Genomic DNA, 71785 nt, shown 5'->3' with positions numbered 1-71785 from the left:
TTGTAGGTTTCTTCTGCTTCCAGTTGTTGGGATTTGTTTCTGAACCAAAATAGTAATACCTGACAGGGAGGGCTTAATCCCAAATTTGTTCTGGCTCTACAAATAATTTAACTCTGCTGCAGAGGTTCATAGCCCCATAACAACTTTCTAAAAAGCATTAGTGGGTTTTCTAAGGCTTGACAGCACTTGAGGAAAACCAAAAAAACCAACCCTTCAGACATTCCTACAGCACCTACCATAGATAGGATAGCATCTAGTGTGAAGATCCTGTTTTCTTAAAGAAAAAAATATTCTGGAGATAGAAGCAAATAGAAATTTCTTCTCCTTAAAAGGCAAAATGAACAACTGTTGCTTTTCAGCAAGCCAGTGCATTGATAACCTCACGGAACAGTGGCTTGCAAGCCTCTTACTGGGTCGAGCTAACCAGTTTTAGTGGGGGGAACCTTGATAAACAAATTGCTATGGAAATCAAGTGTTGCAGGTGGAAGAAGAAGATGGGTTAGAAGTTGCTTTTGATCTAGTCTCTGTGTGAAATTGCAGCACGGAGGTACAGGGGCATGAGGAAAAGTGCAGACAGCAGCCTAAAACAGGGGGAGAGGGGCAGGGGATCTTAACACGGGGGCAGGCAGGTTTCCTCTCCCTCCGGTCCTCCCACGCTGGGTTCTGATCTGTGACTGTTTCTCCTCCGGTACCGGATTTGTGGGGAAGTTCACCCCCGCAGGAGTGCAGGACGCAAACACAGTTTATCGAGGGAAGCCTATGTTGCTCTTCTCTGCTGCACACACAGGCTCAGTATCTGGAAAAAGCCTCTTCATCTCCTCGACACAAAACCGCTCCTGCTATTTCAGGGTGTGTTCCAGCGGCTGTGGATCCTAAACTTGAGCTGCTGTGAGAGCTGGCTAAAGGGAATACGCTGCGGTTGCTTTTTCTTGTGTTGTTGCCTGTTTCTATAGAAACATCTTGTTTCTATTTTATAAATGGTGTCTAGATTCTTGCTGTGAAATGAATGTTAACCCAATCTTTGTTTTGCAATTTTTTTAACTCCCTCAAAGTATTTCACTTTTATTGGTAGCTGTTGTAAAGGACTTCTGTATTAAGAATTTTTCTAGTTTTCTTGGCATTTGCTTTTTTCCCCCCAGAGGAAGAAGTTAAACTTATTTTTTTCTCTGTCTTGTTTTTCATCTGGAAGTGAGGTATGACTTTTTTTTTTCCCCTCATTTCCTAATCTATTGATCTCTTCATATTTAAATACCAGATTAAAATTAGGCTAGAGAAATTAACCTGTTTGGTTTTTTTTTTCTCCAGACAGCTGAAATTAATTTTGTTGTCTTAATAGTCTGCTGGCTGAGTATCAAGGTCTCTTTACTGCCTACATTTGGAAGGTCAAATACTAATAGTTTCATGCTAGCAAAGGATGCGAAGGGATGCTGTTCTCTTCCTGCTATAGTAGAAGAGGTAGAAAATCAGAAACAGTTCCAATAGAATCATTTGCCCTTCTTGGGAAAATTTTACTTTCTTTTAATTAGACCCAAGAAATCTTTTCAGGTGTGAGAAAGCGGGGTGAAGTCCTTGCCACGTGCCAGGTGCCACTAGTAATGAACCGGTCTGGTTTGCGTATGCGGAGGAGCAGGAGGTGGGAAGCCTGCGCCGGCCGCCCCGTGCCTCGCAGGGTTTCGTGCTGGTGCCCTGCGACGGGGCAAGGCTGTGGTTTGCAGAAAGCGGAGGCCACGGCCTGGGAACTTGCCGTTGGCGGCAAATCTCCAAAGCCCGTCCATGGCCAGAGGCCAGGCGGTCAGGCGGCCGAGTACCGGCAAGGTTGGGTGATGGTGTTCCTCCGGACTGCTGTCGCCAGCTACCGAGCTATCAAACCTCTGTAGTTGTGCGTTGGCTGGTACGTGTCCCCGTCAGCACCCAACAGAAGTTGATCTCTTATTTTGGAGGGGAAGGAACTTGTGGTTTCTTCCATCCTGGTCGCTGTCATCTGCTCACTTTCTTCTCACATTTTTCAGTAAGATTGAGCTTGAAGTATTTTCAGTTTTAGCTTGCATCCTCTAAGAAGAGATGACTTTGTGAGGCTCTTCTGAACATTAATGTTCCAGCTTTCAAAAATATAGGAGTATTCTTCAGTAAGTAACCATGTTCCTAAAGGCACATCTCAGTGGCTTTTTTGACATGTAATTATCTATGGGCTTCAGCTATCAGATACACCACCTGTTCCCTGGAGTAAAAATAACCGTGACTGGAGTAAAATAGATTGTGAGCAGTGAAATATTGCAGACACTTTTTACATGAAAAAAAGGAAAAAGTGCAGGTGGGTATATGTGATATCCCTGTGTTTCTTGATTACCCTTTTTTTAATGTCTCATTTGATGTTGTTTAACACGTGTTTGCTGCTAAACTCAAACTCTATAGAATCATAGAATAACTTGGGTTGGAAGGGACTTTTAAAGATCATCTAGTCCAACCCCCCCTGCATCTTCTATCTAATGTGGAAATAATTCTCTTAAATATGCCATCTCTTTTTCTTTCTTTTATAACTGTAAATGTAACGTATTGTGATCTGAGGCATGTTGCAAACAATTTAGAGACACTGCTGCTTTTCTGTCTTGGAGATGAACTTTGTGGAAACGTTTTTCCCTACTCCCCTCTCTCTTGGCCTTCTTTGCCCAGCAGCATTTTTTCAACCGTAAAATCACAAGCTTTTACATGGAGAGTGGTTATTTTCCCAATCCATTGGACTTTTGTCGTCTATTACTGGGGTTCACGTTTGTGACATGCCCTTTTGGGCAGCTGATGCAAGAAAAGAGAAACTGATAGACTTTTACTGGTCCTGATGCTGTTGTCATCATTGAGTGCAGGGTGGGAATTTTGCAAGTTGTCTGAGCAACAGAAGACTGTTGTGGTTTCTTCGATTCATTAATCATGAAAAATAGGAAAAGGAATGTTGTTTGGTTTGGTTTGAAGGATCTTGTATCTTCACAGTAGTTGAATGGATTTTTAATCTTTATTTTTTTTTTCAATCCTGAATCTTTAGATGGAGCAAGTTCCTTATGTTCATCCACTCCCTCCTGCCATAGAATGAAGGCTGTTGAACTTCATCCAATTAGTTCACTCAAGGCAGTTACTTAGGGGTTTGGTTTTTTTTTTTTCCACGGACGCAAAAGAAAATCCCAAACCAAACAAAACAATCTCAAGATCCTTAGGCTAAGAGTGGAAGACTCTGGACCAAGCTGCTGCTTCAGCAGATTAAATGCCAGGAAGGCAAGACCGTAGGAAGGCAAGGCGTGTTCTGCTCGCAGCTGGTGCAATGGTGAGGTTACAGGACTGAGAAATGTTGCGGTCACTTCAGAGCCATACAGCTTGTGGTCCTCCCAGGCAATTCATCCAGCCCACCGCTGCCTTCGCTGCTGGCCCCACCGCACCCCCCTCATCATGCTAGCCCTGCGGCAGGGCTGTGTGTGATGAAGCAGGGCTGTCTTTCTTCCAGGAGGCTGGCAGGAGGCACCGGCTGCAGGTGCCGGAGCATCTCGGGTTGTTTCAGACCTTTCAGACCACTTTCTTCTCTCCAGGGATGAGCCGTGGAGTTGTTAGAGGGCAGCATCCCTGAGCACACAGAGATTCACCTGCACACAGGTGTTGCAGTGGTTTGTCGCGTGTCATCTGCATCTGTCCCGCAAACCCGCCGCGTCCAGCAAGTGTGGGGTGCCCTGAGCGTGGGCGCCCGGCTCCATCGCTTGCCGAGGAAGGTGCTGCAGCAGCAGCCATGCCGTGACCCTGGGAGAGGCTGCAGGGACTTCCAGGCAGAGCTTGTTGGCAACGCTGTGTAAGGACACCTAGCCTTTGCGTAAGGACATTACTGATACTGTCCTTCAGTGAGCTAGCACTGCTGACAGCAGTAAAAACTAAATCTGCGCTGCCATGCCGTCTTTGATTAGCCACAAGAAAATACCTTACTGAGCACGTTGGGTCAGTTCATGTCACCTTCGGATCTGTTTTGTGTTCTGCGTCCTCTGAGGGCTTGGCAGAGTTATTTGGTGTGATCTGTAAATGGTCAGGGGCAGAAATTCTGTGCTCCCAGCAATTTGAGAGGAAAAGACCTTGAACTGGTTACATTATGCTTAGGAGGTGCGGGCAGGGATCAGCCTTAAACGACTGTGCAAAGTTCAGTGCTAACTTTGTCTTTCTTTCCTTGCGAGTAGCATGTGAGTCATTGCAAAGGTGCTTTCCTTGGCGGGATATGTTCTGATGGGATCTCGTGTGTCTCTGGAGGATCAAAACACCCTTGATGGGAAGGGGTGTAAGTAAGAAAAAGTACCTGCTGTCAGACCGACGTGGAGTGGCCTCCGGTCATGACTTGCCATGTGCTTTCCTGGCTTGAGGCAGCAGTGAGTTTGAGTGAATGTGGTGGAAGTTTGCCATAAGCAAGGGTAGTTAGTGGTCAAAACATGCGTAATTTTGTGTGTTATGTTGATGATGAACATAACTGGTAAAGCCACAGCCAGATGTTTGTTGGGTTCAGTAGGCTGAGTTGACTTTACCTTCTCTGTTGTTTTAAAGCTAGTTCAGGAAAACATTCCATTACATGGGAAACTTCTGAAGCACTTCAGGGATGTAGGAGCACCAGCCAGAAGTGGGCAGAACTTGCACTTGGTATCTCCTCTGCAACCTCCTTGGAGACATTAATTCTGACAGAAGGTCCTCTTACGGTGTCCTGCGTCTGAGAGGGCACCTTAGGGTTCTCCTTAAAGCATTCAAGCCCCTAAGCCATTTGGCCATAGCAGCTGGGTAAATCTGGTTACAGAGTTTTCACAGTGAAGTTTTTCAGAGTTTGGAGCTTCAAGTTCTGACTGTTGCTGGTAAACAGTGGGAGACAGCAGCTTTGCTGATGAAAATATGCCGTTTTGAATAGAGAGGGAAATTTTATTACACCAAACATCTGAAAAGACATGAAAAAATTGGGTGCTTGATGGGAACATTCGGGTACTGCAATAGGCTTGTGAAGAACGTAGAAGGGGAAGTGTCTGATATGCACTGTTCCATATGGCAACTCTATTTTTAATTTTCAATAATTTGAAGTCAGAAATAGAAACCAAATATGAAATGGAGTATGGAGTCCTATTTCCAGCTCTGGAGCCCTCAGCACAGGAAAGACATGGACCTGATGGAGTGGGTCCAGAGGAGGGCCACAAAAATGATTAGAGGGGTGGAACACCTCTCCTGTGAGGACAGGCTGAGAGAGTTGGGGTTGTTCAGCCTGGAGAAGAGAAGGCTCTGGGGAGACCTTATTGCAGCCTTCCAGTACTTAAAGCGGGCTTCTAAGAAAGATTGCGACAGACTTTTTAGCAGGGCCTGTAGCCATAGGACAAGGGGTCATGGTTTTAAACTAAAAGACAATAGATTTAGACTAGATAGAAGGAAAACATTTTTGACGATGAGGGTGGTGAAACCCTGGCACAGGTTTCCCAGAGAGGTGGTAGTTGCGCCATCCCTGGAACCATTCAAGGTCAGGTTGGATGGGGCTCTGAGCAACCTGATTTAGTTGAAGATGTCCCTGCTCATTGCAGAGAGGTTGGACTAGATGGCCTTCAGAGGTGCCTTCCAACCCAAGCTATTCTAGGAAATATTTTTTAAATTAAAAAAAAATTACACTATATGAAAGCATTTAAAGAATATAAAATGAAAAGGAAATTGAGGCAATGAAGTCATACACAGTGGTTGTACGTTTGTATAAAGGAATCTGCTAGCGTCATTTGCTTTAAGGGTGTTGATGATCACAGTATGCCTAAAATAAAATCACTTAGATTTAATTTAAATTACAGTAACGAATAACTCATTACAGCAATTTGATAAGAAACATTAGGTTAGGAAACAAACACTCCCCCGGCCCCTTTGATTTTATTCATCACTCCTGTCTTCGAAGAGTGAGGAAAGGCAAACAGATTCCTGCAGATGCAGTAGACGTCTCTTATGTTCCCTCCTGCATGGTGGCAAATGAAGTCTGGGGGTGCCCCCCGCACAGCATATGTTAGCTATGGGGAGAAGAGCTGCTGTAAAGGCTTTGACAGCATGCTTTCTCTGGGGCTAGTGCAGCTAAAGAAATTCCCTCCGCTCCCTCTTGATACACAAAAAATTCTTAAAAGTTATAAACACAAGGCTGGGTTGTTGATTTTTTTTTTTTTTTTTAAACTAGTCACTTTGAAACAGAAACTTCTTTTGCTTTTAAATGAGGAAGCTCTGTTTTGTCGGGGAGGGCTGCTCAGAATGGGTACACCTTTTCTGTGTTTTTATGTTATGGTAGTGTCTGTCTAGCTTCAGGCTGATTCAGCATGATTTAGTATGAAAATAGTCCTGTAGAAATGAAGAGTCAGCTGGGAACTGTGTGCTTGCTGAAGATAGCCAATTTCTAAAAACTTTTAGAAAAGTACTTTCGGGGGGGCGCGGGGGAGAAGCATTTGGTTCTAAGGATATGGTTGGAGAGCTACTGGCACATACATGGGGCTGTATGCTGTTTTACTGTCACCCTGAAAATGAGTGAGAGAACTTCTAGCTTCAATGTTAAAGCTTATTTTATATTTTTTTAGCAGTTTGGGGTATTGTAACATTACTGGTGTTTGCCCTGATGGTTCTATTTCAGCTACACCTCTGAAGAAACGTATTTGTCCAGCGTGTGAAATATTATGCAATAGTAAAAAAAAAAATGCCATCTGTGTTTTACGGCTGCTCGTCTGTTTTCAGCTTTGCTTGTTTTTTTTCCTGAGTTGCCTGAAGCTAGACATACTCAGCCTGAATGAACTGAAGCAGACTTTGAAGTCTGGAGTATTTCCATGATCGTTCTGAAAGTGGGTTTTGGTTGTTTGGTTTTTTTAAAGCTCTTGAAAATATTTGGAAAAATAACTTGACACTTGTTTTGTCATTAAACACACACTTGTCAGTCTCTGCACCTAGAAGCTTGCTTTGCATAACTGCTGTAGGGATTCGTGAATCTACCTTTGTTTGAGAAGGAGAGGAGGAGATAGTCTTGCTTTAAAAAAAATGTAAAATGAAGAAAGAAGACCTGGACAGCCTAAGCAAGGTGGAATTTACTCTGTGAATTTACCCTGCTGAAGAGACAGCGTGCAACTTCTCACCGTTAGCTCGTCGAAGCGGAGCGGGGCTGTAGGGAGACCCCGCGTCTGGCAGCCGCCTGGTACCAGGAGAGACGCCGGCGCGGCCGCGCCCCGCGCAGCGTCCTTCGCTGGCCCAGGGAGAGGGAGCGGGTGGAAGTGGGCCTGCTGGCGGCCTCCTTGCAAAGCAGCGAGGCGTTTGGGGTTGAGGGGTGTTCCCCGGCTGCACTGGCCGCTGGCTCACAGCCTCAGCCCCCTTGCTAAAGTGTCGCGGCTCCCGAGGGAAGGGGCTGGCGCGCCCTGCCGCCCCCGCGCGCGGGAGGCGGAGAAACACGCTTTCCCGCCCCAGCGCGCCCTTTCCCTTCGCCCTCCTCGCCGCCATCGATGCACCGCTTGGGCGGGTGGTGGGTTCCTCTCCCCGCGCGCTTTGGGAAGAGAGGGGTGGGAGTTCCCGGGGTGGGGAGCGCCCTGCCCTGCCGCGGTCGGCAGGGGCTCGCGAGAGGCTGGTCTCCGAACGCTGGCGTTAAGAGAGGAGTCGACGTTTATTTGAATTAAATGAAATTAAATTCAAATTCAGCCAAAAGGCTGAAAACTGGGGTTTCTGTATCCAGTGAGGGGGAGAAAACGACCTGGGCCTGAGAAGCAGGCTGGAAACAGGCAAGGTGGTGGGCTGTCAGTAAATAACCTCCAATACCACAGTTCTCCATGTTCAGGCTCTTCTGTAGAGAAAATTCTGTAAAAAAAAAAAAAAAACAAAAAAACAAAAAACCATTACTATTTAGGCTTCCTGCACCCCTCCCTTTCTGGGATTCCATACTGAAACTTAAACCAAAATCTTTATGAATAAGCAAATAAAAAAAATACCGGCACACACAGCTTAGGGACTGCTGGGGGTTTTGTTGGGGTTTTTTTTTCAGTAGTAGCAGTCATGCTTTGTTCATTCTTCGTTCAGTCAGAAGGTTCTGCATTGTGGCCTAAAGTCTTGCCTAGAAAAAAAAGATTGCTAGCTTTCTTTGGTCATTGCTGGATGTTTTTCTGAGGGAATGGGAATTCACTTTATTACTTGCTATCTAACAGAGCCCCTGGCGCTGCTGTAGGAGGGAATTTCTGCTTTTCCACTGAGACCATGCCGTGTAACCAGGGGCACAGAATAGCTTTCATCCTTGAAGACAGAACTAAAGATACAAGTGTGCTTTGAATCCAGGAGACTGACTGCATGTGGAATTTGCAGGCCTATTTGTTGGGCCTATTGATCAGTTGATTGACGTATTGAGGAGCAGCTGCTGCACGTGTTTTCATTGCTGCCTAATGGAAGGATTAGAAAACTCACGTTCATTATCCTGAAAGCGTGTTCGCCCCATCATACCCAAACACGAGGCAACAAGGTTTTGTGCAAAGGATCTCTGGACACTGGGGAAGGAGTGTCCCCTAAGGGACACTCTGATCGAGTTACAGTTCTTGAAACTGTTGTGTGTTTTCTGCAGTGATATTTAAACACATGGCATCTTCATCTAAAGATGTCCTTCTATACATCATTGCCTTCCTGTGCATTTGCCCCGTCACTTCTTTTTTCCCCTTGGGAAAAGTGCAGAACTTCTTTCCCCTCCTCTTTGCTTATTGGACCACCACTTTGCGTCTGTGTAGTCCTTGGGTCTGTCTTCCTTTGCTTGACTTTGACGGCTTTCTACTCCAACATGGATGTTTGTCGCCTTCCTGATCGAATCCAGTGCCTCTCTTTCAGTGGTGATCTTAGCCCTTCAGTTCCCTGTGCTTTGGTGCAAAATACTTTATAGTTTGTGCTTAATAGTTTTGTATTGTGCTTATGGTTCTGAAGATATTCTGGAAATAACTTATAACACATCTACTTCAGTCAAATCTCCTCCCTGAAACTACAGGCATCGAATTCCATTTTGGTAGCCCTGACAGCCATGCTGCACAGACAGGTGAGATGTATGACCTACAGGAGAGCTTTACCCCTCTAGGGTGGCCTCTGGAGGGGAGACAGGCTGTCAGATGTTTGTAGTATCACTTCAGATGTCCCAAGGTTGGACAAGTGGCTGTCATCCTTAACCTTGTATCAAAGTCACAAGCTTTGTCACATTTTCAATTTCTCAATTTAAAGAGTAGCTTTATTGCATGCGTATCTTGCTTTTACTCATTCAAATAGAAACAGCTGAGACTGGTTCAGAATCACAGTAATAAGAACCAATTGTACAACATATTTCCTAATTTTGTCTTCTGTCCACAGGTCCAGCAAGAACAGAGCAACCACACCACAGAACCTGTAATAGATGACTATAAAAAGATGGGGACTCTCTTTGGCGAACTAAACAAAAGCCTTATCAGAATAGGCTTCACAAGGATGTACTTCGGAGAACGGATAGTAGAACCTGTAATAATTATATTCTTCTGGGTTATGCTCTGGTTTCTTGGCCTACAAGCTCTTGGACTGGTTGCTGTTCTGTGCCTTGTCATTATTTATGTACAACAGTAAAATCTTATAGATGCTCTTTGGATTATGTATGTCAACACTGTCACTATGTCAGTGGATTTATGTGTTTAAGTAAATGGGTGGCGTATCAAAAGCTGCAATGCTTCGAACGCATTTCGCTGAACTTCCAACTTTTGGGGTGAGGGGGACTAAACGTATGCATTTTAAGCAGTCAGCAGTGCCCTACTACATCTTTGAAGGGCAAAAAGTAGATGTTTTGTAATACAATGGTATCCAATGTACTGTTTTCTATACTCTTGGGGCCTTAGTCCAAGGATTGGCTTTTTGTTCCCCTCCCACAATGTTTTTGCTTTGTATAGTGAAAATTTCCCATCTGGTTTTAGGAGGACACTTGATGTAAGTGTCCTGTTTCCCTCCTGGGAGGGGCTCATGTTCTGTGTGTTCCCTGGATCTGCATAATTTGCTGGGTTTTTCTGCTGAAAAGCCAAATCTGCAGGAGGGAGGTTGGCTAACAAACCTACAATGACAAATGTTCACAAAGTGAATACAACTTCCTGACACAAAAGCATCTTTGGCTAGTGTAGTTTATATCAATCTTTCCCCTAGGAAACAGGCTATGCTAGCAAAATGCTTTTACACTAATATTAGTGACTTCACACAAGGCTTCAGCTGTTCAGGAGGAATCGCAGTCCTACGTTGGCCAAACGGTCTAACGTAGCTCTGCCTTGTTTTTGGAAATGTACTCTGCTCCTGCTATTTTTTTTTCTCTTTTTTTTTTACACTTGCTCTTTTCCCCAGCCCTCCTTCTGAAGATAAATATTTGGATAACTCTTGGACTCTGTAGGTAGTTACAGCTGCGGTGTTGGAGAGTTGCCATTCCAGACAGCAATGCTAGAACATTTTCTGCTGCTTCTGAGTCGTGTGTGAAGTGTCTGAACAACCAGGTAGATATCAGACCAGATCTCTTAACGCTTCCCTAATTTGCTGCAGCGTGGACCCAAATGTGAGCTAGAAGCATTGCGTACATAAGAAAATCATACCTGTTTCCTCATGCAAGGCAAAGAATGTAGTTGCAATCGGGTGGTCATTTTATTTACTAGTCTTAGGTGATTCATTTCCACGCTAGGCAACAAAACTAGGTGTCTACAGGTGCATGTCATGGGCAACACAAATCAGACAATAGGCTATATACATTCAAGAGTAGGTGCAAAATTAGTTCTGGCTCCCCAGGAGCTGCACCAGAATATTTCCAAGTTGAATGTGCTCATTTAAAGGAAAACAATTAAATGAGCCAGAATCTTTACTTAATATGCTACCAATTTAATATTTGCTGTACATTATTTTTTGTAAGAAACTTAATTGCAAAATTGACGTCATCTATGGTATAGTGAAATTATACATTTACTTAAAGAAACGTAATAGAAGATGAGAAATTCATAGAAAACTACTTAATCTTTTGCAGTGACTTTTTTCCTGAACGTTTTTACACTAGCAGAGATCAACAATAGATTAGTTGAAAATGCTGTCTTATCCAGAGGCTTTTAAAGTTATGGGGAACTTCTCTATGGTCCCAGTCCTGCAACTGGATTCTCAAGGCTGATTTTATGCCTACATGGACCATGTTGGTTGCTGGGCTCTATTTGCAGGACCCTTGGCCTCAGTCCTTACAGACTTTCCTATTGGTGAAATAATTGTTACTGAAGGCGGTGAACATGAAGGCCCAGCTCCTTTCAAGTCTTTATGTGCCTAAATGCCATCTGTAGACATGTCTCTCTGCTTTTCTTATGAATGTGTAGTTACCTTCTGAAGAACCAGGTCTCTGGATCTTCAGATGACCTTGGCTGTGGATCGGAGAGGACTCCGGGGGAGTGGGACTGAAGCCCAGACGCGTGCCTGGATGGCAGCCTGTGTTGGTTGGCACCTACTTATAAATAGTTATGCTGATGGCAGGGAAACGTTTGACAACAGAAGGTGTTCCTGGATACAGGGGTTTGTTATTCACGGCTGGAAGTCCCAAAGCAAACAGCAAGAAAGGCTGAACTCGGAGGCAAGGAGCTCTGTACTCACAAGTGCCTAGGGGTGAACTCTGGTTTTGTTTCAAGTCCCTCAAAGTAGAACATCTGTTTACACCTTTGCACATTTGTATAGATGTAATGGTGGGTTTATGTGTATTCTTCTCCTGTATAAGGGCTGTATGACAAAAGCATCTTATTAAAAAGAAAAAAAAAATCCTTTCCTCCCACGATCAAGTTCCTGTTCAGAGGATCTCATCCAATTCCTTTTGTCCTGTAGGAAGAAGTGTCTCTGTGATACCCTTGTTGCAGGAATGCTCTTGTGTAGAGGCACCGTGCTGTGAGATGGCACGTGATATTTCCTAAGTGGTGATTTTGCTCTGTACATAGGAATGGGGAACAACGAACCAAGGGTGTGACTGACAAGTTCAGTAAGGAAATTGTTTATATGCAGGTAACCTTTTACTATGTGCATAGCCGTGACTGTTTCACTCATGAAGTCATTTCTGTTGTTTTTTCGGTGGTCATGTTTGTATACGTGTACTCTAGGGAAAGGTAGCTTTTGGACTAAGATTGTGTATAGTAAATGTTTATATGGTTTTTCTTAAGGGTAACTTACTACATCTTGTCCTTCATAGAAGTTTTTAATTTTAAAAAAATCTGAAAAAATAAATCTGTCAGAAGAAATCTGCTTGTAAATTTGTGCCAAAACTGAGGGGGGAATGGGTGAACAGTCCTTGTATTGTGTTCTTCCTTCCATCCAGATGTAGTTCCAAGGCAGAGGAAGCACCAACCACTCAAAGGATGTCCCTAGCTAAAAAGCAGAAGGTTAATTTAAAAAAAAAAAAAAAAAGAAGACAGTGTCACTTTTGTCTAGATAGTAAAAATTGATAATGTTATTTATATTGGTATATAAGATCATTGTTCTTGATAGAACTGAAAGCACCTTTATGCATCTGTGTGTAGGACCGTATGAAGGAATTACGTCCCTTAAATCTGTGTTAAACAGCAAATGATGTAATTCCTGTTGGTCCGTGTATTATATTTAAAGCTTTTTACATAACCTCTGTTTTTTAAAAGATAGACTCTTCGGTACTGTTTCACACCTGCCAAATGCATAAACGCTTGAACTACTGTGTACAGAGAAGAAACTCTACATGTAGGAGAATCTTGGAGAACCCTGTTTACACTGAAAAATCATCACATCGAAACAGTCCATATAAAAAGGAAGAATCATATTTCTTTAAAACTCTGTATGAAATGAATCCTATGGGAAGCACTTTGTTATTCTTTCTAATAAAAAGTATTGTCATCAAGGAGAACTGTGGATTCTTTGTGGTGCTTTGTTCAAGGTTACTTGTCTCCTTTCAAAATTTCAAAGTAAGCCCAGATGAAATGGGACAGCGTTCAGATATCTACTGAAATCTCTTGCAGCTAGTGGTGAAATAATGGCAGTACAAAAGCTGAAGAAACTGCATCAGGCCTGTATGGTGGAGTGTAGGTTATGCTGAATTAAAAAAAAAAAAAGTAGTAGAGCTAGATGTTAACAAATAGTGGCAACATTATGCTATAAAGTAGACCTTATTTTATAGCATATGTATTTTGCATCCAGAGCAGCCTCTGAAGGAACCAGATGTGGTCAGGGGTGTGAAAAACCCTTTAAAGTGACAATTTGCTGTACCACAGAAAGGTTTGGGAGTTTTCATTTGTTTTTTTAAATATGCATAGAACAGCGTACGGGTCAAAACAAATCTACTTCACACTCTTCATTCTCCTTTTTCTGCAGGTCAGAAGGGTGTTCCTTCTGCCAGATCCAACAGACACTGAATTGTATCTGCATCGCTCAGGATGCACAGCGAGTTAAGCTGTATAGGTTTCCTAAAAGTAGCAAGTTGAATTTTGGTCCTTGAAACTCATGTTGGTGGTTGTGCACAAAGTAAGTAAGGCTCACTGCTTGAATACATTCAAGCCTTCACGTTTCATTTCTGATAAAGTATCTTGGTCAGGCCTTTTATAGGGTGCACCCAAATTCAAGAACAACCTGGCTTTGGCTCTGATTCTTTCCATTCTCGGCTTTACTCAGGTTTTGGAAGCTTATTTTTTAGCCTCTCCCCTCTGCCAGAACTGACAGCTTCATGCCCTTTTTACTTTCCTCCTTTCACAGAATCATTAAGGTTGGAAAAGACCTCTAAGATCATCAAGTCCAACCATCAACCCAACACCACCCTGCTCACTAAACTATGTCCTGAAGTGCCACGTCTACACGTTTTTTGAGCACTTCCAGTGATGGTGACTCCACCACCTCCCTGGGCAGCCTGTTCTAATGCTTGACCACTCTCTCGGTAAAGACATTTTTCCTAATATCCAATCTAAACCTCCCCTGGCGCAACTTGAGGCCATTTCCTCTTGTCCTGTCACTAGTTACTTGGGAGAAGAGACCAACAACCACCACACAATACCCACCAACTTTCACTCTGTAGCATTACCTTGTCTAGGGCTGTTTACTGGAACGGTCTCTCTCTGTGCCAAAGGTTTGGGCTTTTTCATCTTTCAGTCCTCTTGAAAGCTACCTAAACAGAAAATCTATTTTCAGTTGGATATTTTGTTTGTTTTACTCTGTGCCTGCTTAACACCAGAGGGGAGGAAACTAGAGAGAGGGTTTTAAAACCTATGCATATATTGGGTAGTCTCTTTCTTACAGTGCTTATCTGTTGTTTTAGATGATGGTTACCAAACTGCGATTTGCAGTTGCCAGAGGTCAAAGAGAGCATTGCAAACATGTGGGATAAAGAACTGTTGGTAGATTGGCACCAGGATTTTGAGACTGGATGGGTCAAGCAGCATGTAGCTTCAGGTTGTTTCAAGCTTATACAGGCAGGTAGACTGCTAACTTCCCTTAACTCCTGCCAACCCCTCAGTTTCTTCTGAGAATGTCTCCAAATACATATAAAATCATCAGTATTCCTTCTGCACTCACTCTGAAGAAACTGAGCTTTCAACAGCTGTGTTTTACACAGAGGAACCAAAAGAGGATGATAATGGGAAAGGGTAATTGGACTTAGAAGAGTGTTTCTAATTTGTGTGCAAGCTTGTGGTCTTTTTAAATTTTAGTCTTGTACTTTACAAATAATGTTCTTGTGTCTTGTATGCAGTTGTCAGAAGTCTTTATATCAGCCCCAGCTTAATATATATTTTCCAATTAAAACAGAAGTGAAGCAGCTCAGATAATAATATCCTTTTTCCCAAAGAATGTATTGAAGATGACTCCCCACACACCCCCAAGTGGCAGGAGGGATGCGACTGGATAAAGCCCTTCTGAGGACAGGAGCTGCTCTTGGTGCAGCCTCAGGTGAACCGGCTCCTTCCCAGGGTACAGCCGGCTACCAGCGTGCCGGGGAAAACACCGTGCCCAGCCCCAGGCATCAAGGAAATAAGAGGAGCCCAAGTGGCATGGAAGCGGAAGGACTGTTGTACCACAGTCCAAGGGATTTGGTCAGACAGTGTTTGAGACAGACCTGTTAACAGAGTATGGTGTCTAGGTTTTATGTTCATTAAATGTAAGTTAATTAAGGCCAGTTGTTTCTTGGCTTGCCCTGGCGCATCACCTTGTGTCCAGAATGAACGTTGCTTGCAGCAAATGTTTTTGCTTCTGGAACCTGTCTGTGTCTGTCTAGGCATATTTTAGATGTACCATTTACTGTTAATTGCATTTTAAAGCATTACAACATTAAAGCCCTCATTTGGATGAGGGTTTAATTAATATCTGTGAAGAGGGAGCCAAATTAGCCACTGGCAAACTGTTGAGGGCTTCCTCGTAGAGGAAGAAGCTGCTAACCAATGTGTGGGTGACGAAGGTACAAGAGACATGGGTTTGCATGCTGTCCAGAACGTATGGCAGAAAGTGACCATTTTTCTGTCCCAGTTCACAAATAAATTCTCTGTTTTCTGATGTAGCGCTCTTCCCTCAAGCTAGCTGGAACATACTTGCCAGGTACAAGAAGCCTGTAGCAAGGAGATAAATTGTTAGGTAAGGAAAATCCTTTGGCAGCCAAAATCCTGTTCTGTAAAGTATCAGATGTTGAGAAGTCTCTTCTTGACTTGAATGAGATTTGAGTTCTTAAGTGCTTTGGCTTGTAATTCCTTATTTTGAACATTTTACCTGGTTATTCTTTTAAATCATTCTTTCATTCATAGTCTTTCTGAAAGCTGTTAATACCGGTCCCGAATTCTTGAAAGCTGCTCCTCTGTCAGCAGCTGTTCCCAGTGGGGGGAAGAAGGCCCGTGCACGATGGCAGGTCGTGGGGACAGGCTGGTGTGTCTTTAGTGCTACCTGGCCCGGTGTCAGAAAGCCTTAAAGCAGGTCTCCAGCAGTTCCTTCGCTGTCACTTTCCATATTCGTGCGTCTTGTTAGGTGCTAAGCAAGAGCTGACATTAGCCAGGTGCCGAATTTCTTTGGGCATCTCCGTCCCTTGAGCTCGGGACTTCCCGTTGCTGAACAGACCCTGCCTGTCTCCACGCGGCCGAGCACCCGCGTAGCTGTCCTTCAACTCTTGTTCAAGGGTGGAAATGTCCTCCGGCGCGCTGCTCCTCCTCCTCCTGATAAGATGAGGAAAAGTGTGATGATGCAGTTTTCCTGAGAGAACAAACATTCCTATGCCTTTAGGCTTACTTCAGTAAGTCTCTCCATGAGTTGTCCTGTTGCAGAGAGGAAAAAAAGATTTAAGAGTCTATTGCCCATTTTTGATACTTCGTAGATAACAGAACCAAAAGCATGCAAACGTTTGAATAATTTTTTTTTTTCATTTTGATTCGTAGTTTCTTCATTCCATCTGTGATGAGAAAGATAAAAGTATTTGGCTGAGCTCTGTTAGCAAGGGAGTTAACTTGGATCTTAGTTAACAAATTCTTGTCCCAAGATCTTCAACAGGTACATACAAATTGCTGTTAACAAGCCCTTTCTTTTAGCTTTCCTTCACGGTCTCTCTTTTTTGTTCTAATGCATTAGTCTAGATTATTTGTTTTTGAATGTTTTGGGGAGAGTCTGTTCCTTCCCATACCTCAGTGGAAATGGGATTGTTGGACAATGTAGTGTTTTGACGCTGCACTTGGCATGGGTTTTGTCATTGTTGAGACCTGCCTGTCTTGTCAGCTGGGCTTTAGCTCTGCTCCACCATTAATGCTCTGTTCTTCTGTTGTAACTAAAAAAAAATCAAAATTCAATGTATTTTTAAATCCTCCACTTAAATTTTGAGACTGGTAGCACAGATTCTTTTTGATGCTAGCCTTCTCCCATCTTTTCTGAAAGCTTTCTGATTGCCACCTTTATTTTTTCTTTTCCAAATCCCTGTGTAATACAGAGAGTAGAGGAAAAAAAGTGTAGCTATTCCAAGATAGAAGGCACTTGCTTCCAATGCAGGAGTAGTGCAGGCTGATTTTCCTTCCTCAGTGCATCAGAGAGCTCCTGGAGAAACTCAGAAACCATTTAACTCGGAAACAGCTCTGCTGCTGTATCATTAGATATGTGTTTTCTTTTTACTTGTTCTGAGTAACACTTGAAAGCAGGTTTCTGACTGAGCTTATTTGGGCCTGCTGCTGCATCCTAAATAACCTCCACTGTAGGAGAATTTATCCTGTGTGCCTGATTGTACTGCTTCTGGACAAAGTCCCCAGGGCCAAATTCAAATCGTAATGGACGGAGCATATTCCACCCCCCAGCACAGCTTTTGGTCCCGCTCTAACTGGTCTTGCCCCCTTATTCCCGTTTGAGAATCTGTCCAGAGCCCCATCTCTGCAAAATCACTGTGAAGATTCAAAGTGGATTTTCAGCCTGCGATAACCTTCCCTGTAACACAAAGTCATGACTAAGTGTGCCAGAATTAGGATGTTTAACTGTCATGGGATCTGATAAGAAGCAAAGGCTTTTTGGAGTTTCTGTAAAACACTGTGAGGTAGTGAAATCACAGAATCATTAAGGTTGGAAAAGACCTTTAAGATCATCAAGTCCAACCATCAACCCAACACCACCAAGCCCCCTAAACCATGTCCTGAAATGCCACATCTACACGTTTTTTGAACACTTCCAGTGATGGTGACTCCACCACCTCCCTGGGCAGCCTGTTCCAATGTTCAACCACTCTTTCAGTAAAGAAATTTTTCCTAATATCCAATCTAAACTTCCCTGGTGCAACCTGAGGCCATTCCCTCTTGTTCTGTCACTAGTTAGTTGGGAGAAGAGACCAACACCCTTGTCGCCACAACCCCCTTTCAGGTAGTTGTGGAGAGCGATAAGGTCTCCCCTCAGCCTCCTCCAGACTAAATCTTCCATTCCCTCCGCTTTCATCACTGTTCGTGATTTATTTGCTACCTGCCTAGTGGTTTTCTTCATGTTTGTATTCAATGAACATGAAAGTTAATTTTTATCTCCTGCGTAGTATTGAGCTATGACATTTTTTGTCTTGGCATCTGTGCAACTTGTTTTGACTGTCGGTCCTGCTGACGGCTTGTTAGGTGCTGCTGTTGACGGGGGATAGAGGGCAGGGGTCCTGCCCAGAAAAACGTCCTCGTGTCGCTCGCCTCTGTGTCAGCCTGGGATCCGGGGCGCGCTTCCAGCCCGGCTTACGCCGTGGTGGCTTTGAAGCAGACCTGCATTCTGGCTTTTCTGCATCGGAGGAGGAAGCCCGCCAGGACTCTCACCAGAGCGCTGTTTCGAAGGCTAATGTGTTTTGTGACAAAAGCCACCTGTGTCTCTAGTGACCTTAAAGAGGGGAGTCGCACGCTGCTTCTCTTCTGTCCCTGTGCCCGTGCCTGGGCAAGGATAGTTTTGGCTCCTTGTGGGACGGTAAAGCCTTTGCCTAGATTTCAGACTGATGGTTTAGGAGGAATCCTTCGCCAAGTGCGTAGTTGCATGGACTAAAATAGAACAGACTCCGAACTTTAAAAACAAACTAAGCGTAGGCTTCTGCCTTTCTCCTTTCCGGCTTTTTACAAGGCATCTGTAGAATAGTTTCTCTCTCGAATAAAGAAGTAGCATTTCAACTATTTTGTTAAATGAAAACACGATGAGTCTCTAAATAACACTTCTCATTCCGCCTCCTGGGACATCCTGGGGTCTCCACACGTCTTAGCTGCCGGAGGAGCGATGCTGCGGCCCGTTTCCCAGTGGCAGCCGTGTTTCAGCAGCTGGCGCGCGGTGCCAGCCAAACGCGTGTGGGCGTCTTCTCTGCGCTTCTGAATCAGCGTTGTTTCCTTGCCGGAATCTGAAACGTGTTTTATCCGGCGGAGGAGGACTGGAGCTTTACTGTATCGATGCACACAGGCACAGGAGCCCGTGCCGTCGTTGCTGTAGGAAGCCCTGAAACATTTAACAGTTGGTAGCGCCATGCATTGTGATGATTATCTTTGTTCATCCCTTCCTGCTTCAGTGATTTTATTAACAGCAAAAAATTTTACAAAACCATTCTAGCGTTGCAGTGCACAGGTGTGTAATATCTGTTACCTTCCCATCTGGACAACAAGCTGTCACAGGCAAAAAATTTATGAAGCCTTGGATTTGTTTCTTTTAGGAGTGTCTTCTTCATGTTCTGCTAGTAGTAATAACACATGAATGGAAACTACTGTATTATTTAGAAGGTTGGCACTACAAAACCCAGTTTGAAATGTCTTCAGAAAGGATTTTTAAAAGGATACTGCATGCAATATCTTCATTTATATAGGATCTTATTTCTTGAAACGTAGGTCCTTCATCTTAGGCATCTGGGAAGGGGCGGTCTCCTTCCTTGAGCTGTGTGTTTCCCTGGCTCCCGTTCTGGTCCCCGGCCCAGCTGTAACTGTGGGGTTGTGCACTTCTCTCTCTATAGAACTGTTCTTGAGAAGTGTCTTGCCGATGCAAAAGCTCACATGAAGGTGGGAATGAATTATCAAATGACTTTAAGGATCACCGAGAGGGATGTTCAGCAATGAAAAGCAGCAACATCAGAAGGCCAAAGGGTACAACCCGTACAAGCCTGTTATTTGTGAGTTTAGAACAAAATCAGCTGTAGATGACTTAAAGGAGGACTGGGGCTGACTACTGAGTTCTGGGTGGCCTGAAGAGCCATTGGTTGCATAACTAAATTCAGTTTTTATTTGGTTTGTGTATGTCAGCTGTGTTGTCTACGGTCTTCAAAAGATCTCCAGCTCTTCTCAGCAATGTACAGCTTCGACATGTGTGAGCCAAACTGCAAATTTCTCCTGGCACTGAGAGAAGGCTTACAGTGCCTCTCTGCATCACTTCAGTCACTATTTTCTCCAGAAATTAACTACTACAGAGCATTTTTTGAATACTTTTGGACTCTTAAGTGGTAAGGTATGTTCCTGCTTGGTCTCAGAAAAGCCATTTCTGTTCTTCAGAGGGGCTTCCCACTTGTTTGTGGTAACCACAGAGTAGCATTAACTTGTGCTGGATGCAGTGTGTCATACAAGGAATTTAAATTATTTATGTGCCTTGTGGCTTTTGAGCTTATCTTCACAGAATCACAGAATCACTAAGGCTGGAAAGGACCTTCAAGATCATCAAGTCCAACCATTAATCCAGCACACCATGCCCCCTAAACCATGTCCTGAAGTGCCACATCCACACATTTTTTGAACACTTCCAGTGATGGCGACTCCACCACCTCCCTGGGCAGCCTGTTCCAATGCCTGACCACCCTCTCAGTGAAGAAATTTTTCCTAATATCCAATCTAAACCTCCTCTGGCACAACTTGAAGCCATTTCCTCTCGTCCTATCGCTGGTTACTTGGGAGAAGAGACCAACACCCACCTCACCACAACCCCCTTTCAGGTAGTTGTAGAGAGCGATAAGGTCTCCCCTCAGCCTCCTCTTCTCCAGACTGAACAACCCCAGTTCCCTCAGCTGCTCCTCATAAGACTTGTGCTCCAGACCCCTCACCAGCTTCGTTGCCCTTCTCTGGACACGCTCCAGCACCTCAATGTCCTTCTTGCAGTGAGGGGCCCAAAACTGAACACAGGATTCAAGGTGCGGCCTCACCAGTGCCGAGTACAGGGGCACAATCACTTCCCTACTCCTACTGGCCACACTATTTCTGATACAGGCCAGGACGCTGTTGGCCTTCTTGGCCACCTGGGCACACTGCCGGCTCATGTTCAGCCGGCTGTCAGCCAGCACCCCCAGCTTTTTTGAGCCTGGTATGATCATAACGGGACTTTGATGCTTTCATAATTGAGTCTTCTCCTTTAAGAAGCAAAATAAAAATAGCTTTAAGCCTTTTCCTGTATTTGGCTTTTCCAGGAAGTTTAGCACATTAGTATCTTTTGCTTGCGTTTCCTATTTTGCCTTTTGAACAGTGAAATTGTTTAACTGGTTGCCTGAAGCCCGGACCTCAGAGCGAGCTGGAAGCTGCTGTGCTTTCTAAAATGGCTTGCTTGAGACTTCCCACGCGTGTGTTATTTCCCCAATAGAGATCTTACCCTTATGCACAAAACTCGATAAAACATCATGTGAGTTTCTTTCTTAGAGCCATATATTTTGGTAACTGATTTCATGGCCAGGAGAAATGTGGCAGATCTAGCCTACCTGTAAATCAGTAAAGTATTTATACAATATGGGAAGAAAAAGGGTTGTAACTCAAAATGAGACAAGGGAAAAAAAGAAAAGCTGTCAGACTGGAAGTTTTATAGGAGAATTCTTCACAGTGGGCTCCGTACACCTATATTGCTTATATTTGCAGTAGTGATGGTAGCACTTACAGAAGCAATAGGAAGGATTATGCAAGAATGCGTTGAAGTTAAGGCTTGGAGTTAAAAAAAAAGGGCGGGAGTAAATATAGTATGATGTGCAAGATCATGTAGTTCTGAATTCATAAAAAGGCACTCTGAGAGCTCATCTGTTGAAAGTGATAAAGGAGGATAGCCGGAGTTTTAGCTGAACACAGGATAAACAGGAGCCCAGAATAAGATGTGGCTGTCAAAAAATATAATACTAGGATGTTTTGGACAATATATTTTTACTATAGACATGTAACAACTCACAGCATTGCACTAGATTTTGTTAATCTTTTTATTTATATATATATATATAAAAATAACAAAATCTGGGACAGAGGCGATTTAATGAAAATGAAAATCTTATGGAAGCTGACTTGTTTGTAAAGGTAAAATGAAGTCATAGGGCAAAGCAATGGGGAGAAAACTAAGTGAAAGGGTGATGTTGGCTGAAGGGTAGTTTGGTGAAAACTGTCTGAAATTGTTCCTAATATCTGGACTAAAGTTACTATTTCAGACCCTCATTTGAGTAAGATTCTGAAGCAGTAGCATCAGTGATGACAAAAACTGTAAACAGCTTTTAGGATAAAGCTTGACTGTTTCCAAATGAGATGCTATGGGATGGTTGCCTGCAAGAGGGGAAGACTGGACTCTGACTCTGAAGCAGACTTCTTCCAGGTCTCTGGTGCAGCTACATCTGAAAGCTGAGCCGAGTTTCGCTTACGCTCTTCAGGAGATGTCAGTGCAGGGGTCCCGCGTTAAGTAGTCTGCAGAGGTTGCCTTTTTGCTCCTCTCCCCTGTCCCGGTTGTTAGCATGTTGCAGTACCGTGTCTCACGCAAAGAGATTATTTAACCTCATCTTTGCTCTGGCTTTGGCTGGTTTAACTGAAAGATTCATTTCTGAGATAACACGGTTTATAATTTGCTTAATACTGTTATCTGTTTCCAAATATCTAATTTCTCCGGCTTAGAGGCAGGAGTGATATTATTTCCTATTGAACAACCAAGCCGATACTATCTGTGTTAGCATCGTTGCAGTGGAAGAAAGAAAGGAGTGAAATGGTTAGGCTCTTAAGTTATTGCTAAATTCTGCTTGCTTGCTTTTGGTTTGCTCAATAAAGTGTATATTGTAGCAATGTGCCCCCAGCATCCTGGGTTGGACATTCAATGACTTGTGACCGTAAAAGCCGATAATCTCGTGGCCAGTGGCGTGAGCAACATTTCCCTCTTCAGTTTGGCAGAAATTGCTCAACAGTTACAGCACCTTCCTCCCCTTCCACGTGCAGCTCAGCAGCACGCAGATGCCTGGGCAGAAACAGCCTTTCGTGAGAGCCGTGGCGTAAGGGAAACCTTTTCAGCTCTAGCTAACAATTCAGGTCTAATCAGAGTCACCAGGAAAACCACAACGGCTGTCACCTCAGGGCTTATTGTAGGGCTTCTGCAGTTGGACTAAATGACTCAAACCCAGTTTTGGGTTTGAATTCCAAAAAACCTGGAATTTACCAGTTCCTACTCAGTAAATCTGTAATCCACAAAGCAGCTGTCAGAGATGGCATTATTTGATGTACTTTATCATCCAGCGAGCCAAAAAAATACAGGCTTAGGAAAACACAGAGTCCAAATTCAGCTTTAAAGGAAGGGTAGCCCAAAGACTAGAACATTGGGTAAGTCTATCATATAACTTTGATTATTTCTCATAACATCTGTTGAAGGAGAAAGGCTTGACTTTCTCTCCCCTTTTGTAAAGGTGGAAGGAAAAGAAACATATATAAAATAGGTCATTTAAGGGAATCTGAAAGCTAAGTGGGATGATGTTCTGAGACCAGCAAGTTTATGCTGCTTCAACCTGCATATAAAAGTTTTTCGTCTCTGTGATGCACAGAGTTCTTTGGAAAACCTACAACAGCAATGCAGACCTGTACTCCAAGCTTGTTGGTAGGCGTGGTTAAAACATGTATGTACCTTCTTCATGGCTGAAGAGAACACGCTGAAAAGATGCAATTTAAGAAATTCACTTCCAAATAACTTATTACACGTGGTACTATGTCAACATAGGCAATGTTACTGCAGGGTGATCACTGATCTCCCATGTGGCAGAGTCCACTACCACAAAGGCTGTTGACAAAGGCAGTGTGTGTTACTATTTACTCTTGGTAAACACAGCAAACCTCTGTGTGTCTGATGCTGTAACACACGGTTGTAAGAAGTCGTATCTGTTTCTAAAGGTTTCTAGCTAAGGAAATGAAAAAAGGCAAAGAGTTGAAAACTCTGTTTTTCTTGGGGAGATATGGAGGGGTCATAGTCTGGAGCTAAGACTTGTCTGGGATCTCAGAGGAGCCTACAGGAGAGCTGGGAACTGAGCATCGCCCTCCAGAGTCCCAGTCCAGTCCTTCACCATGTTCGTTTCCCACCCGTGCTTTCGCTGGAGGCCCACGCTTCGGGACCTCATTTCAGAACCTATGAAAATCTAGGTAACCAGCCTGAACTCAGCTCAGTAACAAATTATTGGTCCCGGTTCTGGCAAGAACAATAAACGTTTCTATTGGTGTGACTGTTCCCCAACCATCCCATCAGAGAACACCCACTCCACTGCTGACGCTGCTGGGGACGCACAGCCTGCGCTGTGCCCGCCTGGGTGGCTGTTGGCAGGACGCTGGGAGCTCTGCAGAAAGGAGAACGCTAGCATCCAACAGCAGTTATGTCCTGTGCAGCTGGCTGTTTCAGATCTTCCAGTGGGAACACCTAGAAATGATATTCAACAGTTTCAGTGCACTAATGGAAAAATAATTCTTTCGCACGTGGGAGCATCATGCAGAGATAACAGTTCTTGCTCAAAAAACAAGCCTGGATTTCAAGATCCACTTTTAGGTAAAGCTATAAACCTTCAAAGTATCAGCCAGAAGGTTTTGACTGAAATAAATGAAGAAATGGAGCCGGAGGGTGCGATATGACGTAAGTCTGCCACAACAACTGAAAAAACAGGTAATCTTTACTACCTGATGAAATACAGAAGGGGTTCATTTGTCACAGCTCAGCACGTTGTTAAGAAGTCCTCACAACTGTGGCTGCAGCACTGTGAGCTGTTCTGTATTGCCTTTTCAGGGGAGTCCAGATGCTGCGATGGAAATAGCAGAGAGAGCTTCCCAGGAGCCTGAGGACCTCCCCTAATTTGACTGTATGTTCGTATAAATATGAAACTATTTGACACCATCTTTGTGAATCTAATCATATCCGCTGCCACCGCTGCCTCTAAATGAATGCTACAAGAGAGACAACGTACTAAGTATGGCTGGGAGGATTTCTTTTTGTCTTTAAAGTGAATCAGATATGACAGAATCAAATGCACTCTCAAATTTCCCTCTCTATGGCTGTTTTCAAAGGAGATGCATCATCGTGCTTCTCCTATATAGGTTGATACATATGTACCAGCGACACTTTTTCCACCCTGAAAAAGGTCATGCACTGCCAAGCCATTCATAACAGAATATTTATTTTCTTAGTGTTTGTTATTTACTAGCTGGAAAAGGCGTTATAAAAAGTAGGTTTTGCTCCATTGGAAAATCTTTACCCCATTAAAAGTTATTCATAAAAATCCTAAACATAAAGAACAAGGTATTTGTCCCACCCCCAGTTTCATAAGGGGAACTCATTTTCCAAAATGCACTTTTCCAGGGGAACTCTGTTGCCTGGTAGGCCTGTCCCCTGGTACATCAGTGCTTCTGGGAAAGAGGCAACATATTGTTTAAAGCATTTCAGGGACAGAGCACTTATGTCAGTGACCAGCAGGTCAAGCACTAGCGCTTAACCACCAATCTTCATAATTCTGATCCAACTCGCAGGTGAAGGATCAAAAGAAAAAGCAAAGAGCTTCACGACCAGGTCAGCCTGACGCAGATACGCACAAGGCCCTGAACACCAACAGGGATTCCTGGCGGTGTATTGGGAGTCCCTGAACTACACCATCTCAGTCAGGTGTCCAGCTACTCTCCTCACCTGACAGCGGCTCTTGTTAACAGTTTAATAACCCTCTTGGTTATTTTTGGGCGGTCCATGAAACATTGCATTCTGTCTTTTTGCTGTCCTGTCTATGGCTATGCAAGACATACACGAAGCATTATCAGAGGCACAGAAAATAGATATTTGGGCCCGGGGGACGTGTCCCCGGGGGCAGGGGGGGCCCGGTGTGGCTGGAGGTCTCTCAGGGCAGCCGGTGACCCCTCCCGCCACCGGGCTCCCTCCTCCCGGCTGGTTCCTCCTCCCCAGCTCGCTGCCGGCAGGACAGGCCCCTCCGGCCCGGCGCCGGCCGGGGGCGGTGCGAACCGGGGCGTGTGGAGCCGCTGCTGGGGGAACTGGTCCCCGCTGGGGTTCAGCCCTTCAGCCCCGCCCGGCCTCACTCTCGCAGGCGGCGCCCGAGGGCCGGAGCCGGCAGCGCCGGGCGCTGCCACGGCGAGGCCCCGGGGCGGCTCGAGGGCCTGCGCGAAGCCCTGCTTTTACTGAAAACCTTCTTTTCCTGCTCAAAACGTGCTGCGGTGGGAGCAGAGGCCGCTCCAGGGATCCGCGCCGGCTCGGAAGTGAAGCCGGGCACGGGGAGCGGCGGCCGGTCCCGGTGCCGCCGGTCCCTCAGGAGGCGTTGGCGGCACCGGCGAGGCCGAAGCTGGGGGAGGCCCGTCCCGGCGCCTGGGCGAGGAGCGCGGCCCCGAGGCGCCGAGTGCCGGGGGGACGCCGGCCGGGGGGACGCGCCGGTGAGGGGAGTGCCCCGAGGCGGCGGCCGAGCGAGTCTGCGCGGTGGGACCGGTTGTGCCGGCGGGGCCCGGGGATCGCCGGTGCCGCGGGAGGGGCCGGGTCCCTGCAGGCTTCCCCGGGAACTGAGGGGCGGGCAGGGGTCACGGGTCACGTCCCCGGCCGTGGGGAGCCGGGGGCTGCCGGGACCGAGCGGGCGTGAGGGAGCCGGGCCTGGCCGGAGCTCGGGGAGCGGTTTTGTGCTCGGGGCACTTTGGTTTTGCCCCTTGTCCTGCCGGCGGGGCGGCCGAGGGACAGGGAGGGCGGGTGCCGCCCCTGGCAGCGCTCCCCACGGGTCCCCTGGGGGGAAGGAGGGGACCGGGTGTGAGAGGGGCAGCACCGATGGGTCACCGTGGGTGCCAGTGCGGGTCTCTCGGCGCTGATGGGCGCTGATGGGGTCCAGCCCAGATCCCACTGGCACTGGAATGGTGCCAGCCCCAGCCCTGGGGCTGCTGGTCATCGGTCTGTGCCGCTGCTGCTGCTGCACACAGCAGGTGAGTTTTCAGCCAGGTTCTGGCTCTCGCCTGCTATCCTGGGGACAAATGGGACTTTTTGGTGTCCCATCCCCGTTTCTCCTTCCCCTCCCGTGGCAGGTGCGTGGCGTTGGGGAGCCATTGCCAAAAGGGCTGATGAGGGGCCGGGAAGAGCTGCCTGTGCCTGGGAGGCTGCAGGTTTGCAGGGGCAGCAGCTCTGGGGGCTCTTTGGGCCATGTCATGCCTCAGGGAGCTCGGACTGTCCCGTGTTTCTGCCTGCACAGGGACAGACAGACAGACAGAGGAGCCCCAGCCAGGCCAGGAGCTGCCCGAGCCAGAGAGACCCGCGTGGGGTGTGGAGTCCCCAGGAAGAAGCCGGCTGCCTGCACCGAGGACAATGCTGCCGCCTGCCCTGCACATGGCTGCCCAGCTCTGCCTGCCCAGAGACGCTGCGGGGACTTTGTGGCTCCAGCTCAGTTGTGGCTCCAGGTCAGTTGCTTCTGCCCCCGTTTTGTTTTGTTTCTGCCCCAGCTCATGGATAGCTCTTCATTTGTGGCTCCGGCTGGTTTCAGCTCCAGTTCACCTGTGGCTCCAGCTCCGGTTCATTTCTGGTTCCGGTTAATTACAGCTTGTGCTTGTTCAAATGATCTTGGCTTTTGACAGGGTTGTAGATCAATCACTGTCATGACTTGACTATGAACTGTCATAACTGTATATTGTCTAAGTACCAGCTAATGAGTTAATGACTATTCCGGCTGTTGTTTGCACCTCAAATAAAGAGTTGAACACATGAAGACAGTGTGAAAAGTGCCTTTTCCCTCAGAGACTATTTCAGGCGTTTAATTCAGCCTGGTGCACGCTGGCCTCACAAACTTCGGGGACCAACACAACCAGACACCCACCTCTGGTGGGGTCCACGCACCCTGCCCACCCCGCCGCACCAGTGGCCAACCTGGCCCCCGGGTTTGACCCCACAAACAGCCAACGCGGCCTTTGCTGCTGAGCCCAGACCCGCTGGACTCGGTCTCTGCTCCAAGCCCCGGCCCAGCCCCCGGAGCCCGTTTCCCAGCCCCGTTTGGGCTCCGTTTTCAAGCCTGGGAAACGCCCGACTGGGTCCGTGTGGCGGAGCACCAGCGCCGGCCCCAGCAGCCGGGTCTCGGGCCCCACAACACGCCCGAACCCCAAATCCCTCGCCAGTGCCGGCTCACGCATGGTGGCGGGGACGGGCCCGGGAGCCCCGGGCGGGGTCTGAGAACCGGCCGGGGGGACCCGCGGGGCGGGCCCGGCGTCGTGTGGCCGCGGGCGGCTCGGGCGGGGGGCGCCGGTCTCCGGCCCTCCGGGCTTGATTCCCCGGCGCCCCGAGACCCGCCTGCTCCTCCGCGAAGCCACCGGCAGCGCGGCCGCCCGGGCACCGGCACTCGCTCACCCGCCACGGCCTCCGCCCCAGCCCCGAGCACCGCCCCCCGGGCCGCAGCCCCACAAGACCGCGGCCGCTCCTCCGCGCTCCCGCGCCGACCCCCCCCGCGCCTCACCAGGGCACCGCGGGGCAGGGCCGCGTGCGGCGCCACCTGCTGGCGCTGAGACGGCGGGGACGGCGGCCGCCGGGGCCCAAACCTGCTCGGCCCCGCCCCGCGCAGGCCTCATGAGGCCCCGCCCCTTCTCGCGCCGCGCCCCGCCTTCTGCTCCGCCCCGCGCACGCACTTCTATTGCGGCCGCCCAAACGGCCATAGCACCGGAGGCGGCGGGCGGATGTGGGGGGCGGGATACGTCACTGGGGCGTTCTCGTGGGGCTGTGCAGAGCCCGGGGCCGGGGTGGGAGTGCTGGTCCCGGTGCCTGGCCTCCCCATAGGCGGGCGAGGCTGGAGGACTCCGCTGCACGGAGCAGTGCTGGGGTCGGCCTCCCCCCAGCGCCCGGAGCCTCGGGCCCGGCCTCGCTGCTGCCGTCCTGGCACCGCAGGCAGGAGGAGCCGCGCTCCGGGGCCAGCCCCGAGCCGGGAGCTGCCCCGAGCCGAGGCCCTGGGCGGGGAGCGGGGCCTTGGGGCCGGAGTCCTGCCTTCCTACCCGTGCCAGCTCCTGTCCGCGGCTGCTGCCTGCGCGGGGCTGGGGATGCCCCGCAGCTCCGGGCCCGGGCGGCAGGGAACGGTGTCACAGAACCGACGGCTCAGCGCAGAGCCCGGATAAAGGCTGGAAACCGCCGGCGGCGCTGGGGCTGCCAGGGGAACGGCAGTCTCGGCTGTCGAAGTGTCCCCCCGGAACCAGCCGGGGGCTCCAGGGCTGAGCCCAAACAGGCGGGGCTGGGGCTCTGCTGCGAAGCCTGAAACAGCAACGTGAGCCCGGGTCCAAGCGCCAGAGCACAGGGCTTGGCCTCTTCTTTCCAAGGCCCAAAACTGGGTAAAGAGACCTGGTTTCAGTCCTCCTCAAATGCAGTGCTTGGTTTCTGTAGCCCCAAAATGCAGGATTTAGTCTCAGTTTGTGGGCCCTAAACTTGGGCAAATGAGCCTAGTTCCAAGCCCCCCCCAAACACAGGGCTCTCAACAACCACATCTAGTTGAAGATGTCCCTGGTCATTGCAGGGGGCTTGGACTAGATGACCTGTAAATGTCCTTTCGAACCCAAACTATTCTATGGTGATTCATCTTGGCTGTATCAAGCAAATGCTGAAAATCTGGAACGTGCCATCACCAGGAGTAGTTCTGCACAGGGCAATATCTGCTGCTCAGCTCCACCAGAATTGAAAATGCAGTGGTAACTCGTAAGTGCTGCTTATATACATATATATGAGGTAAAAATGAATATATGCCAAGCTAGTCTGAAAACTAGCAGATCCACTTTATGATGCTCTTGGTCTTACCATCCACGACACCTAGGGCTAGGGAAACGGTGGGTTTGTGCAACATATGTACTTGTCTGCTCTGAGGCATATCGCCTAATACTGTATTGGTAAAGGTATTTAGGGGCACTTAACCTCTAGTGATTTTGCTGAGTACGAGTGCTTTAGCAGCTCTTGGATTAGGACCTTTCCTTTGTGTGTGCTCAAGTTACCTGGATGTGCAAAAAAAAGCAGTAAAACATTTCCTCATAGTAACATAGGGATTGATGCATTCAGGTTTGAGATACTCAGGTAGCTGGGTGATGGAAGGGGTGTAGGTCTCTGAGAAATCCGCAGCAAGGATTCTTGATGTACCTGAATTAATCCTGTCATATCACTGACCCCAATCAGACATTTCTGAGCCCAACTCATCAGCTCCAGCACGGCTGGAAGCAACGCAAGGAGGAGAAGGGAGGATCTCCTGCTGTCCCCACATAGCTGTACAAGCCTTTCACCAACCATGCACTACTAGCCAGTCCCAGGTGACAGTGGCCATTTCCCTTCTGGGCTGAATTGAGCTGCACTGAAATGGGCATCATCTGCTGAACAAGTCATGCTGCTCATCAGCTCCTCAGAAGGGACATTCAAGAGCAGCTTGCTTCTGTTACGTGGGACATACACCACACTGTATGACAATTAGGGCCTTTGGCAGACTTTAAAAAGGTTAGGTTTTTATATCAGCCAGAATTAACAGGCATTTGCCCCTGTACTTACATGCCAGTAACATCGGCCACAGAGCTCTTTCGCACCTAATGTTACGGTGGCATATCAATATTCATCACTTGTTATTTATGGATAAAAAGGTGGCATTTCAGGAGACACCAGGTCTCCTGCATTTAATGGGCTTAAGCCAGCAAATCAGCTCTTTGCCAAGTTCTTTCTTGCTGTACCACTTGATGGCACACTTGCATTAGCACACTGCAGGCTGAAGGCAGGACAGATCAGCAAGCAAAGTCCATCCAAACTTGTTCCACTTACTTAATTTACCTTGTATCATGAAGGTACCTGTTTAATTGATTAAAGGAATCTAACACTGTACTATCAAGTAGGAATAAGCAGGGCATACAAAATAATTACACCAAGAAAGCCCTGTATTTTGAACTTTTTTGATCCCAGTTATTGCCTGGATAGTTGATTACTTTTTCATTCTTTCAGTAAGTTTGGCAAGAAACTTGCCGTTGCCTTATTGAGCTTTTTCTTCCAAGGGTGGCAAATTTTCCTTGGCTAGTATTTTCTTCTTTCTCTATCAGAAGGTTTGTAGCAGGTTTGTTCATCGCATGTGTTGCTAGACTGTAAATGGAAATTAATATATGTCCTCTGAGTAATAAAATTGTGATCCAACTTAATATCAAAGGAACATTCTCCAGTGGGCTATATGAGGTTAATAAATGAGTATGAAGTTATCAGATATGCCACTTATCTCTAGATGGCTATAAATATATCAGTGAATGCTGCAGATGGTTACAGGCCACAGGTAGAAATAACTTGCTGCTCTGTTGGGTTTTATGACTTCATGAAGAATGTATTAAAACATTTATTAGCCCTTTATATGCAGAATCTTAATGCAAAGGTAAATGACCAGGATTAAATGACCAGTTAAAATGTTTCAGAGTGGGAGTCTGACAAACAAGTGTCATGGGTAGGTAGCACCTGAGAGGTTGTGAAGCATATACTGTCCTGACTTCCTCCATTACCCACTGAATTGCATTGGCAGCGATAATTGCAGCTCCAGGAAAAATAACTGCTAAACAATGATAGCAGTAAAGCCCTACAGCCTTTCTCAATTATATTAAGTGGAAATTTAGTCCTTGAGTACTACTTCTATAACTGGCTGAGCAGAATAAGAGCAATTGCCCTGGTGGGTTCGAGGGTAGTACAGGGCAGGAGAAAGGCTGCGTGCTTTGCTCTGTGACCACCCTCCCTATGCCCCCATCAGGAAAATCAGTGGCCACCTCTGCCCTATATCTAATGTTGGCACGAGAATAAAAGCAACAGATTGCAAGTTGAATCTACTCTGAGAGGCCATGTAAGCTGGTGAAATTAGGGGAGGGCCCCTGTCATCTCCGTACCCATCATTTCTCTTCTGGTTTTGCATCAGCAGCTTGTACTTCCACCATTATTCATCTGTCTCAGCCGCAACCTCTTGATCTTTGAAGGCTGTTTTGGTATTGTCAGTAAGTCCCTGCTACCTCCTTTATTTCTACCCTTTCGGCTTATCCTGGTACTTGCGGTTTTTATCAACATCAGCTGCAAATTTCTCACATTTGTTAACAGGTCTTACAAACTTCAGTCTCACAAAGTAGAACTTTTGTCTCTACACATTTCTGTGTGAAGGGGAACTGGACTCATTTTCAGTAACAAAGGAAATATCTTTACACTGATTCGATGTAAAGTACCCAAAATGAAAGAATGAAGAAAACAAGTAAGAAGTCTTGGTCATAAATACTCAGTGGCTCCAGGAGATTTTCTTCAAATGAGATCTAAGAGGGCATTTACTTCAGCCTTCATAAAGGAAGGGGAACTGTGCCTTAATGAACATTATTTGGGATAAAGTTGGTATAGGAAGGACAGGTTTTTATGGAAGAGAACAGCCTGCAAATTGATACAGCCTTTTAACCTATTTCTGCAGTGCTTAGAAACAATAACCCAAATAAGTAGAAAGGTTTTTAGTCAACCTTTACAAAATGTAGCTCTTGAAGAACTGCTGTCTCAAAGATTCTGGGCACAGATTTCTATATCCAAATTGTTTACATTGCTTAGAAAAAGTATCTAAAACTTTGGAAAGCACGTAGACACGGCACATGGCTGTGACGTAAGAAAACTCAGTCCCTTCATCTTTGTCTGCCATCCAAAGCTTGTCTACCAAATATGAAATTTGTGCAGATCTCCCCATAAGGTGACCAAGCTGTTCACAGTGCTTGGGTCTACCCTGAAGTTTCCTTTCCCCCTTTCATCATCACTTCTTGTGCCAGTTCCCCATTGCTTTTGGTGTATTTTAAGCAGCACTTAACCCCAGCAATCTGCAACAGGCAATTTATCAGTGTAACAATGCATCTCTGGTCTTGGGGGAAACAGAAGTCGTTGTCCGTCTGGAAGCATCCAAAACTTACTGCAGGTTGTCATGCAGAGTCAGAGACTGAGAAGAAAGAACTCATCAGCTTCACCTCGATAAGCCCATGAGTGTGAAAGACAGGCCACATGCATTTTCCATTACAGAGACCACCAGGAATCCAATGAGAAGCATGAATGAGTCAGGCATGCAGAGGATTATTCAGACCAGAGCCCTTGGGCAGTTGCAGGTGTGCCTGCTTTCCATAGGAGTCAAGGGGATTCTCAAAATTATCTTAAAGATCAGGAGAAGATCACCCATTACAAAGTACATCAAAATAGCAAGATAACATTTTCAGATTAACCTTTGTGTATTTTGTCCCCTCAAGCAAAAAAGGTGCTAAATTCTCTCACAGTAGGAAAGCAGTTTTAGTATCATCCAAAAATGTTTTAGTGCTTTTCCACTTTTAGTTAGGACCATCTTCCTGGTTCATTTAAGAGCAGCGTACTACATACTCCTTTTCTTTCCCTGACACTGGCAACCTCATCTTCAGGTACGAGCATCCTCTCCCTTTGTGCTGGAGGAGGGATTTGGGCTGTTGGTGGAGTTGGCTTTCAGAGGCTGAAAACCCCAGCTGTCCTTACAATGAGAGATCAGAAACGAGGATCCTGTTCTTTAGCAGCACCTCAAACTCTGCAGCCACATGAGCCACTCAAAGCAAAGGAACTGGCATATGCCATGCTGCTCTACAGGAAGATCCCATCCAGGAGCTGACTGCAACTCAGCAACGAACACTGGCCATCAGCTGGACACCTACCACTCCTTTTCCTCCCTCTGAAGCACAGCAATGAATAATGATTGTTTGCTCATCAATACAGGGATAAAATAGCATCACTGTGAAAGTTCAGTAGTCCAGTTTAAAGAACTAAAGAAGTCAGATTATGGTTACTTCTGAGAGACAAGTAGAAGCAAAGTCTGCTTCTGTCAATCATTATGAAAATGTAATTTAATTCAGTGCAACAGAAATCAATTTTTCTCCTAGGATCTAAGATGACTAAATATCACACAGTCAGCTTAATTAGTTTCTGATATTTGTACAGCTTCACCTTTAAACTCTGGAAAAAGTACAGTTCATGTGTTTGTTCTTTGTAATTCCTTTCTGTTCTGCTTCACAGCTTAGAAGAAGGAGGCTTACAAAGATTCACAATGTCAATAAAATCTTACTCAAATTCAGACTTTCTTTTGGTGACCAGGAGATGGAATCAATGCTCCATCAGATCCATCAGGCCATTTTATTAGTGTCCTTAAGCAAGCTCAACAAAAGGAAGAACACAAAACCAGAGATCCTTAAACCTTTCAAAAAACCCTTTTCTCATCAGTTGCCTTCCCTAGAGAAGTAGCAGCACATAAACTGCACAAGAGCTTCATTCAAACAGTCTCCAAAAATATGGATGTGTCCAAGCCTTTTTCAACATCATCTTGCAGTCCAGAGACACCCAGGTCCCCCCGTTTGGGCTAGGAGCTCTTGCAAAGCAACCCAAGTCCCTCTACTGCAAACAAACGAAGGGTGCTGCGCCTTCACATTGCCCTGCCCCACGCATTCCCCAGCTGCATTTTCTGGGCTGTCACACACGCCCCTGCAAGGAGCATTAAGTTACCAACACCAGAACAAGTCTTAGTACCTGTGGCACGGGCAGACCCCTGCCCCGAGGGGTGCTCAGCCAGTCTGACCAGTCACTAGCACACAGAACAGCCACTTTGGAGGTAGGAGACCAGCAGCTGGGTGCTGGAAGAACAGGGCTGCTCCCTCGAGGAGGACAAACTGGGATGCACAGGTTGCCGTGCCACAGGCAGGTTTCCCAGCAGTGGTGGGAAAAACCTCTGCCATAGCAGTGAGTTCAGGAGCCTTGCGGCATACAGAGCATCCCCTGTCTCTGTCAAGGTCCATCAGTGTCTGCTTGCTAAACAGGTCTTGACTGAACGAGGCTCGGCCCTCAGACCGCACTGGCCCCCCCCCCGCTGCTGCAAAAATGAAAAAACCTACTGTTTCTAGCTCTGAAAATAGACCTGTACCTATTTTGATTGCTGCCTGAACGAAGGACATTTTAACCGTGCCCACATTAGCAGGGCATTTAACCAGCTGTGCTTCCCCTGCTTCCCTGGGGTGGCAAAGGACACCTCCGTCATGTGAAGAAAGTCGCTTCGGGTTTTCCATCTCCACATTAAAGGTTACTGTGTTTGGGGCAAGGATATTTTGGAGATGCTTCCTTGCTGGCCATTTCCCTCATAAGTTTTATTAATAAATGTGTGCGTTGGCAGATGCCCAGCTGCGTGCGCTGGGGGATTACCACATACCCCCCGCAGCTGGCACAGCTCTCCGCATGCTGCCTGCGTCCGGCAGGGCTGCAGCCGGCTGGCGGAGCAGGAGAAGTCTGCTTTGTCTCTGCAGGTAAAACAAGGTGCCGGTGCCAAGCTGCTGGGCCACCCGGCAGGCATTTGTTTATGCAAGTACTAAGGTAGGGCGAGTCCCTCCAACCTTTTCCACAGGTCCCAAATTGTCTTCGTGCATTTACTGGCTGCTCTGGTCACTCCGCCGCTGCCCATCATCCCACCCCTCTGCCAGCACTATTTATACCACGGCTCTAGGGCTTCAGAGGCTTTGGAAACTAAGCACCACGGTGCCACGACGACAGGGATGCTTAGCAAGCCCCAAAAAGGAGGGTTAGGGAAGCAGTTGGAGCCAGCGAGTGCCCGGTGAACGCATCCAAAGCAGCCCCCGACCTCCCAAACCTTGCTGGGGAGACACCCGCGAGCCAAGCCCCGGGCAGAGCCAGGCTGGGCGCTGGGGCCGCCGGGACGGTGGGAAGAAAAAGGAGGTTTTGTCAGCACCGCACAGAGCGCGGTTTCATCCCCGGCAGACAAAGAACAAAAGGCAGCGGATGCCAAGGAGTAGGTTTTAGCTGCCCGTGGAGCCTTCCCGTTACGGCTGGCACGGCTGAGTAACACTCGAAAAACCCAAGAGGCAAACAGTGATAGGGGCTGTTTATCTTTTTATTATAAATTTAGTATGAATGACCAATGGAAAAGTCACAATGGAGTACCAAGAACGTTTTATCAAAATTTTAGCAGCATTTAAAGAGTAATAGATTCCCCACCTCCTCTGGGCACCCCTTGCCCTTTGTATCCCACCCACAAAACAGTAACCTTCACCCAAATGTGCTTTCCAAAGCCGTGCAGGGGATGTAGCTAGCCATTCCCCCCTGAGCTGCCGTGAAAAAAAAATCTCATTCCAAACGCCGGCTACCACGCAACATCCATCCACGCAGGGCCAGGCTCCCGTCCCCTCCTCACGGTCGGCAGCACAGCGGGCGGCCGGTGGGCTGTGGCGTGGGATGGGACGTGCCGGGGGGGGACCCCGCATCCGCTCGCATCCTCGCCGTGCTCTTCCCGCCAGCCCCTGCGTGGGTCAGCACTCCCGCGGGCGCCCATACCTTCAACCACAAAACGAGGGCTAAGCCCCTTTCCTACCCGCTGCTGCCCCTTCGCTTCTGTACGTGGGGGTGCCACGGTCCCGCTCCTGTACCTGAGAGTGTGGTTGTGGCTGGATGGACAGCAAAAGGGGAGACTGACGGCCCGTTCTCCCGCTGGAATTGACAGCAGGGCAACCGGGAGCCGAGACTCGAAGGGGAAAGGTAGAAGATGAGCAGTGAGATACTTCAACCCACAAAATGAAGTCAGTCAACTATCAGCTAATGTGGAGCATTGTGGTCTGCCTATAAGTAACAAGAACTAACTTTTTTGTGTGCTTTTTTTTTTTTTTTTAAAGTTACATTAAGACATGAACAGCACTATCCTAGCCTTGCTGGCCAGAGCTTGATGAAAACAACGTTGAATTAGAGGTGGGAAAACACAACACATGCCCACACGTGTAGACAACAACATAATATCGGCAAGCTATTCCCCTGCTTCTTTGGTACTTCCTAAACTTTCTTATCCAAAATATATAAGGGAAATGCACCATTTAAAAGTTACTGTTTGTAAGTATTTACACAGCTATAACCATCACGCTATGATACACAAAGATAATATGATATGAACAAAGTTATTTTATGAAAAGCACTTCTGCACATTTTATTTTGTTCCAGTATCTTAATAGCTTTAAAAAAATTCATGTGTTATGCAGTCCTGTACCTCGCTTCTTCTTATATCAAATGAACAAGAAACATTTCCTAATCCATACTCTTCTTCAAAAGATTAAAAAATTGCCACCAAAATGATACACTATGTACAAATTTTACTAAATATTAAATTCTAGGCAATTATTTTCACCCCACCGATAATATAACTTAGGTATTGTTACCTACTATATGCATATATATTTCTTTAATATATAAGAAATGGCACCACATCACCATGTCACCAATATGACACATTGTTATGTACAGTAGATAAGAAGTTAGATATGGAAGATGGATCCTCTCTCTGGCTGGTTATTTCACGGGAACGCTTCTCCCCTCGGTAGTAGCTTGGCTCTTTCCCCTTTTCCTAGCGGAGGAGGCTCTTCAGACGTAAGGCAGGATCCCGTACATCAGCAGTGCCATCACCCCGGCGCTGAACAGGCCGGCCACTGGCACAGTCACGAACCACGCCAGGAAGATGTTGCGGAACAGGCGCCAGTCAACGGCTTTCTTGGAGCGGATCCAGCCGACGGCCACCACGGAGCCGACCTTGGGAGCACGGGGAAGAGAGAAGGAGACAAGATGTGAGGGGCAGGTCCAAGCGCCCGTAACATGCCCACGGCCACACCAATGCCAGTCAGCTGATACCAAGCGATGCTCTGAGATAAAGGAGCCCCTGATAATGATGACGGCTCTCTTCTGGTGAGGTGGCAGAAGGATGACACTTCCAGGGTGCTTTAACCTTTATCTTTCAATGATCATCTATTCTTCATGGGTCTCGAGGTCATCCAAAGGAGAATAAATACGCTTGTGGGTTTTGCTCTGCCCTCCTAGTTCCCAGATCATCCATGAGTGCAACCGAGGCAGCCCTCCACCCGCCCAGCACTGACTCGGTCTGGAGGAGAGGGCAAGCGCCCACTGAGCCTGGCCAGACAGCGGTCCACGCCATGCAGACACCGGGAAAGTTGTTTTCAAGGCTCTGCTGGGGAGCATGGCATGGGGCAGGTCGGGATAGCTAATGTGGTTCCTGTCCCACCTGCCTGGCCTCTTGCTGGTTTGGGATGTCCTGCCTGTTCACCCAGCAGCTGCTGAACCTCTGCAACTCGGAGCCTGGCAGACGGAGCTGACTCCAAAGAGTACCTATATATTTTAATTCTGCAGGCTATAAACAGGACAGCAACAGCAACGTAAGCGGCTGAGCCCGGTAACAGCGACGGTGACTGAGCGGGGGGCAGGCAGACAGCGCGGGGTTAGGCCCAGTACGGGTGTCCTACAGCAAACCCCTCAGTCCGAGCCCTCCGCGGAAAACCAGCCCTTCTGGAGCAGCCAGCCAAGCAAAGCGCCCAGAGCTAAAACCCTCCCAGCGGACAAGGACGTCAGCCTGACGCTATGGGGTATGCAAACTGCGTGGACATCGAGAGGTCTGGCTTCCACCTGATAAAGCACCAAAACACCCTTCGAAGGCACTGCTACCAGGGCAGCAGAGTAGGTCAGTGTTTTTGAAGACAAACACACTGCAGCACGGGCAAAGCTGTAACTTTTCTTCCTTCAAACATATTTTCAGCTCGGGTATAAACACAGCATCTTATTTTTTAAGAAAGAACTGGACTGGGAAAAACATTTCCGGTGAAAAATGACATAAAAACTTCAGAAACGCTGTGTTTTCTTTCTGCCCTGGAAGCGGCCCTCCACGCCACGAACAAAAACGTGTAAATCAATGCAAGTCTATTCCAAGCACATGGTAAAACAGCAAGAAATGTGGAAGGAATATCTTGTTTTGAAGGAAAGGAAGTTCCAAGACACAGCTGGGCTTGTGCTCCCTGAAATGCCATCCCTGCCTCCTCTTCCCTGCTTGTTTTCTTAATGGGAGTATCAGTCCCTGCCTATAGATTAGAAGATGGGCTGCTCCCCGTGTGCAGAGCCAGGAAAATGATAAATGCTGGGAGGACAGGGAAGCAGGGACATATAGGATGGGGATACTGAATCCCCATCTTTTGTTAACACCTATTTAACTTCTAACTACCACTTAACATTTCTTTTTGGAGAAAATAGTTATTTGTGGAAGACCCTGTAACCCTAGGGAAATAAGACTCTCAAAAGCCCCTGTGACAGAACACGGCAAAACTAAACTTAATATTCTAAGACTGAAAAGGCCTTAATCTAAAGCTTGATCCAGTAAGGAAATCTGTTAGATAATATTTAATCTGGATACCCCTTGAGTGAACAATATGCTATTCTGTACTTAGGATGTGTAAATGTGTATTTAGGAGGTGCCCAGCTAAGAGGAACCCCACACTTCTGACTATATCAAAGCATTAACCAAGGAAACAGCATTTGTTTTTTCAGCAGCTCAACAGTTAGGCTCTGCTTTACATTTTGCACATCCTTAGCATCCATCTGTCATGCTTGCACCAAGAAGCATTGCTTATTGAGCGAGTCTGCAGTCTACGTACGACAATGTCTGAGTCCTTCCTGAAATTTAAAAGGTATCAGCAATGATGGCATTGGTAATCTGTTTTAAACATTATTAAAGTTTAGTTTATTAATAGTGATTTTGATGGACTAGAGGTTAGGAGAGTAGCTAAAACTTGGGCGTAGGGACACTACACCGTCTGCAGCATTTCAGATATCTACTTGGAGATTGGTTTGAAACCAAGTGCAGTTTGCCTTCAGTATGCTCTGCTTAAAGCATTACAGATATGCTTTTGGCCCTCTTGTTCCTGCACAATGGTATATCGTAGTAACACACGGAACATGGTAATTCCATCATAGCAACACAGAGAATATTTTTCAAAACCCCAAAATCATGATAGCAAAATGGAGCTGACAGTAGGACCTCAAGCAAAGTCGCTTTTGCACAGGAAAAGCATTTAACACCTGCAGTCTAATTTTATCTATATGTGAACACGTTCAATCTGTTACAGCTGAGAAATGCCTGTTTGTTCCTACATCTCATTCTTAGAATAAATAACAGGCACTATGTGTAAGATTCAACGTGATCATTTGCCTACCTGGGCAGCAGAAAGTCAAGGCATGCATTCGCACCGCACCGACTAAATCCCAAGGGAGGCTGAACGGGTGCAGGCAGAGCAGCATGGCCACCGTGTTCAGACTCACAAATTCCTCTGGACGCTCAAAAGGTTTTTACCTCAGGCCATCCTGACTTGGAGGCTTTCAGAGGGACTTTCCCCTCCCATTTGACGTGTGGCAAGGACGAAGGTGCAGTTCAGGCTCTCTGCAGGCACCAACCATGGAAAAGCTGCTGGGCTGTAGGTTTAGGACAGGCATATCGGGCAGTGGCTGCCTCATGTAGACCAAAGCCTCTGATTTAGGACCGAATGCAACTCCTGATCTGAGATGGCTTGACAAATCATTCTCAGAAGCTAGTGCTAATTCTTCCTGCTACCAGCCTCCAGTTTGCCACCACATTTGCTCCAAGACCCGAAAACTTCTGCCCAGAGCTTTCCTTCATACTTGGTCTCCATTTTTCATTATGGTCTATTGTTTCACCTCAAAAAGCTCTCCCTCCACCAGCTCTCCCTCCACCTAAGGTGTTTCACGCTGTTCCTTCTTTGCTGTCGGTTTATCTTGTTGCTGCACGTTCAGTGGCTCCCACTTTAGCAAATGCTATTTGCTGTGGAGCAGATGTTGAGGGAAAGAATAATTCCCACTCCCTGATAGTAGAGGCTTAGGACTAGGCTCACCTTGAACCCGTTTTCTTTCTGATTTCTAGGGTGCAATAGTTCTTCTGCTGGTTTTTAAGAAAGCATTTCTGTCTCAATGGCTGACAGCACTTTCAGAGAAGCTTTTCCTCAGGGAGTAAATGGTATATAATAGTTCTTTTATTCCTTCACCAGACCCTCGAAGAAAACAAGGAATACATCTGTTGTAAGTGTTTGCTTTATCTTGTGTTGATCACTTAGGATCTTTCAACTCAGGATCTCATTTTGCTGAAACACAGTCATTTATAATCATGTGACATCCTGGAACAGTCTAATCCTATTGCAAAGTGGATCTTCCCATTAAGAATGATCTATCTAATGAGATACAGCAAACTACAGGGAGCAGACACAGACTAACCACATTAACTGCTTTTATGGAAGTATTTTTTAAAAAGCATTATTTTGCTCTGCAGCTAGAAAAGACCAAGCCTTTAACTGCATTGAGTCAGTGAATACCTCCTAATGCCACCCTCTCATTAGCTTATGGCTTCCAAGACGTTTTCATTTTAAATTCAGTCCATTTGTCTGCACCAAAGCGTGTTTTCTCTTTTACGATGGTTGGCTAGAAGTGCTTCAGGCACACAACTGGGATAATCAAAGCTGTATTATTCTCCCTGGCAAATTCTTCATCACGCACTTGATATAGCCAGTCAGCTGAAAGAGAGGTGGTTGCAGGCTAGCATTTTTAGAAGTGGATCACGTTGTTATTATTTTTCCCCTCCCTGCTTGATTCAGAGGAGCCAGAGTTCGTCCAACACCAGGAAATCTAAACAGCCTTTCAGAGCAGCTCAGTCTTGGCTGCTTCTCAAAGAGCTCTACAGCAGAAGAAAGAAATGATTTTGCAATAGAGGAAGGGTTTCTGAAGAAATGGTTTTCACTATAAAAAGGCCGATTGAACCAACTTGGGACGTTTTGCAGGATGTGTGGATTTCATTGACTCTTTCCCTGGAAACCAGGTCAATGTCACAGGCAAGGCTGCCCGGCTTCTTGCCAGCCTGCCTGCCATGCCGTGGAGCAGTTAGCCCCCAAACCCTGCCTGCCCCAGCCCCAGCCAGAGCTGGAAGGGCTCGAAGGTCCCCAGGGTGCAGCAGAGAATCCTACAGGGTCTGGGTCTTGTAGGGCTTGGTGGTATGTCCCAAAGCAGAGGGGCTTTGCCACTCCGGAGTCTCCAATTTTGGAAGGGCTTCCCCACACCCTGCCAGAGGGTGAGGGATACAGACAGCTCTGCGTGTCCAAGAGCTTAGGAGTCCATGGGGAAGCAAAGGAAAGAAAGACAGGATATTTGACTCGGGAATTTCCTGGGGAACAAAATTCCAAATTCCCACTATGTTCTTCCAGCAGTGTAAATGTCCACATGCTCCCTGTTGCCTACAAGCAATATCAATGTCTTCTCACACAGCGTTATCATGTGACACAATTAAATTCTGCTCATTACCCAGCCTATAGCTATACTTTAAACTGGTCTCTTTTTTTTTTTTAAAAAAAGCCAACAACCTTGTTCAAAGAACTAATTTTTCAAAGGTCGGATTCTGTATTATAATGCACAAAAGTGAGGACAACTTGGTTTAAAAGAAGAGAGATGTTAAAATATTAGCTTAATGATGTAGCAGTGTTTTTCATACAGGTGGCTCAAAAATACATGTAACCAGGATCACACAAACTACGAGTCTATATTATTTTAATACGTCTATATTAGTTCCATACGATCACATAAGGGTGAAAGACATTCCAGACTTTTGTGCAATTACTTATAACGCTGACTTTGCTTAGCCATACTGGCTTAAAAAGCGGTCCTCGTTATTTTGCGATCACTGTCTGCACGGCACATCGCATAGTGAAGGCAATCTGCGACAATCGGTATCTCTTGTATTTTGTTATGGTTTGCCCTAGTGATGTGATTTACTGATGTGATCACTGCAAACTCCAATACCTTGCAATGGGTGGAGCTTATTGGAATACCCACATTTGAGGCTACAAGTACCGTTAGCGCACACATTACTTCAATGCAAAATCCACTGTGAAGAAATAAAAAAAAAAAAAAAAGACAGATGGAAAACCTGTAGTAAAAGAGTTATATGCAGGAAATCCCATGCCATGCACTTATCAAGAAAGTGAAGTATAAATGATGAATGGTGCGCAGCCTCTGAACAAGGGAGAAACGCTACCCGGCCAGGTTCAAATGGCACTGTCGGAGGAAACCAGGTTCTTCCTTGTAATCGTTTGCTTGAAAATTGAGGTCATGTTTTTGTAAGTGCTGTTTTTCTTTAACCACAGCTATGGAGTTCACACTGCGCCCGGTTACAGCGACTTCACCGTGACAACTCCGATGCGTTTTTGGAAGCCTGATTATTCTGCAATGTCGCTGGCATGACCGAGAGGCGCTTACGCACCTCCACCTAACCGTCCCCCACCAGCGGCTGTTTTCCCCTCGCCGTGCCATTATTCGCTGGCTCGAGCGGCACAATTTTAAGATGAATAGTCCAGACTGCCTTGACTGCAGTCGCTGGGCAAAAGCATACCTTGCAGTGTGTAGTACTGACAGGAAGTCCAACATTGGAAGCTACCACAACTGTGAACGCCGAAGCCAACTCAATAGTGAATCCACTGCGGGAAGCATAAGAAAACACTTCACAATCACTCTTTGCACCCGTTTGGACTGATACCATGCAGCGTGCCAAAGTCTTACCCGTTTCTCCTTTCGACTGTTTTATCGCCGACTGATTTTTGTCATAGGAATAAGTTAAGAGAACAAGGAAGGGCTGAATAATGGGAACGGCAAAGGCTAGTCGTCTGTAGCAACCTGGCTGCACGGCTCATTGCATCGGGGACTTTTACTACTCTACGCTGCGGTGAATCATGCCTAATTAGTAATTCGGTTAAGTACCAGCAGAGGTCGAGTATGCATTAAGGATGAAAATTACTGCAATAAATATATATGGTTTTAATAGTCTGAAGCGCACTGGGAAAGCCACTGTAATCTTGTCATTTCCAAATGCACCTTCTGCCACATTAATTAGGTCATTAGCAGAAGATTCTGTTCACGTAGGCCTCTAAGCCTCAAACGCATTCAGTACTAGTTTACAGGGTTATCTTTTTTCCTTTCTCTTTCCTTCTCTTTCTTTCTCTCCTTTTCCTCCTTTTTTTTTTTTTTTTTTTTTTTTAAGAAAGACAGAGAATTTGAAGCCAGGTTATCATTAAAATCAAGGCACAGCAAATCCAGCAACCCGCATTACAAACAAAATACTGGAGCAGCAATTTCTCAGACTGGTTCACGCACAAAGGTCACAGAACCGCAATGACAATTGTGCACCTACCTTGATGGTGTGATTGGAGTGAGGTCTTTACCCATGGTCTGGATAACTCTTCTACCCCAGACCCAGAGACCCACACAGATCCCAACACCTCCATAAAACAGCAGCCAGACGGGAGTCGATGCTTCTTGCATTACACCACCTTGCTCATAGATAAGCCAGAGCGCGACAAGGGGGCCGATTGCATTGCTGGAGAAAGAGAAGAACATCGCCCGAGTTACAAGAATGCAGATAGTTGCCTTGAAAGAAGTCTCTTATTTTCTGCGTGATTTGTCTTCATTGTGCGTGCAGCACCGCTCTGACTTGACCCTACAGGCAACACCCTTTCTCGCTTGGAACGGCTGCAGCAGGGGACTCTTGTCATGTTGCTTTTTCAGTTGCCACTTCGTCACTGATAACTATAGCAAACGCTGGAAGGAATTTCTGTCCTACAAATCGTCTCCTGAAAAGTCAGAGTCAGTAATACTGTTCTGGGACAAAACCCAGTATTTTCAGTACTGCGCTGAAATTATCTCAAAATTTACCAATTCAAGAGCACTGCAGCTTTAAAATTCAAGTATTAAATTAGCTCTTTTTGTCAAAGAGGGAAATTAATGAACGAAATTACCGTCGCAGACCAGAAGATACAAATATAATCTAGTCTGACAACCTGTAACATTTGGAGATATGATCAGAATGCAGCTGGGAAGGTGACTTAGTCCTCTTCAAACGCGTTGTAGAGCTAGTTGGGCTGGATCAGAGAGGACTCCTTTGGTGACACAGAGCTGGTGTAAGCCCTTTTTGCTACCTTGCTGCTGCTATCTAGAAAAACACTGAAAGTCAGCAACACCGAAGTCCCCACTCCTAATGCAGGTCACCAGATACTGGTGGCTGGAGTCTCCAGTGCCGGGAGTGAGACTTCTGACCCTCTTTATTCTGAAAAAGCAGCAAGTTTCTAGACATGACAGCCAGAGGAAAAACTTGAAAGCTGGTATCCAGTTACGTGAGAGGCTTAAATACTTAAAAGCAGGTAAGAAATTCGACATTCCTTTTTGCAGCTCTTTTGCTAAACGGAGTAGCTGCTTGCCCTGCAAAGCAGCATTTATCCACAACCAAAAAAGAAGCGAGGCAGCACTGCACCTACGTCTAAATAGCCACGAGAAGAGCAGAACAAACCTGTCCAATGTCATTCAGAAAGACTGAACACCAACAGGAAGCTCCTCTCTTTGCAAACCGATAAAAGGAGAGCGGGTCGTGGCGAGCGCTGCAGCCGGGGCCGGCAGCTACGCTCGCCCCGCCGCCAGGACCAGCTAAATTTAGGTCCTGATCTCGCTCCAAAGCGCACAGATGGAATAAGGGCCAATTTTAACATCAAATGTTCTGCAAACCAAGTCACCGTAAACGACAGTTAATAATTTACTTATATCCATCTTTACCAGATACAAGGTGCTAGGGGTTGAGCGCTCATCACCAAGAGACGAGGGTCCTCAGCATTGCAAAGCACCCAAGCAACACGAGACCCTCCTTCTTTCTTCTGGTCCTTGAGAAATTGAGCTCTGAACCCTGAGAAAGCAGTCCTGGAGCAAAATAACTAGGAAGGAATTTTTCCTTGTAAAGCACACAACAACATTCAAGCTGCGAGGCAAATGAAAATACTTTAAAATGCTCTTTGACATAAAAAGGAATGAGTAATTCTTACGGATTTTGAGAAAGATGCTGGAAATAAATTAGTGAAATAACATGGAGAACAAAATCCAGTGGGTTTGAAGACATGGGGTAGTACAATGAAGAACTAAATACACTTTAAATAAAGAGTGATTTCCACTAGCAAAAATACTTTAAAACTCTGGTCTGATACTGTGCCTGAATATGCATTTGATGGTTTTTTGCATGAGTGGAAGGACGTGATGTAAAAAGTCCTTAATGCCTAAATGCAAGAATTATGCTACCTTCAAGGAAGAAGAGATTCTTGATTGAAGCATTTCTAATCTTTTAAGTTGACCTGCACTTGGCCGGTGTTTTCAGGTGTGGGCTAAATTACTTTCAGATTTAAATGCCTTACTGTGCATAGAAAAAGAAAGGCAATTCACTTCAACTGATGGATGCAGAAGGATGGATAAAGGCAACCAAAACATTGATCAGATTAATAAAGGGAAAACTGATCATCCCTTCTTATAGTGCTGTATGATATGGGGACAACTGCCCTGTTGGAAATAACAGGTACATTTGGAGCGAGCCCAGGCACTGATGCCTGACTGTTCTGAAGAGATTATGGACGGATATTTGTCAGTCCTAATGTAAATGGGAAGACAGAAAAGGCTTCAAAAACTACAGCAGCAAACTATGCTCTTTTGTACCAAAATCCAGTTTTAATTCTTTGCAAATGCTACACCTCTGTGAATCAACTAAGCTTAATCCTCGAAGAAAAGGTTATTTTCTTATTTGTGGTAATGGAAGGCAAGGCGAAACTCTGCTGACTTATGCTCAGCCTTGGAGGATTCGACTGGCTGATGCTGCCCAGCAGATCAGAAGAGATGACACCGACGCCCACAGAGGGAGCACTTCTGATACCTTCCCTGTAGGAGAAGAAAGCAGAGGAGCACTGGATCCATACATGCTTGGAAAGGCAAAAAGGTAATCAGCTGCATTTTCATTTGTGGGTATCTGCACCACTGGTTATCTATACCAGAGGGACGTTTCTCCTCTCCCTGTAAATCACGTTCCATGTGACTTAAACGTTCAGCTCCTAGGGACAACGGCATCTCCCAGCCTGAATACCTGCAAGTGGCTACCAACAGCAAGCAAACTGGCAGTGGCGTGCAGCCGGTGTCTCCAATCTGCCACTATCAGGGCTCTTCAGAGGGCTCCTCTGGCTTCTGGATTTGTTCAGTAGGTCCAGCCCCAGAGGCTTGTGGTATCAACGCTTCCTATGCCAATACCAACAGCTCTAGAAGCTATTAGGCCTGTCCCACCACAAAACTGCCAAAAGCTCATGATGAATGAGTCTGACTCACGAACTGCAAAGACTAGGATCTTGGTACTGCATACATCAGCTTCGAGACATTACCATGAGCAAGCGCAATCAACCATCCCTGGGACTAGGAAGAGTTCAATCAGTAGGAGACCACTCCCAACAGGACAGTAAGAGAGAAACAACACATTAAAAAAAAAAAAAGTCATTGTTAGATAAGAGACTTTGCTTTGAGACCTTCTGCAGCTAACAGATGCCTCCTACAGCTGAGTGACTAAGCAGATGAACCATGAGGACTCTGGCTACACTGGGATGTGTCTTTCACAATATTTCCCACCAGTTCTCTCTCATTTGACTCAAGACATGACTAGCAGGAAAGCAGACCTCAAATCTTCCATGCATTTGTCAAGACTCATTTCTCAAGTCTATTTTCAAGAAGTGATTTTCTCTTACTCTCCCACACAGCTCTTTTACTTGCCTTAACTAACTCTTCATTGTGTTTGAGCTCCGAGTCTTATCTGTGGTAGTTCAGAGGGAGAAGAAAAAAGCCTGAGATGGTCACGCAGGGGCTCTGGACCCCTACCCACAGCTGTCTATATGTAAAACTGCCATTACGTTCCTATGTAACTGAAGTGCTTTCAAGGATGTTACCATACTATTTAGCTATTGGGTTTAAAAGCCAAGATAAGCTACTCCTGTCGTGGTATTTAGTTTTGTACACTTATTACACATTTTTCCACTGAGCACAAGAGGAGGGCCATTATGAGTTAATTTTAGCATGAATTTATAAAACATTATGGCATGAGAAGCCTAACTCCTGAGTTTATCTGTCCTGAGCTGTATCCTCCATGTCCAGTATTTTTTACCATCTCTGCCGGGCTCTGCCGGCCCAGGTTACTTGCGGGGTGCAGCAGGGGCGGTGCGTAGGGGCTGTCTGCCTTCTCCAGAGGTGTGATAAGGATTAAATGCTGTCTACAGTAATGCTTGTACTTGCAGACGCGTGTCACGGCGGTGCGGCGAAGTGCTGCTGAGTGTTTCTGAAGTGCTGCCTGACCCTCACGGTGATTTCGCTAGCTCTCTCGGCTAACGTGAATTGGCACGACGTCTCTTTTTCTGCTCACTCGTGCCAGTTGAGAATCTGTCTCGCACCATTTATAAAGCTGTTGTGAAAGATAGCATTTGACAGTGAATCTGAACTATAAATAGAGTTGGCTTCTCCTCTCCCCTGTGAGACGGATAGTATTACTGACAAAAAAAATCCCACATTCAGCTATTATGACACACACTTAGATATTACAATTTTCCATGCACACACATCCACAGAGATTTTTAGGTACCTTTGGGTCACAAGTCCAGGCCCTTCTCTGGAGGAACAAGGACTACAACTTTTTTTTTTTAATTAAGGGTTTTTTTCAGCAGTGGAAGGATGCCCTCAGCTGAATGTTCTATCACCAAACACCATCAAACTTGTAATAATATTTTATGAACTAGAAACATTGCTATTACCTAGCTGCTTCTTATGTGGGGGGAGTAGTGAGTTGCTCAAAAAGAGTATCTAATTGTATTTGAAACCTATGTTCTGGATAAGCTTTGTGTTATAATCCATGATCTACAGACTACTCAATGACCATGCTTTGATTCTCTGCTATCTGAAATGGCAGATTGTGTTTTAGCCATTTTTTCCAGTTGAGTGAAAGAAGCTTGACACATACATCATCACTGATTAAAACTGAATGACGAGCAAAACAGGCATCTGGGAAATCTGTGTTAGGCTTTCAATATTACAAATATAATTACAAAATCCCCAGTCATTTGAGTATTTCCCAAAGCAGGACTTCACAAATGAACCTTCCACTGGGAAAATAAGTGGGATGATATTTCTGAATATGTTGCAGTTACACCTGGAGACATCGCCCAGTTGAGTAAGGGTGCAAGGAAGATACGCCTGTGTGTACCAACAGGAAAAAAAAAGTCCTAATCTCCAGAGATCTCAGATTATTAGGAGAGTTTCATCCTCGTTCCAATAATCAGAAAGTTTTGAAATAATGCGTATACCATAGCGCAATAAAAGTGTGTCACAGCTGTGCCCTGTGCAGTGCAAGCTTTGGGTGTATTAATGAGTCAGGAAGGCCATGTATTGCTTCCTGCAGCTCATCAGTACGCGCTGTAAATGCTGGCCCTGAAACCCCAACTCCCTGGACCCTGGAGGGTTGGATCCATCCTCCCCCTCACCCACCAGCATCAGCCTTCCCCCGGGAAGCCCACAGCAGGATGGGGAGGGATGCCTGAGCCCACCGCAGCTCCCTGCTTCTTGCTGCTCTCCTCTGGCTTGCCTGCGTGGCACAGCAAAGATGCCATGTACCTGCACAATTAAGGACACGAAGTGAAGATTCAGAGGACATGAATCCTGTCCCTACCTGGGACACGAGCTGCACTGTCAGGATGGGCTGCTATTTAAAAAAGGAAGAAATCAGATTTCAGGCTGCTCTCAGTAATCATAATGGACAGATTAGCTTCCTAAATATTCTAAGTGATCTTGACTGCAGCTCTCAGGGAGGAAATAAGAAATACTTAATTTGTAATCCAGCCTTATTATAGCTTCTTTAGAGTCCTTATTTAGCCAGGAGACTGAATCCCACTAAGCTCTCTGTGTGCAGTGAGATACTGGCAATGTTCTGGCCCTTCCCTCCTTTAATCCCACTGCATTGACTTTAGGAAGACGGGAAAAGGTGAGTCCCACTGCTGTTTGTGTGCTCTGACCTAAAACCCCAGTGAAGTCTGTAGGGAGGTGAAAGGAGAAGTTTCCGCTCCCTGTATTTTGGGCAAGCAGGTATTTCCTAGTTTCTCTTGTATTGCTGTGCATAACAATGAATTCCCTATCTGGTAGCAGTTCAGTTTCCCTAAAAACACTGACAGAACTTGTAGAAATATATAAAAAATGCTAAACATTCTTACTATAGCTCTGAAATAGTTTTAAATCCTGTCTTCAGTAATGTAGCCTATATAATTTGGATAATAAGAGAGACATTCTTTGTCAAGTTCGTGCCATAAATCTATACGGCATTACCTGCAGACTCTAACAGGAATGAACCCTTTTTCCTATAAAATCTAGGTATGAATACACAAGGGTAGTCCTGAAGCCACGTGAAATTTAATTAGAGCAGCCACATTCACAAAATTTATGCAGCAGGAACTGAGCAAAACCGTGATCCCCCACCACCACCACTGCGAAACGGCTGCAAGCAGGTTCCTCCTCCCTACGGCACGTACCAGCTAACGCTCGGTGCCGCCCGCACCCTGGCGTGCGCAGACGAGGGTGGGTTCCATGGTCTGTGCTCGCCCTGTTCAGCTGGAGCATCTTGGTTCCTGCGGCCGTCACAATAATAACCCACCTTCCTCCGTGGCTGGAAGCCACAAGCCCAGGGTAGATGCCTGCTCACACGAGCCAGGGCACGCGGCTCTTTCCATTATCCCCAGGGTTTCTCCTGTGGCAGCACGAATGATGGCCTGAAGTGGAGAGGCGGGGTGGGAAGGGACAGAAGAGGCTACCCATTTATAGGAGAAGGGATCTGTACCAGAAAAGACTAAACACACGCACAGACAGGTGTGTAGGAGCACAAGGCTCAGGCTTTTTTCACAGCATAAAGAGCAGATACAGCATCTTTTCATGGGTCATCCCACTTCGATTGCAAGTATTCAAGGAATAACAAGCTCCAGAGGTTGCTTGAGTCAACAAAAGCATCTTCCCATTTGCGTGGATGGGTTGAGGGGCCAAAGCACCCATTTGCTCATAGCTTTCTCATTCCCAACCCAGTAGCAAAGCAGGCACAGCCACTGCTGTCCTGAGCACAGGAGACAGCGATGGGGTTAGCAATCCTCTCTAGCCATTTCCTAAAACAGCCTGCCCAACTGCCCTCGCTTTTGGGAACTATTTAATTCAGACATGCTTCCAGACTTTGAAATGCAGCATAATCCCTACAGCTTCAGTGACTCTTCCACTACATGCGTTTATACAGGTGGGCTGCTGCAGCTGCAGCACTCAGCTCCGGATCATCACCCTTCCTGCTGAAACAACCGATATTTGCAGAAAATAAACTCAGTCCAACTCAACCATAGGTGCATATAATCCCCGCCAGCCAACAAAGCCCAGCCTCCTGGCCCCTCTGGAAAGCTGGCTCTGAATAAGCATTTAGGAAGCTGGCAGTTCTCCTTGTGTCACGCTCCTGGCCCAGGTCTTTTTTTCCATCCTGCCCTTTTTATTCTCCCGCTGCCCTTGCAATGACCTGACGTGCTCCCTTTGTGCGCGGGTGCTGAGCCAGTGGGACCTGCTCACTTGGCGCCGCTAATTAAGTCCAACAACAACTTTTTTTTCTTTTTTTTCAGCAGTTCTGTCCCAACACATTTAGTTGGGATTTTAAATTCTTTAGATTTCATTCAGCCCATGTGCACGATGGTGTCACAAGGCTCTCAGCCCGGCTCAGTTAGTCCCAGCCCTGGAAGGGCTCCAGCATCCTTGACACAGCGCATATGAGCTCTGCGGCAGGGTGGCAGGAGGGGATGGTCTGAACAAAAGAGTCACCCAAATAAGGAGTTACCATGACTCCCTGTTTCTTTTAACGCACAACGGCCCCAGCCAAGATCCCTGCTGATGTCAGCCTAAACACAAGCCCCGAGCGATACAAACATCAGTGCCTACAGCAAAGATGGCTGGTATCGTTACGATGCTAAAAAGCATCATCTTGGAAGAAACTGGGGTCTAGTTATCCTTATTACGAGTCAGTTCTGCAGTCGAAGGCAAAATACTGATTTAATTCTTCCAGGTCCAGGGCAAAAGCCTGGACAATGACACACAGGAGATCTCCATATGATTTTTTGCCCGCTGAAGTGCTATCCAAACTATATGGGGCATTTCTGCTCCATAAAGTGTTTCTGAGCTGCAACATGGTTCAGTCCATACAGTATGCCTCATGCTTAAATAGGCTCTAAAACAGGCCAATCATTTAACTACCTGCAGTTTTAAATTTTTATATTAGCCTTTAATTTTTCTCTCTTTGTTCCTCTTATCTGCTCCTGTCCCTTCAAGGAATACCAGCAAACAGCCTGATGGAAAATAAATGGAAAATGTGGGATGACAGTGAGTTCCAGAACAGGGAAGGAAATTGTAGGAGACAAGTCCAAAGAAAAAGATGCGGACAGTGGAGGTGCTGCCCTAAACATATGAGTGAGGAGCTTAAAACCAAATGCAGAGGAAAGCGGGATTTTAACAGCAGGATTCAAGGCTGAGAAGAAAAACAGAGAAGGAGCTTCACAGCAGCACCTAAAATGAGCAGAAGGAAGGTGAACGAAGGAGGGAGATGAAATGATAGCAGCCTTTGGCAGAAGACAGATTGCCAAAGCTTGCTTTCTTACAGAAATGGGAATGGAAAGCTGTGCTACTAGGTAGGTTCCACTGTATTATTTTTAAAACAACGCATTGCCTTTTGAGCTCTGCAGATCTTTATGCGACATGTGGAGGAGCCAAGAGCCCAGGAAGAAGTCTTCTGCCCTGCTAGACAAAGACTGGCAAAATATCTCTGCTACGTAATCCACAGGATAGATATCTGCATTCCCAGAGTGTTTTACCTACTCAACCTTTTTGGCATGCAAAGGGCTCTCTAATTTTTATTGCTTAGCTGTAACTCAGCACAATTGCAAGGATTGGATCCTATGCAATCCTACACCCATGGCCACCTTGCATTTCTACCAGCTTTGACAAAATGAAGCTAACTTGTTCTTTAGTTTTGCAATTACATGAATTCAGCTTAAGAAGAGATTTTGGGATAAACAGCATTTAATAAAAACACATGCTTGCTGGCAAATTTGGTAGGATCACTGACAGAAGTAGAGATATGCAAAACACTAAAAAACAGGAATTTTCAGGAAAGGATATTGCCAAGGCAACAAGCCAGTCCAAATGCAGAATTATGGAGGAATTAGGCTGTAAGATGCAACAAAGCATACTGCAGTCTAAACCTTGTCTTTCATCCTGCCCAGCTCCCATCAACACCAAATTTGATTTCTGAACTGACTGCATCCTTACAAATCATTTCTAAGAAACTCTACTACCCTTGCCTCCTACAGAAAAGGCAAGTGATGCTTCCATAAACATTTGAGTCCTTGAGGAGTATGTATAGACATCATCTACAGGGAATGAAGGAGCAGGGGCACCTACTGTGGTAGGCTGTGAACTTTCTGCAATGATACTTTCCAGGGTACATTACAAGAAGTATCAGTGGTGTTTATCCTTTTTCCTACATTCCTCTCAGGACTCACTGGTGGCCACTTGCAGAGCATGGGTACCGGCCTCCATGGGTCTTCACTCTTGCCCAGTGTGCTCAGAGCAGAAGTCGTGATTAGCGGAGACCATCTGAGAGGAAAGAAAGTTGCACCGATGCCCTCCGATCCAGAGGAGAAAAGGACCCTGGGCTCCTTCCTGGAGCCAGATCCCTATGGATATGAAGGAAGTAATAACTAGAGTGAGGACAAGAAGGCTCTTCAGAAAGCCCTGTTGCGAATTCCCAGGACACTGGACGGACGGGGAAGGAAGAGACATGTTTGCAAGTGTTTTCGAGATGAGCTGCGAGTTAAATTGGGTGGCTGACAAGAGAGAGGAGCAATAAGCGTTCTCCTTGCTGGGTGGGACAGCGTTTGCCCAGATGCCTAAGGAGGACTACGAAAGTTATGAACGCTGCAAATGCTGAAACCGACACCAGCAGGGCACGGCTGACATGGCAAGGGTTCAGCGGGAAGGGGACTCAGTACGGCTCCAGCTACAACCCAAATAAGGAGCACTGCTTCAACAAGCAGCTTCTGGGTGGATTACTCAGGGGACTTTATCGTGATACAGGAAAGAGCACCTACTAAATACCAAGTGGATTGCTCCAGGCCTAGGGAAGAGGCAGTCCAGCCAAATCCTAAAGGAAAAATATGCAATGTTCCCAGGGACAGAGGAAAGACACACGAACTGCCCTTCAGCCACGTGCCACCGAGATGGCGCGGTGCAATGGGGCCCTGCAGACGAAGCAGTGTTATAAGCAGATGAGCGATGCGCGTGCACATGAGGAAGGTATAAAATGCTCCACCCTGAGCCAACATCCTACGTCCTTCAGTCAAAAGTCTTCTACTTTGTGGAATAAAACAGAGCCGAGCCTTTGAAGGCAAGGAAGTTGGCAAATGAGTGAGTAAAGAGTGACTAAAAGGTGAGTAAAGAGACACTATTTCACAGGGGTCTGACCAGATGACAGAGGGCAAAGAGGTGCAAATAAGCATTTCTGAGACTAACTTCGTGATTTCGTCAGCTGAGTCAATATGAACATGAGAGACAGACTCCTGGAAGGATGATCCTTTTCCTTTATTCCTGGGAAATTATGTTAATGCCAGGGGATTTAAGGACAGAGACACTTATGCCAAATGACTGAAGGATGAACTCACTGGCTTCTTCCAAACTCATGGACAAACTCAATGGTGATAGTGGCTCTGATAAAACTCCTGCTGGGAAGTATTGCATACCAGAGCTATGCCAGGAGATGGGAAGCTTCTTAAATGAGTGCTTGGAGATGAGCCATAGCCCTTGTCCCCTCTCCACATGGGGCACAGGGACATGTCCAGAGCTCCCTGAGAGTAGCTCCCTTTATTTTGGTAAGAGAACTGTGGCAGCTGGAGAAGTTGTATATGCAGCTTATGAACTTCAGTAGGACTCAAATGTTAAGTCTTGTTGATTTTCTAGGCTATTGAGCGATACACTGCCTCACCTGGTCCTAGACTCCTGGAAAACTCCAAGCAAAAGATTCAGCAAAGGGAAGTCTGTAAGGGCTGCAGCAATCAAAATGAAGACCTTCTGCACACACCTCTTTTCTCAATGTGACAAGAGATGAAATTTATCTAATGAGAAAAATAGTCTAAACCTATCATTTGCTGATGGTGTCCAATCCTGCAGTTAAAATAGGCTGCAAACTCTGCGGGGCTGGGACTGTCCTGTTTGCTTTTACAGTGATTGGCATGCCCGGAGGAGTCTCAGTGCCTCCAAGATTGCCAAAATTAAACCTGAATTAAACTAATTACTGCAAATTATTTAGCAGCGAATAAACAAGATTTTACCATTGAGAAGAAAATAAAGCGTAGGCTGAGCAGCCCAACTCCTGGAAAGCACCGGGGACATCAGTGTTACAAGCTTTGCAAAACACAGCCCTGACAATCATCTGCCTGCAGAAAGGAAGACACCTTCCGGCTGGCCAAGCTGGCAAACCTTGCTCCAAGCACTTAAACTGTAAAATTGCTGGTTTGGGAGATCTCGTCCTCTTACCTGACATCATTACCTCCATGGGCAAAGGATCCAAAGCAGGCTGTTAAGATCTGGAGGAAGTGGAAAAGTAGATGGACCTGAGACGTGTCTTTCTCTTCCTTATCCTCTTCCACAGGATCAACTGGGGGGCGGTTAGTATCTGCGAGTTCAGAGGCCATCTTCATTTCCACCCCACCTTCCTCCGCCTCGATCTCTGCCTCGGCCACTGCGTTGCAATAGCTGGAGTAGCTGTCATAGCGAACTCGCTTCTTGGAGTAGGAAACTGTGTCGCCCACTAACTTTTCACTGTCCTCTGGAGTTGATGTATCTGCTGCCTTGAAGGAGGAATGCACGGGCATGCCACAAATAGCAGCTGTGTAACAAGTATAACTGTTGTTGCGTCGTAGCAGTTTGTAGTTGTTTTCTTGAGCGGGCCGCTCATCGGTGGCCCGGTCCAGGTGTATTTTGTGGAGCAAGTCTTTGTATAAACCTGAGTCCTTGTGCACAGTGTGATAAACGTGGCCATCGCTCCTCATCTGGCCATCAAAGCTGAAGGTGCCATTGGAAACAGGTGATTTCACTGAGGTGTGCGTCATCGAAAATGCCCTTCCTAAAAAGGCAGAGGGTTAGAGGTTTTACTTCTATGAAACGTCACACAGAAGCCCCCTCCCTCCCACTTCGCGAGACAATAAAATGGCAGCGATCTGAGAGCACAGGACAAAGAAGATCAATTTGTAATATACGGAGCGAGTAAGCCAAGATTCAATTCAGCGCAAAATAAATTCTCTCATCTTGAGTGCAAAAAGAGCTTCGTTCCAGTGTTGGGTCTCACCCAGACACGCTGAGATTGGCTACTCAAAGGTGATACTTGAAAGTTAAATCATTAGGTTCTTTGAAAAAGTAATTTCTATAAAATTCCTTTATTGTAAAATAAGCTGTATTTTTTCTGAGGTTTTGTCCACGTTGAATAAGGACTTCAGGAAAGGTTGTTTACTGTAATTTCATACTGAATATGAGGTCACCTTTCCAAAGTACCTACGTTTAAGAGACATTTACATAACTTTTAAAAATAATTAGAAAAAACAACGCAAAAAAGTTCATGTCCTGCAGAAATATTTTCTCAGCTATTCCAACATTTTGTATATCTTTTATCTATGAACATGACAATAGTTATTCCCACTGTACACATTTAACATTAGTGTACACTGTAGGACACATGTCACAGATAAGGCAGTATTTCAGAAGAAACTATCTTTTTCATTTCCTGACTTCTCAGATTTCCACTGTGCAACATTCAGAGCTGGTTTTAGCTATTTTTAAACTGGAAGCACACACTCAAAGGGCTTCACGTCATGACTTATTCGATTTTGTAAGAGTCAGTTGAATATATTAGACACTTATTAACCAAATACAGGGCTGTGTAGATGTTAGCAAAGTGATACCAAAGTCAGCAGACCACTAAGCAGGGGGTGCGAACCCACTATGTGGGAGAACAGAAAGAGCTTTATGCACACAGGGCTACTTCTTATAAATATACGTTCAAAAAACAATGCGTGAGATTTTTCTAGTGGACACACTCCAAATGGTCATACGTTTGTCAACTAAAGCCCAAATCTTTTCATCTCCTGTGGTAGTATGCTAATCATCTTTATGCTGAATTTAACCTTCATACATCAGCAATTTGTGTTCTCTGTATTTTTCCACTGCTTAAAAGGATGGAAACACCATTAAGGATACAAAGTAAAGCAAAAAGGGAAGTAATTTTTGTTTTCAGCTGTTTGTAAAATTGAAATACAGCCAAACAAAACGTAATTGTTTTTAAGTCCTCTCTAGAAAATGTCACTTGTAAATGAGCATCTTTCCCAAGAAGTGCTGAAGACGGACTGGAGCTGGAAACCCCAAACACTGACTTACCATTTACAACAGAGACCTACTTGCAGCTAAGAAACCCTATCAAAACAGGGAGAAAATAAACCCTCTGTGCTGTCTTAGTTTCTTACCGTATGGTACACGTGGATGGTTTCCATTTGCAATAGTATCTGATGCCCCAGCAGCTTCTGTTACTGAGCCAGTAAGGGGAATTGTGCTCTCGTCAGATGCTTTGGCACCGGGAAGCTCTTTAAAGACTGGTGTTTCTTCACCTTGAATTTTATCAAGACTTTCATCTGATATCCTTGACAGTGCAGCGTCTTTCTTTAACCGGCCTAAGGAAATAATAGTACTGTCATTTTAAACCCAACCTATCCGTCTTGCGGCTTATGTTTCCACTGTTTGCATTAACAGCACAGATCAATGTGGATACAATAACCTGGCTCCGTTTCATACACATTCTTTACTTATTTCTAACACTTATCTTTACTACATTCATCTGAGAAAATTCAAGGGCATCTTTGTTTCTTCCTACAAAATTCAACAAAGTAGGTAACTGAAGTAAAACACCGAGCTCCTCATTTATTAATGAAATCTGAAACTTTTCTCTGCATTTTAAACATTGCATTTGTTGAGAGTAGCAAAGCAAAGAAGCAAGACACTGTAAAGCTAAAAGCTGTGATCAGCCCAGCTTACTGGAAAGTTAAAGAAGTCATTTAAAGATAATAATTCTGCCAGATTTTTCCTCTTCAAAATTTTGTTAATAAAATATAAAATGGATTATATTCCAGGATTTATTTTCCTCTTTCTGCTAGACTCTAGAAACAGTAAGCACTGCAGTTGATTGCCTAACAAGGTTTTGAATTTCTCCCATTGCAGGTTTTTAAGAGCAGGTTACACAAATACATGAAGAGTAGTTTAAGCACATCCTGCCTGTGGGTGGGGACTGGACTAGGGGACCTCTCAAGGTAACTTCTAGCTCTGAAATTAAATTTTCCGTTATTTTACATCACTTGCATTTCATCAAGCAACTACTTACTTTCTATTTTTCTCTTCATCCAGGGGCACACAAAAATCCAGACTAAGATAGCAAATACTAAGGATACGCCAACTGATATTAAAGCAATGGCCCACATTGGCAGTACCAGTCCCAGTACTGTGAAGACAAAGAAACAAAACCCAAGCAAACAGTAAGTTAACATGACTTAATTACCTCAGGCAGTGGAAGAGCAGTCTGCTGCAGAAAAGCCCATGTTCAAAATGTATTCAAAACCAACATGAATGAGCCGATCATTTTTAACATATATATCAGTTAGTGCAGTATTTAAAGGTCTAGTTGACATGCAACTAAACATTTGCAGGTTTAGTCTTCCAATTCTCTGTTACCCCACCGTGACCTTATGTCCAAAGAAGTCAGGGGCAAAACTCCCACATTAGGGCTGCTAAAACAAGTTTGCAGTGATTTTATACACTAATGCATGTTAAACTGTGCTGCCCATTAGGGTAAGTATTTACCTGACCTTTGCTCTGGTCAATAAAGCCTGATACTTAGCTTAATCTAAGCCATTATCTGCTTATGATAATAGCTTAATGTACCACTTGAGAGCTGAGGTTTCAGTCCTGCAATGCACAATCATGTCAGTAACTCGTGTTCCTGTAAGTATCCCCCCAACAGAGCAACTTGCGTTTGCTCAATTAAATGACCAGACCCTTAATGAAGAAAGAGCTTGGACTCTGATCTTTCAATCCCATGTATGCACGCCTATCCTGCAACCTATGTGATTAATTCATCCTTGTGGGTAAATGTTGCCAGGACAGAGGCCTTGGAGAGTAAATATGTATTTCCTGAGTATGAAAAATGGAGTCCCACCTTTCTATTTATGCACTTTAGAGACTGCTAAGCTGAAACAGAAGGGACATTAAGATTCTTATTTCATTTGTTTTGCTTAATGAGTCACTGCAGAGTGCCTGACCTACTTCTACAGTACAACTAATGAGGAAATGTTGGTTATACAGCTGATTTACTGTGAAACATCTTGGATACACAGCCATTTAGACTTAAGAAAAAGGAATAGTTGAGTTATGCTACCCTCAAAGTGGGAAGTTCTTAAGCTTTTTATTAATTTCAGTAATGCTATGCTATGGAGTAGAGCCTACCAACTGCATTTATCTAATACATCTAGCATGTCAGGTTTTAGAGGAAACAAATTTCTATTCAGAAAAGGTCACTTTCTAAGCCTGCTTTCTTAATTCAGGAGCATGTTCAGGAGTCTCTCTTCAATTGCCTGTTCGTTCCTAGCTCTGGGGCAATAATCTAATCTAAAGATAACATTTAATGACCAAAGTCTTCAATAAAGTAGTCGAGAGCATTGAACATCTTTTTTCTGAACTTTTTTGCTTCAAGTGCATGTTTAAATATAGACTGTTTAAGTAAGGTTAAATATAAACATATAAACGCAAATATATAAACATAAAATGTGTGAATATAAATATACAAACAGAAATATAAAACATAAATGTAAGTTCAAATATAAACCCAAACATCTAAATGCACATAAAATATACAAATATACGAAAATATAAACAAAGTCCTGAAAGTGACACATATAATTTCCTTCTACTGAGTTGCAATGGAAACACAGCACCCAAGAAAGAACATGCATTAAATGCAGAAATAGGCTCAGGCAATCTTATCATTGAAGGGAAATAAAGAAGTAAATTTAATTAATAGTCTCCATGCCAGATCTGCCAGAACAGTGACTCTGCCGATTTCAGTGGAGCGTTAGGCTGAGTGCAAACAGCCTACCTGTTCTCACCGCCCACTCTGAACCTCCCTCCCCGATGCGAATATCTGAAATACCTCTGAGAGTTCAACACGTGCTCAGATTTACGAAGACGAAGCTGGCAGCTCAGCATTTCCCCTTCCTCTAAAGAGGGATTTTTTTGGTAGGTGCGCTCTTCCCCGCTAACCCGAGTGATCAGGAGGGAGTCACAAAAACACATACACGAATAGAAGCATGCGGGGAGGTGTATGATTTACTCTTGCCCTTGTTAACTCCTAACGCAGAAGATAACCGGGTGGTGTCGACAGTGACCTGGCAGCACGCTGGCAGAGCATCACTACACACTGTGGGAAGCCTCCCTCCCGTGCCTCCTGCCACGGACGGCTCGCTCACCTGGTGCCCCCGTGTACATGATGGAAAACACGTTAATAGCTATGGTAGCAGCATAAAACACTGGAAGTGCGCGGAGACCGTTGGGCACAGGGTCTTCCTGCATAGAAATCGGGGGGAAAAAAGGAAACATTAGCTGGATTTTCCACCAGATTAATGTCAGCGTGAACCACCATGAGGAAAACACGTGCTCCCGAGTCAGTGCCAGGCAGATGGAGCTTTGGGGTGGATGGTGAGGAAAGGATGGTGACCTGCCTGGTTACACCCAAATCCACAACACCAAATCCGCAAGCACCAGCGTTCTGGGGAAGCTTGACACTGTTAATGGGAACCAGGGAGACAGGTTGTACTTTCATGTTGGCTGCAGACCTGCTGGCTGACCTGGGGGCAGGTTTCTGCGAGTGTTTTCTTACCTATCTTGTCTCCAAGATGAGGAGCCCCTTTCACTCAGCACAGCTGAAGGGTGCCAAGCAGGACAGGGCTTTGATATTTTTGGGGTGGGGCTACAGGCATCAGTGCAACTCGTCCATCGCAAAACCTTATTCCTAACCTCTCAGTTTTGACTGAGACAGCCTGGCACTTTCCACCAGCTAACAGAAATCCTCGTCATATTAAGTGTCTGGCTGTTTTAGGCAGGTTACATACATACAGCGAGCGTGCGATGTTCAGCTGTGTGCTGTGCCCGCTGCCCACCGCTGTCTCGTGCCCTTGGTGCTCACGAGGAAAGGCTCAGCTGACGGTGCAGCGGAAACGCACCGTGCTAGCCGTGGAAAAGAGCTTTTGTGAGGAGACTGCTTTGGCCTTCTGAGGGGCTCCGCATGTTTGCAAAGAGCCTGGCGAAGCTAAGGGCTGGCGCACGTGGCTTTGTTTCTTGCTGCCATGAGCTATAAAAGGGAGCCGAGAGAAGGCTGCAGCTGCCCTGTGCTACGCGCCGGACCCAAGGCGTGATGCAGCGCGGGCTGTATCCGCAGGGCCAGCTGCTATTCACATACATCCCCAACAAGGGCATGAACCCCTACACCAGGGCACGGACTCGCAAGCTAAAAAACTGCTTTTTTATGCACACACACACACGCAAACTGCTACCTGCTTATGCCAGAAGCTCCACAGATCTTACTGCTTTGTTAATGGCACAGATGGCAGTCAGAAGACAAATTCCTTATCTTGGACTTTTTCAGCCTCTTGAATGCTTAAACATGTAGCTTTCATACCAGAGTTCATGTGATTTTGATGACCAGTTTCTTAAGCTGTTAGGTTTTGAATGCAATAGAGGAACTTTTCCTCATCCTTTATGCAACCTGAGTAATTTTAAATTCAAAGTTGAGTCCGATCAAATTTATTGCTGACATTTATTTACATCAGAAATAAAGGATGATGAAGCTGAGGTTACAGGTGGTATTATTTATAGCAGAAGAATTAATCCCTCATCTATTTAAGTTCCCTGTATAACTGCTAATATAGTGTCCCTTACTTTAGGTCATTGTCATGCGCTGCACTCCCCCATTCTAGCAAGTTGAATGGTGTGAGAGAAATGGAAAGAGCAGATTAAAGTGTTCTGTTTTCCAGTTCATGCTGGGTGGCAGGTAGATTGTCTTCTGCACTGGAGATATCTGGACTGGTATTACCTCAAAGCTGCCACTTTTGACTGAGGTCACTAAAACCCATTGATTCAGGTTTCTTGATTAATCTAGGAAATATATAGATGCCCATCTTCTAATGTCTGATGTGCTAGAAAACCAAAGCTTAAAATTTCACAGCTGTGAAATACCAATTAGAGTATCTCCGAGGGAGGACTGTTCTGTTCAAATAGCAGTCAGAATGGCTATCGTAAGGCTAAGTCAATGCCAACAAGTTTGTACTAATACAGAAGCAATCTCAATGTACTATCCTTTAATAAAACAGAATATACAATATTAATTATCACATAGCACCTTCTAAGCCTCAAATACTTGTCAAAACACTTACTCTGAGCTTTCGGAACTGCTAAGAGAACTGCAAGTACAGTTCCAATGGCTGGAAAAAAAAAATTACTGGTCTCCTGTCCAAAAAGCAAGCCGCAAACTTTCAACGCTGGAAATGCCAGCATTCAAATGGGAGGCTAGAACACAGCCTTCATACCAAGCACTCATTATAATAGTGAGAATTCTTTACCTTGTTTAAAATGAAGAATCTAATCAGCACAAAGAGAACTCCAGACATCAAGCCAGATAACAGTGGGGAAATAAACCAAGAGGCAACTGTGTTGAAGAAAAGGAAGAATGGAACATGAAATTAACAGTATTCTTGCATAGTAAAGTAAGTAAAGCAGTTAATGAGCAATAAATTTAAAACAGTTCTTGTACAACTGGAATGAATGTTCCATATGTTTACTTACAACTGGTGCAACTCAATGTCTACTGACACTCACGAAAGTCAAAGTAATGCTAGGCACTATTAGAAACACCAGCCAAAATATTTCCCAGTAATTTTGCAAGTTTAGCAATCAAATTAATCAGGAAAGTTTCTTGTAGTTTCTTGAAGTGGACCAAGAAAGCCCTGTAATTTCCTAATCACCATGACCACGAATGTTGCAAGTAAGTGGAAAGCGTCTAGCAGGATGCCATGCTGCTTCGCAGGGTTAAGTCTCAATTTCCAAAATGCCATAGAAGCATCAACTGTAATGAATAATGCATGTACATTTTTTGCAGGCCAGATTTGCAAGTGTCCAGGACTGATTTAACTGAAGTAGGTGGCAAAACTCCCACTGATTTCAATAAAACCGGATTAGGGCAGCGCTCTGGAAATCTCATCCAGAGTGATTTATTGTTTGTGGCATGGTTACCAGATTGATTCTGCTGTCATTGCAAACTCTCTTCTACTTTCAACAGAATTTTAAAAAATACACACTGCTCCAACTTTTCTAAAGCTCAATTGTATTTTCGTGCCTTCAGCATCAAATCCTTTTAATACAGGGTTTAGGCTGGGACTTGGGTTACAAGGCTTCCAAAACAATAATGAAAACTCCTTCACAACCCTGTCTGGCTGTGCTGACCTTGGCAGTGGGAGGCTGCGAGTTAAACATGTGCTGTATGCCCAGCTTTTGCCTCCCTGAAGCTGGTGGGTGGAGAAACATGACTGTAGGCATTCACATGATGGCTAGCGTTGTTGAGAGCAAGAACGAGGTGGTATGAGCTGCCACGAAAAGAATTAGAAGAGGAGGAATGTCACCTTGAAGCATGTCTCTGAAGGACAGTGTCTCCTCAGCTTACCACTGGGGAAGCGCAACTTGTGTCTTACCCCTTTCTCCACTGGAGACACACTTAATGAACATGGCGTGAGTGCATCGTCTCAATGACAGGGCTGGGGTGGGAAATAATTTAAGAAGGGAGTGCTACCAGCTCAAACCAGATTTCTGGGAATGTTTTTTACAGGCAGTGCACACTATTTCACACTCCCTCATGCATAAAAGGAAACAACACTTACCAATCTTGACAAGCTGCATCCACTGGACTCCCTGCGTGCCAATTGCCACCAGAGAAAATCCAATTGTAGCACCTACGATGCAATGGGTCCCCGATATCGGGAGTTTCAAGAACGATGCAATCAGCTGCCAAACAGCAGAACCTAGGGAAAAAAAGCCAACCATGTGGTATAAACAACAACAGTAACAATAATGTCATGCAAAAAATTCTTCGCCATGTACCCACATTCTTTTACGAGCGCTGCCTACACTCCACATGCACAACACACATCTCCTAAAGAGAGTTTTGTTCCTGTTCTGTCTCTAAAAGCAGATACTAAGAGTGTTTAATAGCTTTGAATGCTGCATCTTACTTATGACTTTTTATTACTAAAAGCTCTTTACACTGCACAACAGTTTTGCTTTTTTTTTTTTTTGAAGGCTTTCAGTATTTACAGCTGGTCTGATTAAATACACAAACTGCACCCAGTCTGCATCAAGCTTAGAAAATCTCATTACTGAGAGCTGAACTTGGAAGCCTCCAAGTGATCAGTGTGAGGAGGCATCCACTGTCTCATGAATTAACTACCCATGCTCCTAAATTCAGATACTACCAGAGAAAGCCTCAGATTCTGGGACAGGGAGTTTTTATGTCTCTTCTCAGTGACGCATGGCCATCTGGAGTCTTCTGTAGGAAAACCTGACTGAGGAAGGAATAAGGACTCTCTCATCTGCAGCTCATTGCAGCACTGGAGAAATTCAGAACTGCAGAAAAGGCTTATCTTAGTCATGGAGTAGCCAAAGATACCCTTGGCATAAGGAAATAAGATCTGTTAACTAACTAAGGATGGTGGCTAATGGTCTATAAAGTAAATGCGATGCCTGGTGTCCCAACAGACAGCCCAAGGAAGAATGTTTGCAAAGAGTGCAGGGAAAAAAAAAAAAAAAAAAGACAAAAAAACCCACCAAGCGCCAGAGAGGATGCCTCATATTTGTTTTCAGTCCCAACTTTCCGTAGTTAGATCAGACCACAGTCGGCCAGCAAGCCCTCGAGCACACAGCTCTGCACTCCAAATCATTTTCGCATTGCAAGGACCAGGTTCCCTGTTCTTCTTGCAGAGGTGCTAAACTCAGGACACCAAAATAATTTTGGCAGTGACACAAGCTTTCTGTGGTTCTCACCTAATATTAGAGAATTCTTAGAAAAATCTCTTCTTCATCTTAAGACTTCACGGCCTTCATGTGTTAAGAGGCCCCATTGGCAGCAATCAAACTGCTATGAGAGATCCCGTATTTTCTGGCTCTTGCCACCAGAGCTGCAGCAGACACAGGTGATAAAGCAAGGTTGCTGAATATATGCTGTTATTCGAAATCTCAGCCTCCATCCTCAATTCCAACAGGAGAGGATGGTTTGAAGGTCTTGAAACAGAGCCATCTGCAAATGGTGACTTGCTGGCATCCTACACGGCTACAATTGGAAGTCAACCAGTTTGTAAAACTGATCTTGCCTCGGTTACTATCCCAAAACAACTGGTACCCCGATTGCTATTGGAAATTCTAGATCAAACAAGGAACACCTGCTCTTTAATTTTTTGGCTACTCTTCCCCTGTACTAAAATAAAAATAAACACACTTTGAAACCTTTGACATGAACTTAGAGACCAGCAAGTGGAAGTGAGGTGAAAGAGAAAACAGATGGTAACATCTGTAAAGAGCCAAATAAACAGATAAGCCAGCCAGCCATATATATGTAATTACAAAATACTCGGTTTAAAAAGTAGGGAAAATGCAACCGACCCACAGCTGCACTGCAAATGTGTAGTTAGGGCTGTGTGTTTTTTTTTTTTTGTTAGGGGGGAATAGAGGGAGTATGGTGTTATTTCTTATTTAATCAACTTCACCTTGAAAACAAACAGGGGAGCAAGAGGGAAAGTGGTGGAGGACTGATGGATGGTCTGAGAAGGACAATGTGTGGTCTAAAGAAGTTTAAGGAAGCATGTTAAGGAAAAGAACAAAATACAAATCAAGCCAGAGCAGGACTTTCCTCTGGGGCTTGCAATGCCGCAACTACCTACATCAAAGCTTTAACTCCTCTTTAACGTAAAATGCATGTTCCCAATTCTTATCTTCGCAAAAGTAAACTAGGAAGCAGGAGGCTCACTAGACCTGTCACAGAGCCCCAAATTCAGACTCTTCCTTCCTGCTAACACTGTGGCCACACACCCTTTCCTCCCAGTTGCTACCTCCTAAAGAAAGAGGGCTGCCTGGGGACTGGCCCGACGAAGGCAGCCCCGGCTTTTGGCTCAGGGCGCGTTTCATGCTCCCCCGCTGCTGAAGGCACCGCATCCGTTCTCCTGAGTCTCTGGTGCTGTGTGCCAGCCGCGAGCCCCCATCAAGTACCGCGCTGCCCGCAAGACTGAGTTAGGACTTCGCTTTGGTAATCCTGGCTGGGGTGTCCTCTCTGTCGGTGTCATCTCCCCAGGCACACCAGCTGCTGACTTCTGCTCCCACCAGGACCACTAGAACAACACTCAGGCAACTCACGACAATAATCTGACAATTCGTTAACGCTAGGGAAGTACTACAATTTACCCCCAAGAGCAACAGTCCCTAATAAACCTTCCCAACTGCCTAACAAACAACATTTTAATATGCTACAAATTATTACAAAAAGTTGCATTTAAAAATCTTCATCCCGTTGCTCCCTGCTTCCTTCTCTCTTAGGAGAGAAGGTCACCCTAAAAATCACCATCTGCTGTTTGCTACAAGCATCAAAGGATCTTCCAGCAACATCTGGAAAGAGGATACAGTGACTTTTGGTCTCTCCCAGACTGTTGACTCATTTAAGCCTCATCGAAATTCAGAAGCTAAGTCCATTCGCAAAAACATGATCATGAGGCATGAGAGAACGGGGAGGGGAGGAGATGCAGAACAAAACCAGAAAGAGGTAAAGAAAACATCCAGGAAGGCTCAGAGAAAACACAGAAAAAATACCATACATCCACAGAAAAGCTGGAGATGGACTTGAGGAAAAACAAATTGAAATCTGCAGTTTGTAACTTGTGATTAATTCTGAGATTTAAAACGTGGAATTTCTTCTTAATGCCCTTACTGGAGGAAGGGAATGCAACTGGTCATGAAGTTCACAGAGGCTTATGTAAATATGCATGCAAATAAGTTGTTTTCTTTGAGCTTCTGGCCAGTTGCCTCCACAGGGGGCATCTGAGACTTAAAACTTTGCCTGGCCAGGATCAGGATGCCATAAATAGATACAGAAAAGGAAAAGAACCCTTCCCTTGTGGGGACCATGAGTATCAAGAATGTGAAGGTCAGAAGATGCAGGTCAGTTACATTTCAGACGGTGTATGCTGCTCCCGGGCACACGCCCATGGGAAATGATGGAGCCATCTCGGGAAGCAGACGGCTAAATGATGCAAATGGAGTGGTACAAAGAAGCCACCCCACAGACTGAGGGAAAGACCAGAAATCTGCAGTTGACCTTGCAAGACGTCAGGGAAGAGGAACTGATGGGGGTGCCCAAGAGCATTTGATGTGGTTTAAGTTGGCAGCCTCACAGAGGGACCATTTGGGGAAGCTGCTGTGGTCCCAGCAGTGATTTCTCACTAACCAACCCTTCTTTCCCGTGGGCAGTGGAAGGTGGCCAAACTTCAGGAGGCTCAGGAGCAGTGAAAGCCGAAGGAAACACCTCCTTGCTCTCAAGCACACAAAGCCACCTCAGACAAGTCCAGAAACCAGCACCCAATGTCCACTTTGATCCATTAAAATAAAAAAAAAGCAAATTTTCCCAAATTTCCAAAAATTTCCCCAAAATTTCCCAGATTTCCCCAAAGAAATGGGAAAATAACCACATGTAGTAGACCTCTGCATGGGTTCACCTATCTCACATGCAGGTCCTGCCTGAAAACTGTGGGGAGGCCAGAGGGGGTAGGTGGAAATAATATTTAGGTTAGGTGTAAGGAGGTTTGAGGAAGAAAATCTTGGAGTGGAGCATCACTTTCTAAGAGAGGACTCTGCGACGCTCGTATAAATCACATCGCCCTGGTGTGGGATGCCATGGAACTGCCCGACTGAAGAAGTGGTGGTGGGGTGGGCAGGCTGGCCCCTTGCCCGGGCTGCCTCTCCCACAGTGAAAGGGTTTCCTTCCTGCTGTCTCCTGCCCTTTAAAAGCAGGTTTGCTCCTGATCCTCAAGGGAGCTCTCCAAAAGCTCACAAAGCCTCTTGCATATAAACAAAGAGTAAATACCGTGGCTTAATGTTACTTACCCCAGAATATGCTATTTGTTCTAAATGGAGATTAATTTAACTGCAAACAAAAGCACGCGGAGCAGGCTCTAAGGTACGTTGAACTGCTGTGGGTTTGAGTCAGAAAAATTAAAAAGACCTTAGATGTGTGACCATCTATCTTTACTGCCTGTTTAGTTTTGCCACGGGAAAGGGTGAAGTGTATGATAAATTGCAGTCACTCATCTAGACAACCATTTTAAGCAAATATGTTTGGATTTTCTGTAATTTTTTTAAACTACTTAGGTAATTCCTTCTCGTACGTATTCACTGCAAACTGCTATTTCTGTAGGATCTTCTGTACAGTCACAAATGCTGTCTTTACATATTTTCCATGTACCATCATAAAAACTTCCAAAATAATCTTTCCAGTAGCCTAGGAATACACACATATGATCCGTTTTGTTAAACATTTTTTTCTTCTATTAGTTATATGGCTGAACCACTAAAAAATGTAAATGATTAGAAGCTTTTAGAAAACACAAGAGACTAAAAAAGAAATACAGGCCCTTGCATTCACACAAAACCAGACGTGCAGATCCCGAAGATGGGAAGACTTAATTAACAATATTCACAACGGACAGGATGACAAACGCACAACGAACATTACTTGGAATAGGAAAGTCTTACTTACCAACCATTGCACTCACTTCTCCTGCCATCAGTAGTGGGACAGTGTTGTTGTACAAGTTAACATCAATGATACCCTTCCGAATCGTTTCTCCTACTTTTGCTCCCAGTAACACTGAGCCAGTGGTTTCAAAAACTGAAGCCAAAATGCAAGCCTGGCGTAAAGTAACGACACCAGAGCCCACAGCCGTTCCGAAAGAATTGGCAACATCATTTGCACCAACTGAAAAGGCTAAAATAAAAGCAATGATAAAACCCACAATGACCATCCACAGGTACTCGTCCATTGCCATCTTTCCCCAAACTGTAGATTAGCTTCCCCTTTGCAAATAGTTAATAGTCAAGGCTGGAGGGCACCGTAACGGATTCGGAAAGCAGATTTCTTGTAAACAATGAGTTCTCTCTGGAAAGTGCTGGGTAGTGTTAGAATGTGAAGAAACTGCTAACTGCTGATTTTCAAACTACTATAAATACTGTTCATTTGGCTGCCTTCGGTCAGCAGTGAAACACATTCCATATTTTGCTCCCAAACTGGTACAGCTGCGATGTTCTGTCCTGCAAGAGAAAAAAAAAAAAAAGAAAAAAAAAAGAAATTTTTTTTTAAAAAAAGGAATACTCAGCGGAGCCCATAACAATGCGCGTTTTCAGAAGTAAACAGATGATTTAAATCCACTAATGGGGTCCTACCTCAGCATGTGACTGCTCTAATCATAAAGCAATTCAGAAAAAGTTAAAATTAGGTCACCTCCAAAGCAATACGTTTCTTGCAATATCACTGACCGAGAAAATCTTTTGAGCAATTTAACAGGATTTAGAAAGGTTGAGGGTTTTGTTTGTTTTGAATTTACCGAGCAGTGTGAGAAGCCCTCTTTCTAGAAGGAGGATCCTTCTTGGCTCTTTACACCCAGTGAATATAAGACATGTAGAATATATAGACCATACCATTCAGCCTGACTCCCAGCTGATGTATATCACCTAGCTCCACTGACCTCAGCAGAGCTCTCACGTTTTATCAGCTACAGACAGGGATGCACTCCTTCGAAAAATGATTTTTTCTATACGTCTGTCTAGGAAATGCCACTAAAAATACTCTGAAGAGAATTAGTATTAATCTGTTGCTGTTACCACATCCCAAGCAGTAAGAATGGCTGGAACTCAGGAAAAAAAGGAAAGTTTATGACCTTTGGAAGAAGGGGCAGGCAACTCAGGGGAACTATATGGATGTCATGAGGTTATGCAGGGAGAAAATTAGAAGGGCCAAAGCCCAACTAGAACTTCATCTGGCTACTGCCATAAAGACAATAAAAAATGTTTCTATAAATACATTAGCAACAAAAGGAGGGCTAAGGAGAATCTCCATCCTTTACTGGATGTGGGGGGGAAACATAATGACAAAGGATGAGGAAAAGGCTGAGCTACTTAATGCTTCTTTGTCTCAGTCTTTAAAACTAAGACCAGTTGTTCTGGGGCTACCTGGCCCTCTGAACTTAAAGATGGGGACAGGGAACAGAATGAAGCCCCCCTAATCCAAGGGGAAATGGTTAGCAACCTGCTACACTACTTAGACACACACAAGTCTACGGGGCCAGATGGGATCCACCCAAGGTACTGAGGGAGCTGGCGGAGGTGCTCACCAAGCCACCGTCAATCATTTATCAGCAGTCCTCGCTAACCAGGGAGGTCCCAGTTGACTGGAAGTTAGCAAATGTGATGCCCATCTACAAGAAGGGCCAGAAGGAGGATCCAGGGAGCTACAGGCCTGTCAGTCTGACCTGGGTGCTGGGGAAGGTTATAGAACAGACCATCTTGAGTGCCATCACATGGCACATACAGGACAACCAGGTGATCAGGCCCAGTCAGCACGGGTTTATGAAGAGCAAGTCCTGCTTGACTCACCTGATCTCCTTCTATGACATGGTGACCCACTTAGCGAGTGAAGGAAAGTCTCGGGATATTGTCCATCTGGCCTTTGACACCGTTTCCCATAGCATTCTCCTGGAGAAACTGGCTGCTCATGGCTTGGATGGGCATACTCTTTCCTGGGTAAAAAACTGGATGCATGTCCAGGCCCAAAGAGTTGTGGTGAACAGAGTTAAATCTAGTTGGTGGCCCATCATAAGTGGTGTTCCCCAGGGCTCAGTATTGGGGCCAGTTCTTTATCAATGATCTGGATGAGGGGATTGAGTGCTCCCTCAGCAAGTTTGCAGATGACACCAAGTTGGGTGGGAGTGTTGATCTGCTGGAGGGTAGGAGGGCTCTGCAGAGGGATCTGGACAGGCTGGATGGATGGGCTGAGGCCAACTGTATGAGGTTTAACAAGGCCAAGTGCCGGATCCTGCACTTGAGTCACAACAACCCCATGCAACGCTACAGGCTTGGGGAGGAGTGGCTGGAGAGCTGCCCAGCAGAAAGGGACCTGGGGGTGCTGGCAGTGTGCCCAGGTGGCCAAGAAGGCCAACAGCGTCCTGGCCTGTATCAGCAATAGTGTGGCCAGCAGGAGTAGGGAAGTGATTGTGCCCCTGTACTCGGCACTGGTGAGGCCACACCTTGAATCCTGTGTTCGGTTTTGGGTCACTCACTACAAGAAGGACGTTGAGGTGCTGGAGCGTGTCCAGAGAAGGGCAACAAAGCTGGTGAGGGTTCTGGAGCACAAGTCTTATGAGGAGCAGCTGAGGGAACTGGGGTTGTTTAGTCTGGAGAAGAGGAGGCTGAGGGGAGACCTTATCGCTCTCGACAACTACGTGAAAGGGGGTTGTGGTGAGGTGGGTGTTGGTCTCTTCTCCCAAATAACAAGCAACAGGACAAGAAGAAATGGCCTCAAGTTGCGCCAGGGGAGGTTTAGATTGGATATTAGGAAAAATTTCTTCACCTAAAGGGTTGTCAGGCATTGGAACAGGCTGGGCTGCCCAGGGAAGTGGGTGAGTCACCATTCCTGAAGGTACTTAAAAGACATATAGATGTGGTGCTTAGGAACATGGTTTAGTGGTGGACTTGGCACTGCTAGATTAATGGTTGGACTTGATGATCTTAAAGATCTTTTCCAACCTAAACAATTCTCTGATTATAAGAATACAATTTTCTTACAGCTTCTTGGTCCCTGAAACAGCACAATGACCGCACTATTCCCATGTATCCCTACAGATCTAGGGAAGTCTATTAAAAAAGTTTAAATAAAAAGTTGAGTTCTCTGTTCTTTCCTATAGACAGTTACCAATTACTAAGAGGTTTATTATATTCAAACCATTGTTACAGATATCTTTTAGTATTTCTTTCGATGGTTTCAGTTTTATGATTGCCTTTTGAATTACATCTTAATTATTCCTTAATTAGTCTAATCTGAAAGAAGAGTGAACTCTTTCAAACCAAAAAATGGACAGAGAGAAAGGGACTT

The 71785-nt window shown here is 45.5% G+C and overlaps 2 protein-coding genes across 2 annotated transcripts in view; one reads left to right on the top strand and one right to left on the bottom strand.

Moving 5' to 3' along the window:
* FAM241A (family with sequence similarity 241 member A) overlaps window positions 1-9597 on the top strand; it is a gene marked incomplete at both ends in the record, with an annotated part of 13664 nt that extends 4067 nt beyond the window's left edge. Inside the window, one exon of the mRNA XM_081999541.1 lies at window positions 9352-9597. Coding sequence (XP_081855667.1) covers window positions 9352-9597 — 246 coding nt within the window. The remainder of the gene's footprint in view (window positions 1-9351) is intronic.
* Window positions 9598-37062: 27465 nt separating this feature from the next.
* SLC20A2 (solute carrier family 20 member 2) lies at window positions 37063-69503 on the bottom strand (the record flags this gene model as incomplete). The annotated part of the gene is made up of 10 exons (XM_081999265.1): window positions 68399-69503; window positions 63486-63626; window positions 62175-62260; window positions 60027-60123; window positions 57890-58006; window positions 56982-57185; window positions 55003-55591; window positions 43715-43900; window positions 42920-43004; window positions 37063-37227 (listed from the first exon to the last, which is right to left on the bottom strand). The coding sequence occupies exons 1-10, from the start codon at window positions 68685-68687 to the stop codon at window positions 37063-37065; spliced, it is 1959 nt and encodes a 652-aa protein (XP_081855391.1). The 5' UTR covers window positions 68688-69503.
* Between the last annotated feature and the right edge of the window lie 2282 nt (window positions 69504-71785).

The sequence above is a fragment of the Phaethon aethereus genome, assembly GCF_964289735.1.
Source record: "Phaethon aethereus genome assembly, chromosome: 4".
NCBI classification, from domain to species: domain Eukaryota; kingdom Metazoa; phylum Chordata; class Aves; order Phaethontiformes; family Phaethontidae; genus Phaethon; species Phaethon aethereus.
Note: the sequence above shows the minus strand (reverse complement) of the source record. Positions and strands in the feature narration are given on the sequence as shown.